Source organism: Juglans regia, chromosome 1 (assembly GCF_001411555.2).
Source record: "Juglans regia cultivar Chandler chromosome 1, Walnut 2.0, whole genome shotgun sequence".
Lineage (NCBI taxonomy): Eukaryota > Viridiplantae > Streptophyta > Magnoliopsida > Fagales > Juglandaceae > Juglans > Juglans regia.
Window position 1 is genome coordinate 41,684,262 of NC_049901.1, and position 72,089 is coordinate 41,756,350.

Here is a 72,089-nt window from a genome sequence, read left to right on the forward strand (position 1 = left end):
TGGCAATTGACTTTAAAGGTAAGTCGGAGTCACTAACTTACTGTCATGAAATGGACATAATCCTATTGCTTTAACCCAAAACGGCCAAACCGATACGGCTTGAAAGCCTTGCAACTTACGCAGCTTATGCACCAACTCTTTAACTCGTGTCTTTAGCGGTAACTTTCTCCCTCCCTACAACCCAACAATAGCCCATGTGAATTTTATAGAGTACCCCCACATTTTTGTGTATTTTCTGCCTTCTTAAAGAGATTTTGTTTTGTCATCTATTGACTGAGGAACTTAATTTCTCGGCCCATATGAAGTTTGAGCAGAGGTTTTAGAATCTTGGGTCCATGACACCTCGACGACAGAACATTCTTTTAGCAATGGAAGCCCATTTTATTCATCTTTTACATTGTATTCGTTTTCTGAGGTCCAAATAGTCGAGGCCCATACAACATAGTCGTTTGTATTTAAAATCCACATCAACTCATCATTATAATTTTTTCAAATTCTTATACAAAATATAATAACAATTCAACTTTTTCAAATCCCAAAACAACTTTTCTAAATTCTCACACAAAATATAATAAATAATTCAACTTTTATTTTACTATTCACAAACCATATCAACTCATATCTGAATTCAAACCACTCTAATCAATCCGTTTAAACCATTGTTTTAAATTTAATTTCCGTGATCATTCTGCTTTAAACATTAAAATGAGATATTTTAGTGCCGGTGTGTTCCAAGGTATTGTTTTGGGATTAGCTATATATATAATTAAATAAATATATGTATATCTAAGTGTATATCATTTATATATTTGTGTGTATATATATATTGAAGAATTGAAGATTAAAAAATAAAATAAAATAAAAGAGTAGAAAAATTATTAAAAATAATGAAATATGAAAAAAGAGAATGAGTGGACATATTTAAGTTACAAAAAATTAAAATTATATAAATGTTGTTTAGATTTTAAAATTATATGAAGGCTATCTAGATTTGAAATTTACAAAAATCTCATTTAAATTAAAATATATATATAATTGCTATAAAAATAATTCTGAAACAAATATATATAGTCCGAAATGGAAATAGCGGGAACGGATTAAAACGAACGAAATAATATAATAAGAGTAGTTGGTTGAAATGAAAATTTTTGAGCACTTAAACGGAATGGAATTCAAAACTATGGACGATGTAAAAAAAAAAAAATTCAAAACCATGGACTGATTTCTCCGCAGCAAAGAGACAAGCCATAACTCCTTTTCACTCTCATTGCCAACTCATACTAAATTATTGTACGCACCGTCTTGAATTGATATAAAACTGCAGCTCCGATCTTATCCTTATCCATTCTTGACAAAATGAAATGAAAAGAAAAAGAAAAAGAAAACATAATCCAACATCCCGACGTGGTTTGTACATGCACATGGCTTGTCACACTACAGAACCCAGAAGGGCCAAAACTACAGTCATTGCCCATTCATTGTCTACGCATGCATCTGTGCCCCACCTCACTTGAGTCACTTTCTAATATTTTCCATGTATAGGTTAATTTTCTTACCATCCAAACACAGCTAGTTCTTTCTGAGTCAGTAATGCAGAATGCTGACTCAAACCCGACTTTGTTTTTTCCTTTTAATTATTGTGATTGAATGTTGGATTCTCGGCCGCCTCCATGGTTAGAAAATATTGTTAATGGATTGCCACACAAGAATAGTGTGCAATTAATCAACATTATATTTGAGATCGAAGAATTTGAAGATCAGCCAAAAACCACCTTAATTAAGATAATTATGTTTCAAAGGTACTGTCAGTTTAGACTATTGTTTGGATATTGGGATGAATTAAGTTGAATTAAATTGTGAATAATAATATTTTATAAATTTCAGCAAGATAAATTTAATATTTTAGATTGAAATGTATGAAATAAGTTAAAATGAGTTTAATTTTTATATGAGAAGTTAAAAAAGTAGTGGGTTCCATCAATGATTGATTTGAGATGAGTTGAGTTTAGTTTAACAACCAAACACAACCCTAGGCAAGTTGAGTTAAGTTGAGTTGTAAATAGTAATATTTTATGAGTCACATTAAGATGAGTTTAACTTTTTTAGATTGTGATGGATTTAACTTTTTAGGTTAAACTGTATGAAGTAGTTAGGTTGAGATGAGTTTACATTTGTTATGAAAAGTTAGGTTGCGTTTGGTTGCAAGACTCAACTGAACTCAGTTTAATTTTAAGTTGAATCTAATATTCAAACATTAAACTCTTAAATTACTAAACACATCTCAACTCAAAACCTCTTTATATGTGAAACCTACAACTTTTTTTAATTTTTCATAAAAAATATTAAATTCATCTTAACATATAAATATATTTTAAATTCAATTTAAATAAACCTTATATAACTCCTAATATATTATTCTTCATAAAAAAATTAAAATCAGTTCAACGTTCTAACACAACTTTTAAAAAATAATGAAGTTGTAGTTTGCTATGGTCGTGTGGCTCGTCAAAGCTCTTTCCACCTCCCCTCGTCAATGCTGACTGCAGTGGCCAGTAGGTTCCCTCTTGTGCGGGTGCCCCCCCGGTCCCCAAATTGCTCGCTCTCTTTGAATCGACACGTACATCACCTTTTTGTTTTTTGTTTTTTATTTTTTGTTTTTTTATAAAGAGAAATTATTTATATAATTTTTAAATAGACAAATTCTATGCAAATTTTTGTAAAAAAAAAAAAATCTCATATTAAAAAAATTATTCTTTTTCAGTGAACTTACTTTTTTATAAAAAATAAATGTGAAATTTATTTATTTGAAAATTGTATTGAGATTACTCTTTTATAAATTGTACAGAACTTATGACAATCACGATCCCATAATTAAAGTACTATTGGATCGATTGCATTATCTTGAGTCATAATTATTTAATCCTACAATAATAGAATTGAGATTCCCTAAAATTCAATTTAGGCTTGATTTATTTTCACAATTATTCTTAATTTATCTTATCTAATCATTATAATTTTTTAAAATTTTTATACAAAATAAAATAAAGAGTTCAACTTTTTCAAATTTCAAAACAAAATTAATATTAAAAAAATATATTCTAATAATATTTTATTCAACTTTTAACTTTAATATCAACTTATCTCATTCCATCTCATTTGTAAAAACAAACTAAGCTTTAATGATCTTAGATTCTTATTTCTTCACGTGATATTTAATGATATATTTCATTACGGGTATAAAATCACCAGTTTTATTAACTTATCATGCTTGTAAAATGAAAAAAAAAAAAGAGGATGCATGAGACCTGTCTAACATCTATCAATCATTCCCCTTCCCTTTATTTTTATTGGATTTTTAATTTTTAACATTTTAATTTTATGTTTTTATGATGAGGTAATAAACTCCGAAAAATTTAAGAGTGATTTTGTTTTTATACGATGATATAAAAACAAAATCACTAGCCAATTGAGTGTAGATGGGAGAAGGAGAGGTAGATTGGGTGCATGCAGGTTGATCTAATTCACTTACTTTTGGGATGCCTACGTGGCACTTGATGATTGGCCGGTATGAAGACTAATTTTACACCCGACCGACCTAAGATTTTTCGTTTTTAATATTGGTGAGCTTTATTTATTTTTAAAAAAGAGTGCATCGTACATAAGATTTGTATACCCTAAAATTATATTTATAATTACTATAAGGGTGAGTTTGGTTACCAAACTCATCTCAACTCATATCAACTCATCATTACAACTTTTTCAAATTTCAATATAAAATATAATAAACAATTCAACTTTTTCAAATCTTAAAATAATAATAATATTAAAAAATAATATTCTAACAATATTTTATCATCTCATCTCAACTCACTTCAACATTCAAACACAACCTAAATAACATGACAACAAAATACAAATAGTTATATTATATTAATTAACACTAATTAGTTTCCTACTATATATAGTTAATCATGGTATTCTCTCTTTTACATACTACAAGAAAATTACTTATTTATGACCAGTTACTTTTAGCGAAATGATTATTTACAATTAAAATGAATATATTTTAGTCACAAATAATATTTTCGCCGTAATTAAATGATCACAAAAATCTATTTTTCTTGTAGTAACAGTTGTATTTTATTTTCAAATTTATACACTTCATTAAAGCTAACTTATAAAAGAAAATCTCTCTCTCTCTCTTTCTCTTTCTCTTTCTCTCTCTCTCTACCATATGTGTATATGAATATATATTGGTCGAATTTAGTGGCTAGTGGGTCTTCAGAAAGCCTAACTTTGAAAGACGCTGCTTTCTCTCCACCCACAGCTTTCACTTTCATAGCCTTATCTTCCTGAAGTTGGCTTCCACGCTGCAAATAAATATGATGGGGCATTGGCATGGGGCCTCCTTCCTTTTGGTTGGATAAGGGAGGAATATCCCACAATATATAGCCTTTTGTCTTTGCTAATGTTGTTGTTGTTGGTGCCAGAAATACCCAATATCATTGTATACCACTTGCCCCCAATATCTCAAACTACAACGCTGATTCCATCCATCCATGATCCATCCACAGCTATATAGCTTTCATTTTATCCATTCAAATTCAGACAAAAACCCATGAAAATATCATTTTCCCAATTAAATGACATTGTCTTAGTAGTCAAAATGAAATCCAATTAAAGCATGCATGCTGGAACAAACAAATTCAACAAAATCCTTGTTGTTTTCATGTCCTTATAAAGACTCAACGCATGATCTTTAATTAATGGCATTGTGATCATGATGCTAATTAATTTTCTTTTAATATCATTGACTATATATATAGCTTGTTAAGTTCTCAAAAATTAAATAAAATAAAACATTTTTTTATAATAATCCTCGGAAAATTTAAATCCTATATTTATTCGTCAAAGTAAATTAGTTGACTAAACATATCAACATTATAAGTGTGACCAATCTTTCCATCACCACCAACAACATCATCGATCGTGCGTGGGGAAGATTATCTTTAATTAATTTACTATTAATATTTGCTTAATTTATTTAAACTATTATTAAATTTTAAATTTTTAGATTATTGTTTTTGTTGGGTTCAAAAAGTTGAATCTTCCTGATAGATCATCTCATTAATTAGTCCGTGTTCCAATTCCAGCTGTCCATCTTCTCACTTTCCTTCTGATTCTCTGAATTGAAATGTCCAATTAACTGTTTCCCAATTTTTTTCTTCTTTTTTAAGTAAAAAGGGTTGGAGGGAAACTAGAGATGGAGTAGAGCGTTCTAGTTTTTATGGTAGCACCCATTCCGATAGAGAGCTAAACAGGAGAAGTTAGACAGCGAGAACTCCAGCCACTCTCTGTAAATCGGAGTACTTGAGCGATCCAATCCCACGAGAGCATCAATGGTCCATGAGCTGGACCTAATGCCCACTGTCTAACTCATGGACCCCGGAGCCACCATACTCGGTGGTCCGTTTCCCAATTTGTGTATACCAGACCCACCTCAAAATAAATCCTGCAAAAATTATAGAGAAAAATAAATAAACGGACGAAAATCAAAACTATGTTTTAAAAATAAAAAATACGAGGAGGAGAAGAAAGGAACCAAAACCTGTTTACACAAATAATACGGCTGGTGAACGAACGGACGGACGTAGCTAAAGTCCTCGGCGACACGGATGCAGAGAATACACAGAGCAAACGGCAACCATATCGGAGAGCAAACCCAACGCAACGCAATCCTACCAAAAGAAAAGATCAAACGAATAAGCCTGGCGAAGAGAACGAAGACACAATGCTCTGATCTTTGGATGATGACAAACTCAATCCACGTCCAATAATTCCTAGTAGATTCTCGAATTAACCTCTGGATTTTTTAAGTTCATTTTAATTTCCATTTTAGGAGAAGTTTTGTAAAAAATGATCGAATCGCCTTCAAGGCTTCAATGACTGCCTCGGATATATATAATTTATATTATATCTATACAGAGATGTATATATATGCCAGTCCCTGTATCGAATATCGGTCATCGGATTACACAAAAAATAAATCCAAGTCCGTTCTTCCCAATCGCTCACTTCTCCGAGCAGCTCAGATCACAAGCCGTTTCGACGTGATGTGACTCTTAAAGAATCTGAAGAGCCCAGGACTCCGACGCCACCTTTATCGTCGGAGAATTGACAGACAGAGAGAGTATCGGTCAACATACCCTATTCACTCCTCGGCTTTAGACATGACGGAGAGCCGGCTCGGCCTCGGCAGGAAGTCGGCGCGCCTTTTCTGCTGATGCGAAGAGGGCCGGATCAAGGCCGCCAAGGCTCGTTTCACCAAATCGCCTTCTACTCCACCGATCCTCACCAGCGAGTTCGTCATCGCCGAGCGCCGCGCGTTCAGTCTGTTCGGAGAGTACGGCGCCACCGACTGCGAACCGGACCCCTTGTGCAAACTGCACCTGAATGAACCCGGGTGCGTGGTTGGGGAGCACATACAGGTTCGCTTCTGACCCTGCCGCTTCACGACCTGATTGCTGCCGCCCCCGTTCCCACGAGGGGAGACGGAGATGGACCGGCTCGGGGAGATCGAGCGGTCGAGGGAGAACCGGACGGACCTGGCTGAGGGAGAAGTTCCGCACATGTTGACGCGTGTCGGAGAAGCGGAGCGGGTGAAGAAGGTAGTTGATCCAGAGGAGAAGCTGGAGCTAGTGGAAGAAGCGAAGGATGGGGAAGAATACCGTGAAGGAGAGTGAGAATCGTAGAATCTTCCGGAGGGTGCGAGGGAACGGACAACCGGTCCGCTTGACGATCTTCTAGAAGTTGCCGCCATTCTTGTTGCAGTAGAGAGGGAAATTCTAGAGAGAGATAAGAGAGCTAGAGAATAATATTTTTAAGTTTCCTAGTGAGCCGCTCTTCGCTGTCTAATTTGGCAAACACGGCTTCACTCGAGCTATGTATTTATAGGGTTTCAAAGGAGGAAAGGGTCAGGAAATAGTCGAGTTTCGCGGTGATAGTCGAGTTTTCGCGATATTTTGATTCAAGATATTTATTTCGCGGCTTTGCGATGCTGTCCCTACGATTTTCCTATTTATTCTGTGGGTATTTAATGCCATTATTTTACCAATAACAAGACACAACTTTTTTTTTTTTTGGGATATAACAATGTCATATTAAATTTCATTATTTTTTAATAGTAATGCTATATATAAATTTAAAATGTATAAATTTTGTATAAATTTGAATAATGTTAAATATAGTTATGGGTTATGTAAGTACTGTACACCTTTTTTTTTTAAAAAAAAATTTATTTGCAATCTCATTAATGAATGAGATGAAAAGAGAAAAATATTATTTTTAAAATGATATTATTATAATTTTAAAATTTTTTAAAACATAATTATATAAATTTATATGAGCAATCTCATTTGAGGATTGTAAGTAGACCAACTCTTTTGAAAAAGAATTATGTTTATTATTAAAAAAATAATTTTTTTCATATAAATTTTATATTTACTTATTTTTAACAAAAATAGTATGCGATATTTGTGCACTTTTTATGATTGTTAATATTATTTTTCAAAAAATAAATGTCAAAGATTCAAAATAGAAGCATCAAAATCTAACGAGAAAATATATAAACTTAAAATCATTTATTCTTTTTAAAAGGGTTTATTTATTTTTTAAAAATAATTTAGTAAGAAAAATATTATTTTTACTAATAATTTTTATTTATGTAATTATATATATTGACGTGTTAATTATTGATATGTTGAAAATTTAAAAATTATAAACTTAAAATTTGAAAATTGATAAATACATGTAATACTGTTCAATTGATATAATTGGGAGGGAGAATATAGGGGACGAACAGGGACGTAATTGCAATTAATAACATTTGCAGTGTGTTTTCAGCGTACCGTTTGGCGTTTGGTATGGTTGGAAGAATCAAGAATGCATAGGACGGATAAGGACGTAATTGCAATTAGCAAAATTTGCAGTGTGTTTTCAGCGTACCGTTTACGATGTCAGTTTAACCAAACCAGAGGAGCGGTTGGGTTAGTTAAGTTGCAGGCGTGGTTAAGGTTTTTGTGATCCAAGGTTTTCTCAGAACTATGGGCAGCGAGCGGCCAATGTTTTTTTTTTGGCAGTGTTTGTTGGGGAATCTTGGGATGCTCAAACGCGCAGCTCTGCCACGTGCACTGAACTGCTTTACGACTGACGATGTTTAGATTCCACGTACCAGTGTGCCACCCACTGGAATTCAGCGTTACCGGACTCAACTTTAAGGCCCCGTTTGGCTGTTGGATTTTATTGAACTCAGTTCAGTTCAATTCAATTCAATTCAATTCAATTTTAAATAAAATTTAATATTTAAACACTCAACTTTTAAATCATTAAATTTATTTCAATTCAAAATTTCTTTACACATGAAACTCAAAACTTTTATCAATTCGTCATCTCTTTACACGCAAGACTCATAATCTTTGTCAAATTCTCATAAATATATTTAAACTTATTTTAACATTTAAATACATCTAAATTTATCTTAAATAGACCCCACAAAACTTGCTACACCATCTCAACTCATTATTATTTATAAATAACTCGATCCATCTTAACTCAGCTCAATATCTAAAATGCAGCTTAAAAGAAAAATTATATTCATCATCCTACACACCATACTTTTTTTATTTTTTTCTCTTACTAAATGTGTGATGTATAGATAATGAGTAGAAAAATTCAATTAGCTTAAGAATAATAAATTCTGAAAAAATTAAAAATAAATAAAAATAAATATAACGTGTAGAGATAATAAGCAGTAAAACTTATATTAAAATTAAATATATAATTAAATCGTGTTTTTCTTGCAATCACCTTCATTTTAATACTGTTAAATTTTTTTGAAAATAAATAAAATCAAAAATTTTATTGATGAAAAGTGTCGCTTTTGCGGAAGAAAACTATATTGAAACCTTTAATAATAAGAAGGAGTTAAGTAAAGATTATAATCCATTATGGACCGACTATCTTATACACAACATTTGAGCCGAATCGATAGATCCAACTTGTTTATTCTCGACTTGCCAACTAAAACACGTGTTGCCCCTTGATTTGCCAATAAGTCCGCCACTTGATTAATCTCTCTAAAAACACGGTTTGAAGAGATTATTGAGGAGATTAGAATGATACATATCCCTTATCCTTCCACCACATTGAGATTAGCATGGAGTCAAAGCAATCCCAATCAACTATAGTCAATGTTTAGTTTCACATTGAGAATAGTCGCTTTTGGTACTGCAGCAGAAGCGATTCTGATTGCAAGTTGTTTGGAAATAATAAAGTTAAATCACAAATCATTATTCTGTCAATTGTTTCTCCCTTGCAATAGATAAAAAAAATATTTTAATTATAAATAAATTTACAAACTAACGTGCATGGTTTGTAAATTTAAAAGAGTTAATTTACATATAGTTTTCAAATAGAAATTATTTATGCAAACTTATATAGTTATGTTTTAAAAAAATTTAAAATTATAATAATAATGATTTTTTCTCTTTTAACTCATTCATTAATGAGATTGCACGCGTAATCTCCACTCAGGATTGTAAATATAATTATAAATAAATTTACAATAGATAAAAAAATATTTTAATTATAAATAAATTTACAAACTAATATGCATGGTTTGTAAATTTAAAATAGTTAGTTTACATACAATTTTCAAATAGGGATTACTCATGGAAGTCAATATAGTTATGTTTAAAAAAAAATTAAAATTACAATAATATTCTTTTTAAAATGATGATTTTTTTCCTTTTATCCATTCATTAATGAGACTGCACACACAGTCTTCTAGGCAGGTTTGGGGATGAGATGAAAATTTTGTGTTTTGTTTAAAAGTTTAAAATATTATGTTTTAATATTTTTATTTTTTTAGGATTTGAAAAAGTTGAATTGAGATTTGAAAAAATTAAATTATTTATTATATTTTATATAAAGATTTAAAAAATGTGTAACGATGAGATGAAAATTTTATGTTTTATTTTGTGCTCCAAACCAACAATACTCTCTTTCTTTAGGTTCATAAATTTTCAAATCTTGCTTCTTAATTCTTGAATTTTAGAAATTTATAATTAAGTACTGTCGTCCAATTCCTTCTAAAAACGCAGTTGCCTCTTGCCTTCCTTTGCGTGGGCAATTTTTTTTTTTCCCAGTTTTTAAAAACGATGTTGTCTCGAGATATAAATTAGTTTTTTTTTTAATATAATTTGCTTCTTTTTTTTTATCTTTGAATAATTTTAAGTTTTTATAATCTGTCAATTTAAGTAATTTATTCTTTTATCATTTAATAAGACGTTTTCTCAATTTTCTTATTTTATTTTATTTGCTTGTAATTTAGTTTTGAGGAGATTTTAAATAATCCTTGAATTATTAAAACTTTTATATATTTTTTATGAGCTGACCTACGTGGCAATTTACAGCCACAGGTCTGTTTTTTTCTTCTTTTTTTCTTGTGATCAAGATGGGTACTCCTATTATAAATAAAATCCAATACTGACTTAATTATACGTATAAAAAAGTTAGATATTTTTTATTATAAAAATTTAAAAGAGAATGTGGTAATTAGATTAAAGGGATATTGTCAAAGGCTTGTATCGTCTCATTGTGTCAAATTGTGCCAACATCAATTTTTAAATCGATGAATTTTGCTAACCACATGTTTGCTTTTGATTTGTCTATAGCATAGTTATAAATTTCTAAAATGTTTTTATGCAATGAGATAAAACTCCAGTGACTCATTTTTATATACAATGTAATATAATTGAATCTTATACACACAAAAAATATATATATAAGCCAAATAAAAATTAAAAATAAAAGAAAAAATATGAAAAAATAAAAGAAAAAATATTTCTAAGATATTTTTTAGAATAAAATAAAATAGCAGTGTTTTAAATGATGAACAATAAAAAAAATTTGCTTATATAATGAAAATCAAAGAAAATAAATGAGAGAATAAATGAAACACAGTACCCGCTACATGTAGTAGGTTAGTATAGCAAATTGTATTTTAGATTTCCTTTTACATATTCGGATGAAACTCATTTTTTTAAACAAATTTTCAAACAATTTACATATCTTGTATAATACAAAAGCTATTAAAAATGTTCTAAGGTCTACTATACTGAAAGTCCATTATCAAAAGAGTTTGCTACATACAAGTCAATGTGTTACTACATCATTTATTGTAGGACTCGTTATAATTTTAAAAAAGTCAAAACACCAATATTTTTTAAGATAATTGATGTGGAAGGTTTTCACATCAATGGTGAGTGAGGTGTTTAAACAAAGGAGGTTTGTAAATATATTTTTTCTTGTCAAGAATAAAAAAAAAAAAAAAGGAAGAGATCAAGTAAAAAGTAATTGATTGATATATAAAGAGGTAAAAACGACATAAGTTCCATAGAACTCACTAGATTTTTTTTTAAAAAAAAAAAAAGAATAAAACGACTATAAAATAATGAAATCTCTCCAAATCTAGACACTCGGAGACTCTTTCTCTCCATAAGGAAAGCATATTTTTTAACTATATTTTCTCCATTGTATTTAAGTTAAGTTATGAGAGGCCACGAGAGAAGTACAATCACCAAATATATATGTCATCTCCAAACCATCCGTAGACATAATTTTTATGTCTAATTACGTAAGTCATTGTGTCTATTTTTATTTAGATTTTATATGTTTTATTTATTATTTTTTTATAGATGAGTATTCGAGCACCATATCAACGCTCGAACCATTATTATGAGTCATGTAACTGTATTGTTGGATTATGACCATGTTGAGAAATTGCATCAACAATGGTCAATCTAACAAATATATATATATATATATATATATGTATGTAGTCTCTAAACCACTGTGGACATAGATTTTTTAGGTAAATCATTGTCTCTATTTTTATTTGTAAAGAGATTATTTTTTAAAGGATTTATCAACTTCATTTCTATCGTCTTTCTATTATAACAAAAGTTATACTTCTCTAGGATAATTTATATAATCATTTGTCTAAATTTTTGCAAAAAGTTCAAACAATTTTAAAAAAACTCAATAGAATAAATTTTACCAAAATTTTATTAAAACAACTTTTTAAATGTGACGGGAGAATGGTATATTTTAGATCGGAATGTTTAGATAATGAGATAAGATGATAATTTTATGAATAATAATAAGATGATTTTTTGACAGAATCAAATCCTACCAAATTAGCAATCTCTTGATCTTAGGAAATTTGTCATTCAATTGTAATTATTTTCTTTTTAATAGTTACCATAGAAAAGATTAGGACTGTATCTATATATTTTAGACGTCCTTACATTGTAATTTAAGTTTTCCTAAAATAAAGTGTTCAATTCTTAACATGATTTGTGATTAATAATGAGATAGTTTGAGTTGAAAGAAAAGTTGAATAATATTATAAATTTGAATTATTGTTAAAATATAATTTTTTAATATAATTTTTATTTTGAGATTTAAAAAAATTGAATTATTTTTTATTTGACAGTTATAAAAAGTTATAAAAATTGATTTGAAAAAATTATAATGATTAATTTAAAAGAATTTATATTTAAAAGATATTTAAAAATAAAATAAGATTAGAGAAAATGAGAATTATTATCAAACATCTTGAGTATTATTATTTTTAATAAATGGTTTAAGGAGGTTTTACTTGAAAGGCTAATCTAAAATTAAAGAGATTTGCAGCGCATCAGCCGGAAGCCGCAACACATCTCACGGGTATATATATATATTTTTTCATTTATTGCGTTGAGTGTGTGACGGCTTCCGGCTGATACGAACATGTTTTCAAAATTAAAAACTAAGGTTGCGTTTAGATCACAAAATACTCTCAATTCATCTCAATTCATCATTATAATTTTTTTTAAATCCTAATATAAAATATAATAATAAATATAACTTTTTCAAATTTCAAAATAATAATAATATTAAAAAATAATATTCTAATAATATTTTATCATCTCAACTCAACTCATTTCAACATCTAAACTCACCCTAATAAATTATAAATGGATGGTAATGATCATGGAAGAGACGCTTCCAGCGACCAGAATTTGAAGGTTGTGAATTCTGGGTGAGTTGCAGCAGCTTCAGCAGCCTCTCCGACGATCCAGTCGTCCCGTTGTCTTGTTTCTTGATTACAAGCTATCCGCAAAGCCCCACCTCTCCTCCGGCTTTCATTTTTTCCGTGAATCCTTCCCTGCGATTGGGTTTAAATCTGGATTTGTGTTGGCTCTTGGATCGTTATTGGGGTAAAAAGTTTCAGTGTAGACCCGAGAAGATTATACCAACGCTGGATTTATTTTCGTAACCGATCTATGATTTTTATTGTTTGGTGTTGATATGTTGTCTGGTACGAATAGAAAATGTCTCTCGTAAGGTTTTTTTCCGTCTCTGGATAAAAATTATTAAATGTAGGCTCCCTATGTCGGGAAACGAATGAATTGTAATCCAGTAGGTTGAATTTGGGATGCATTCCTTAAGGGCACAATTAAATCAGATTGGGTTAAAAGAGGATATGCGACTCTAAATTAATTTTGCCGGATGGTTCTATAAGAATCATTAGTAAATCAGGATTGTTCGAAGCATCGTTTGCTGTTATTCGAAACAATTTAATGGGATGCTAAATCTTGAATAATATTGATGACTTACGCATCAAAGAGTGCATCAAGAATCCTATATACTTAGTTTTCGGAGTATCAATCTAGTGATGTAATTTGCATATCTTGTCTCACTCTTATCCCCCGTAGCCATAATTTCATCTTCTACTCTGTCTAAACGTCTAAACTTATATGCTATAAAAGTAATATCCTTTAAACATTCAAATTGTAACTAGTGTAACATTTTAGCCTCATGATGAAGACACCATTACTATCAAGTGTGGAAGTGAAATTATTTCTGGCCCCGATGGAGAAGGTCAGTATCTATCCTTTTTAACTTCTTATCTACTTCTCAAGAGCTGATTTTGGTTTTGGCAAAGTGTTTTCATTTCAAATTTTTGTAATAATATAGGAGATCGTGTTAAACTTCAGTTTGCACTTCTCTATTTTTTTTTTTACTTTGTTAAAGTATTGTTCCATTTGCTGATACTGATACTGATACTTGTCCTGTTCTAAAGCATACGAATAGAAAAAGTTTTTACAAAAAAATCAGATACTATACATTTGAAAAGTGGATAGAATTGTTGAAATATGGTTGCAGAAGGGATTATCTGTCTTTCAGAGTTTGAAACATATATTCTATTGTAATTTTTAGGCTTGGGTTAAACTTTGAATCTTTTAAAAACTGGGTTGACTGTTAAGCTATTTATTTTGTCCAAGAGATAACTTGTCTCACCCTTTTCCCTATCTTCATTATTCCATCTTTATCTCTGTTTAAACTGTTTTAGGCCATTAAAAAACCTGAACCCAACTTTGATGCTCTGAGAAATTATCTCCCTTGATTCATAAATGTAAAAAATTAAAAATTATTGCAGCCTTGTCAGTTCACGATTTCTCTAGTTCCAATGGTTACTTGTCAAATAGCTTTTGAACTTAAATCCCATTTCTTTAGATTTGGGACGTGATATCACATTGACCAACACAAACATATATCTTGTCTTCAAAATCATAAAGGCATTCATTTATATATTTAGCAATTATTATATAAAGATTACCGAAAGGTGAAGAGTACCGTTTGTGTCATTGGTTGTATTTGCCTACATGTTGAAGGGTTGATTAAAAAAATCTCACAACAGTACACAACCTTGATTTCATTGATGCTAGCCAATGCACTGGTAGAAGAAAATAATATGTGAATATTATTGTAAATGTATTAGTGAAAACATGATCTCTTTTTGGCACCGCAAGATCCCCAAGATATGGGTTTTTATCACTTCTATGTTGCTGTAATCTCTTTTTAAGTTTTATATTAGAAGTTTAGAATCTGTACTTTGTGTACTTGCTGCCAAACAAAATAAGCCCTTGCACCTTGTGGGTTGCTGAAATCAGGCAGCTCATGAATTGCTTGCTTTTGGGTTGGGATCAGGTAGATTTGAATAACCAGTGATCCACCAAACTAGACTTTTGATTTATTATTTTGGGATCTTTTCTTGGGTCTCGTACCGTCTTTTTAAGATTAGGAGTATTAGCTTGTGCCTTTTGAAATCTTGCCGATTTATACTTAATGTTTACTCGGATTGCATCCGATTGGCTGCTTCTTTTAGTGTAACTAATACTTATCATGGAGGGTAAAACGTGAAAACTTTATTAGTTTTTTGTAATTCTGGTTGCTGGCCCCAATAGATGCATTGATGAAGTGTGGGTTAAGTTCAAATGGTAGAAATATTGTCGTCAATGCAGGTTAAATATGAGTACAGATCTCCATGGAATTTATTTTTGAATTTTTCATTATCTAAATACATATTTAAACTTATTTTTGTACCGAAATACTTGTAAGTTAAGGATCTCCTACTCAAAGTCAAAGAGGAATTTAATTTTTTGCTACTTTTTATTAGTCATTTTCTTCTTAATTACATTTATTCATTGAAGAGTGTTGATTGTAAAATGGTGTATCCATATCTCTTAAGTGATTTTATAATCTTTTAAATTGAAGCTTAAATTAATTGTTTAAGAATGCATGTTATGGTTTTTACATTGTCCTATGGTAGTTTTAAATTCTTGTCTCGGGTGCAAAGAATTTTTAGGGGTTGTGTCCCATCGGTGTTGAGGCGCATTGCATAGGTTGCGGTTTAACCGGGTAAACTACATGTTGATTTTGCTCGGTCTCTAGAGTTCCTCGTTATCAAAAAGTTATCTGTTACCAAAGTTTCCTTATTAAAAGTTACTTATAGAAAAAAAGTGTTATTAAGGTTATGTTAGATAACCCAAGATAGCTGCCTTCAGTTTTTGATCCGGGCATCCCACCATTCCAAATTCTTGTCTTTGACTCATTACCCATCTCAATTCTAGTAAAACAAGCTTTGGTATTTTTTGAAGGCCTATTCCTTGCAATCCATTAACTTCATTTGAACTCCATGCACCTTGAGAGCTACCATTTTTTCACATTGGCCACCATCCTCTGAAACCACTTTCTCAGCTGCATAACATCAAAACCATTTGCCAAAGAGATATGCTAGACTGCATTAAGCTGCGGACCCCAAACCCTTCCATGCAGACTTGACGAACACCTTATACCAACTTGCTAAATGAAATTGAACTCCTCCCCCACACCACTACATAGGAAATTTCGTTTTAACTTATCTAGTAAATTACCCATTCCAACAGGAAGCGGCACAAGGGCAGATCAGTAGGCGGTTTTGACAAAATGCTCTTAAATCTATGTAATCCTACCAACCCTTGACAAATACAATCCTTTCCCCTTGGTCAATCGATGCTTCATTTTCTCTGTGATGTCATCCCACATAAAGTGTGCCTTGAAAAAAGTTGTCAGAAAGAGACCGAAGTGGGTAATTGGCAATGAAATCACCACACATCCAGAAATGGTCTCTGGAGTGTCAATATTCTCCACTTTACCTGCAGAGCAGTTCAGATTTAGCCACAGTGAACTTTAAACTGAAAATTGCTTTATAGCATAAGGTAGACATTGCAGATCTCGGGTGTGGTCGGGGATTTTCTCGCAGAAAACCAGCGTCATATGTATCAACAATTGAGAGATCAAAATGAGGAGACTGTATTTCTTGAGCCCATGAATGAGGAGAATGGATCACCATCACGAAAACCTGAGACTGTTAAAAATTTGTTTAGAAGTGTCATTCGTAAGATAGAAAAAAACATTGTGGATATTCAGTGGACTACTCGATTACACCAATTTTCCCTAAAACCACATTGCTTCAGCATATTCAACAAAAAATACCGTTTCACATGATCGCATGCGTTTTTGATATCCTACTTACAAAGCACTTTGGTTTCTCTTGACCGAATTCAATAGTGATGAGAACAAAATCAGAGACTTTTCTTCTCGCGATAAAAGCATTTTGAGACTTCAATACATCTCATAATGCCTTGTTTGAGTTTGACATATCTTTGACTATGTACTGATTACTAATGAATGTCCCAATAGCAGACAAAGGTTAGTAGAACCAGGAATATTTTGTGAGCCAGATTTAAAGAAGGCATATGATCACACTAGTTGGGATTTTTTGCTACTTGCTGAGGAGATGCAATTTTGGGGCAAAATGGTGGAATTGAATAGCACCATTGTATTTCAGTAGCGTGCTCTTCTATTTTGATGAATGGTTCTTCTTTGAGATTTTCTAATAGTTATTGTGGCTTGAGATAATGGGATTCATTGCCTCCTTTGCTCCATGTCATTGTTATATTCACGGGTTAATGGAATGAAGAAGTGGTTATGTCTCACATTTTGTTTGTAGATGATATCTTGATTTTCTACGAGTCAAATCTCGACCAACTCCTTCCCTTACGGTGTCTATTCTTATCCTTTGAAGTAGTGTTAGGTCGGAAAGTAGTGGTTAGGTCTCCTTTGTTGTCAAAATTTCTTTCTGTTCTGTTGGGATCTCCTTTCAAGGTCAAACTTTTTTTTAATGGCATTAAGAAACGATGGAGTGTCGGTCTGCGGCTGGAAGCTGATGTAGTTGTCCAATTGTTGCTGGATTCATGTTGATTAGAAGTACATTGTCCAATATACTGACTTATTTTATGTCTCTTTCTTCACTTCCTGTTGGCGTTGCCAATCATATAGATAATCTACAAAGAGATTTCTTGTACAGTAGTGTGAGGGACGAACTTTAGTCTCTCTCGGTACGTTGATCAAAGTTTTGTTCGATGTCTGTTGGAGGTTTGGGGGTTCTGAAGCCTGAAGCTGGTGTTGTTTAATTGAGCATTGTTGGAAAAGTTTTTTGGTGTTATGCAAGTGAACCTTCGTTTAGGAAGGGTGGCTGTGGATGCTAAATATGTTGATAGGGTGGACAGATTTCTAATTAGGTGACTTGTTTGTCTTGAGTTGGTCTTTGGAAGAATACAAGGACAATGTTGGTGGAATTTTGTAGCTCATTTTCTTTTAAAAGGAAGCTGTCTGTAATTGTTTTTGCCAAGATGTGCAGCTTGGAGACATTTTTTTCCACCTTTCTATGACTTTTTATACTTTTAAACTTGAGTTTAAACGTTTTTTTATACACTGGTTTATAGAATTCACATATTTGATTACTGTAACATATCTCAACGGAAAGTTGAAGATAATTCCCCAAAAAAAAAAAAAATCTCTCTCTCTGAGTTTGTTTGCATGGGAAGTCAGTACATAGGTGAATGGAGATGAAAGCACGGTACATAGAAGACGGTGACAATATGTACCCCTCCACTTGTTGGTATGTTGTAAGAAAATGCACTCTGTACATTCTTCATCTAAGTGTGCTGCGTCCAGGTTTGCTTGCTTTCATTGATTAATTAAATGATTGTTAGCTAGTTGCCTTACTACCAATATCGTGAAAAATGGCCGGATATTTTTTCAGAATATATTTTCGACTGTTGGAGTGGAAAAAAGGGAATCCTGTGGCATATTATTTATTTCAGAATATATTTTCACACCATACACCATTCCTTTGTGTATGGTGTGAAACAGTTGGCCAAAAGTTTGATATTAAGGGTTGGAATTAGGTGTGGGGGCAGTGGCGCACTGAAGCTTCTCCTGTTGTTTTGTTTTCTGATTTTTAAATGTTTTTGGCCTATTTGCTATTTGGAAACTATCTCTTCTCTTTAATTTTGTTTGAAAGCGAAGTTAACATCCTTTCCTCAGGTGGATTGTGCTTTGCTTATATCTTGTTTGGTATTTTCGTCTTTCCAGTTATACTGGGTCAGTGTTCTCGGGATATACTTTTTTCAAGTCTGCGGTTGTTCATCTGCGGTTTGGAGGAAGGTCTCTATGTTCTATTCTTACAAGGCTCTTTTTGTGTTTTCTTTATCTTCTCTTGGTTTCTTTTTGCATAATTCTTTCGTTTTTGTTATCTGTTTGGAGGTCAAGTGGAGAGCAAATCTTGAGTGCCCTTTTTACTAAGGTTCTTCGTCTAAGGTCAGGAGAGGATCTCTGCGTGTTTTTTTTTTAATTTTTTTCAACTCTTTGCTTGTGTGTGCTTTTTTCTCTACAGTTTTGGGCCTTATTTTATGTTCTCTCCGATCTAGTATTCTCTGTGGTGGTTGCCATGTGCTTGTTTTGTCTGGAGAAGTTGAAAATAGGGGATTGACCGAGCTGAGTAAATAGGACTGCAGGAGATGAGATGATTTGTTTCTTTCTCTTCATATGGTTCGAGCTTCAGTTTGGAGGAAGCATGACGGATATTTTTGCCAGGCTGCTCATCTGCAGTTTGGGGGAAGGTCTCTTATCTTCTATTCTAACTAGGCTCAGTTATGTTTTCTTTGTCTTCTATTTGGTTTTTAGCCTAATTCTTTTGTTTTTTTTTTAATCTGTTTGGAGGTCAAGTGAAGAGCAAATTTGAGTGCTTTTTCACTAAGTGGTTTGGATTCAGAGATGAGTTGAGATGAGTTGGAATGGTTTGTGAATAGTACAATAAAAGTTGAATTGTTTATTATATTTTGTGTGGAAATTTGGGAAAATTATTTTGGAATTTGAAAAAGTTGAATTGTTTATTATATTTTGTGTGGGAATTTGAGAAAATTGTAATGATGAGATGAGATAAGTTGAGGTGAGTTTTGAATTCAAACGAGACTTTAAGGTTCTTCGTCTACAGTCAGGAGAGTATATATGTTTTTTTCTTTCTTTCTTTCAACTCTTTTCTTGTGTGTGCTTTTTTCTCTTCAGTTTTGGGCCTTAGTTTATGTTGTCGCTGATCTAGTATTCTCTGTTGTGGTTTCCATGTGCTTGTTTTGTCTGGAGAAGTTGAACATTGGGGATTTACTGAGCTGAGTAAATAGTACTGCAGGAAATGAGATTATATGTTTATTTCACTTCATATGGTTTGTGCTTCAGTCTAGAGGAAACGTGACAGTTCTTTTTGCAAGGTTGTTCATCTGTGGTTTGGAGGAAGGTCTCTATGTTCTATTCTTATCTTCTCTTGGGTTCTTTTTGCCTAATTCTTTCATTTTTATTATCTGTTTGGAGGTCAAGTGGAGAGCAAATTTTGAGTGTTTTTTTTACTGAGGTTCCCGTCTATGGTCGGGTTACCATCTCTGTGTGTTTTTTTTTAAATTTTTTTCAACTCTTTGCTTGTGTGTGCTTTTTTCTCTACAGTTTTGGGCCTTATTTTATGTTCTCTCTGATCTAGTATTCTCTGTAGTGGTTGCCATGTGCTTGTTTTGTCTGGAGAAGTTGAAAATAGGGGATTGACTGAGCTGAGTAAATAGGACTGCAGGAGATGAGATGATATGTTTCCTTCTATTCATATGATTCGAGCTTCAATCTAGAGCAAATATGACGGTTCTCTTTGCAAAGGTTTTCATCTGGCTGGCTGTAATGAAGGGTAATTGCAGGTAATAGTTATTACTGTGCTTTATTGATACTTTCATTAAATTGAATACGATTGTCTACAATCAATGTCCGCAAAAATTTGTTCCAGAGTTGGAGTTTCTTATTATGATTTCAGTATCCGCCAACTTCATCCGCTTGAAGTTTGAGAAGATGGTAGTGCTGAATTCCCCTTGATTGATATATGGATGAGTTTTAAGTTGGCTTTGTTAGGAATGGATTCTATTTCTTTCAGTCCCAAATCAGATACATACGTTGTAGTTTGATCTACATATGTTATTAAGGAGACGTTTGGATTCGAAGATGACTTAAGATGATTTGAGATGAGCTGAGATGAGCTGAGATGAATTGTGAATAGTAATGAGATGAGTTGTGAATAGTAGTGAGATTTATGAGTTAAAGTTGCTGAATAGTAGTGAGATGAGTTGAGATGAGCTGAGATGAGCTGAGATCACTTACGAATCCAAACGAGTCCTAAGTCTTTGTTTATTGTGTCCAAGAGATTTGCTTCTCTCACTCATATCCCCTTTGTCATGGTTGCATATTTTTCCATACTTAATCTGTTAGATAACAATTACAAACCTTGCCAAACTTAGATGCTATAATAATAATCTCCGTCTCACGTTCCAATTTGCAAGTCGTTGAACATTGCAGTCCCTTGGAGATACCATCGCTATCGAGTGTGAAACTGAAATTATTTTTGGCCATGATGGATTGACATTTTGTGGTCCATCATTTTTCCCGGATTAGACTGGTAGTTATCAGTTCGGTCTTGTTTAATTATTTTATTATTTTCTTCAAATAAATTAATAAAAAAATTATTTAAATTACTAAATTAAAATTAAGTAAATTATTGATGTAGATTTAACTCATTAAAAAAAATATTTTACTATAATTATATTTTTGAAATTGATAATTACTATTTATTAACTTAGACTTTACTCTTTAGTATGGATAATTATTAATTGTTGAGGTGGAGATTGGTCAATTCACTCAAACTAGCGCTTGAGCGAAGTTCAACTCGTGAGTTCGCTCGAGTTGCGCTTGATAGTGGGCTCGAGCAAAACTCAACCCATGAGTTCGCTCGAGTCTCGTGCTATAATGGGCTCAAACGAGACACAAATCTTAATATTCGTTCGAGCCACACTTGACACGCCGCTCGAACCAATGTTATGGAATATCAAATAATTTCATTGTATAAAAATTATTCATACTTGCTTGCAACTTAGGTATTTAAACAAAAATTATCTAATTATTTTAATTAAGTGTAAATAGTAGAGAATGTATGATTCTATAAATGTATAATGTATTAACTATTTATATATAATGACATAAATTATCACATGATTTATAATATATTATTAATTGATAGCATATATTATTTTATATGGTCAATGATAATAAATTAGATAATTATATCATTAACTTATATAATTACCATATAAAAATAATATATTAAATTATTAAAAATATTTAAAAAATATATATATAGGGGTTCGATTCGGTTCGATCCAAAATTTGTAGACCTCGGGATCAGACTGAATTTCATCGGTTCATATATTTTGGGATCGAGATCGACGGGTCTAGAATTTGATTCGGTCCGGTCCAGACCGAATTCTTTATAGCACTAGTTTTTGAGTAATGCTACATACAGTCGTGAAATGCGCAAACGCCGTGCAGTCGCTTTGAAAAAGAGTGGGGTCTACTATTAAAAAATTAATTTCTTTTCAGGTGGGTCCCTTATTTATTCACTTTTTTCAAAGCGACTGCACGGCGACTGCACGCTCACGACTGCAAGTATCATTTCTCCTAGTTTTTTAACTATGTGACGGATTCGATTGTACTATTTTGTTGATGTGTATGTGGACCTGATAAATAATGAGAGATTCCAAGGGAAGTGAGTAGTATTGACAACGGGCAAAATCCATTGCCCTAGTCGGATTGAAACGATTTTATTTTGCAATTAAAAAATCGTTCCATATGAACTTGAAATTGATGAAAAATAGTTGTAACGTCACTTTTGCATGAGATGGGGTAGAGCCAAGTATAATGATTAAAGGAATCCAAAAATGTAAAATAATATCAAAAACCATGTTTAGAAATAACTGGGTAAAGAACTCAAACATCACTAAATACTAAATTAAGAGGAGCAGACGCCCGCTTACAATTAACAGGAAACAGTAATTGTTTACTTTTGAAACTAAGACACGCGGAACATTAGAAAATATACTGACCAGGTACGGTAGGTAAAGAAAACTATGACATGACGCGACAAACAACTTTAAAGACTAGATGACCCATTCTTGAGTGTCATTAAGAAACTGAGGTATGCCCCCCAACGAGGGCAGTGGGTGCAGAACCTTTGGTAGAAGTGGAAAGGGTATAGAGTCCATGTTTACTCGGCCCACGCAGCAGTGCTTTTCCTGTAGCTTGATCCTTCAAAAAAAAAAATATGGATGAAATTCAAAAAAATATTAGTATTTGCGATGAATTTTTGAATAAAGGGTAAATTTTTCTTGATGTGAGGAACATGGAAAATATTTTTTAAAAGAAAATAAATATTAGGATTAGAAAGTCATGTGTTTAATTGGTAAGCCCAAATCGTTGCAAATCCGGATCTATTTCGAACCAGTGTATTCATCAGACTTGATATTCAAGTTGGCCAGGCCAGAGGTAATATGACGTTAGTCACCCGAATCAGAATATCACTGACCATCAAACTGCTACGAGGGGGCTATGAAAAATGCTTGAATTACAGATAGTGAGTCATTTTGATACGATTCATCGAATATGTGATAACATCTAATTGCTATGAGATTGGTACGATTGCAAACTTGACAGATCTGCTTTGACACTGGAGTGTTTGAAAGGCCACGACCACCTCTACCTCTGTCACGATTGGTTCTATATGAGCCAAAATTAGAACCGCGACCACCATAATGAGAGAAACAACCACCTCGACCACCTTTTCCGCCTCTAGAATGTGAGGCCATATTTGCATCAACAAGATTCAAATCAACTGAAGGTTGGTGCTGTTTCAACTGAAGTTCATGAGCAAGCATGTGACCATAAAGGTCTTCCAGAGAGATCAGATCAACTTTTGTTGTGACCGACGTAATGAAGGAATCGTATTCAAGGCCTAGACCAGCTAATAAGAAAGATACCAGTTCGAAATTGTTTAATGGCTAATCTGCAGCGGCAAGGGTATCGACTAAGGTGGTGACTTTTTGGAAATAGTTGGTGATGGAAGAGTTTCCCTTTTTGAGTGTTGACAGATGATAATGGAGGTTCATGGATCGTGCTCGTGATGTAGATGTGAACATTTGTTTTAGATTGGACCAAACTTAGAGGTGCAACATTTCGTAACATGTGCAAGAATTGTTTCGAAGAGGGAGGAGTTCAAGGCGTTGAGGATGAGTTGGTCCTGCAGAATCCAAGTGCTATATGTCGGGTTTGTGACCGGCTAATTTGCGCAGTTGGTGAGAAGCAGGGAGGTATAGGGAGTGGAGCCGTCGACATAGGCTTATAGCCATGGAGGTTGAGTCCTTCGAGGTATGAAACAACTTAGGTAGTTGTCATACGTGAGTTTGATAGAGACAATTGTTGAAAGTGGTTGTTTGTAATTGATGGAGGGAAGGTGTTTGATGAAATGATTGGCCGAGTGAAAATAGGGGAAGAGATGGAGTTAAGTGGTTGAGTGCCTTGATCCTCCATGAAAAAAAAAGTTGATATGAGTCAAGAGGCTCTTGATACCATATTGAAGAATAAATTGATCTGAATTATTTTGGCTTGCCCCAATCGATACAACCTTGTTTATTTATAAGCAATAATTACAAACATTGTTGGACTAGGAATCTATGAATAACAGCAGTCTAGAGAAGTAGTTTGACTAGGAATCATTAACATCATATTACACTACGAGTAGAACATATCTTCATAATTGCTCAATGTCTTTTGTAGATAGGAGTCTGGTTCTTATCTTGTGAATTGTGTTTGACTGTGCCTGATCTTCTTGTACTTCTTGTGGCTTATCTTGTTCACTTTGAGAGATTGTTTTGTGTTTTGACTACGGTTTCCTTAACGTGGTGCATTTCATAGAAGAGCTCCATTGCCATTACTTTCATGTTCTCGTTTGGAGAAAATAAGAACATAGTTGAGGAACTAGAGCTTAAAAAACACGATCGTTAGAGATATCGGTGTGTGGGGCTCATGCGCAGGAGGGAATGAAATGGGATTTGCTGTATTTTGAAGATCCATGACCAAAGAATCTACCAATACCATGTGTGTATGTGTTGGAGGCGTGGTGTACCTGAACTTGAATTCAAAAAATATTTTCTTTTTCTCCACCACATATAAGATATTATTAAAGAAAATTCTATACATCACACTATACACTATAATCTTATTTTTATTTTATTATATAAAATATAACATATTTATTATTATTAAATAATTTATTATTACATAAATTTTTTATAATTCAACTGTGATGTTTAGGATTATTAATATAGGATTAAAGATGCTCAGCATATAACCAACTTTGATGGGCCTCTCCAACCGGTTTGAATTTAAAATCATTTCAATTTATTATTATGATTTTTTTAAATTTTAATATAAAATATAATAAATAATTTAATTTTTAAAATTTTAAAATAATAATAATATAATTTAATTCAATTCAATTAATTCAAATACAGACGCACTGTAAAGCTTCGGATTCGAAAAGTTTTAACTTTTGTTGGCGACAATTGTTTTCTCGAATTTTGTACCCATGAATGTGGGCGTAGGTAAAGGGAAAACACCAAAAAGTTAGGTGAGAGGGGAAGTAAAGTAACTCTGTAGTAAAGTGAAAAATTTCTGCACTCCCCAACCTTCTGGATGGCAGCCCCACCAGTAATAGTAATGCCCTTTTATCTTAAAGACTTTTTCTTTTACATACTATATATTATATTTATTATTATTTTTTAAAATTTATTTAAATTTATTTTTATGTATGATGTATAAATAATGAATAGAAATTTTTTTTTTATCTGAAATTTGTGAACTACAGTTTGAATACAAAATAGAAATTAGACAAAAAAAAAAAATGTGGATAGGAAAAAATCAAACCATTAATTAAAAGGAAAATGAGAGTCAGGAGAGCAGATAGGCAGGAATTAATGAGCAGAGACAGAGGGGTGGTTGTCTTGACTGACATCAGCCTTCGAATTTACCTAACCAAACTGTCAACAAGGACATGAAATTAAGGAGCCCCCACCAACACCCAATATTATATCCATTTCATATTCTCAGTGCCCTTTTTCATCTTCTTATTTATTGTTTCTTTTGAGTTCAGGTTTGGTTCATATCAGAGTTAGGAAAGGGGGCTTGGCTTGCCCACAACTTTCTTTAATTCACAGTTCTTCCTTTCACTTGATATTTATTTTGCCCTCAACCCTCCTAAATTCGGTTATCTTCCTTTAATGATTTTGAAACTTGTACACTAAAAATAATTTTTAAGATTGTTTCGGATTCATATATAGATTGGGATGGATTGAAATAATTTGTGAATAGTAAAATAAAAGTTGAATTATTTATTATATTTTATATGAAAATTTGAAAAAGTTATTTTAAGATTTAAAAAAATTAAATTATTTATTATATTTTATGTAATAATTTGAAAAAATTATAATGATGAACTGATATGAGTTAAGGTGGGTTGAGATGAGTTACGAATACAAACGAGGCCTTAAAGTGAACTCTACAAGAACATTCTTAATGGATTAATTAAAAGTTAAATCTATTGAGTATTTAGCTATTAAAGAACAAAAAATGATCACAATGAATTAGCCAAATTTCAAATAATTAACATTTAGTTACAGTTACATTCAAAATAATTTTCAACTTTGAATGTTTATATTCATAAGCCAAATTCTTATTTTATGAATTATTTCTCTCTCCAGCAAACCAACAAGTCCAGTTTTTAGAAATGTTTGTTGAATGGATGCTCTCTTCAAGTGCATGGGTTTATGGATACTCTGTCCAAATTTGATAAAAAGAAATATGGTTGGATGGAAATGATAGAAATTAGTAAAATATGATAAAATAAAATAAATTAATAATTAAAAAATTAAATATTTTTTTTAATTATTAATTACTCATTGCTATATAATGAATAAATTGATAATCTAATATGAAAATTTGATGTGAATATCCAAAACCAAATACATTTTATATTATTTTATTATTATATAATGAAAAAATAGTTATTTTAATGTCAAGATTTAAGTGAATGGAATAACCAAAAGTTAAATTCATCTTACATTCATAAAAAAATGTACTTTAGCTTTATCTAATCCATTGAGAGTGTTCTAAGATCTACTTATTGTTTAATGATGTTGGATAAATTAAATATTTCATACAAATAACAAATAAGATTTATTTTTTCATAATGGAGTCTATATTTTTATAAAAGACTTAGAGCGGTGCTACTCTACAGCCCATTGTTACCGTTAGTTGCTTTTGCAACTTTTTGTTTTCATTTTCTATTCACATTTTTTTAATATATTTAAATGTTTTTAAAAAATAAAAACATACACCAATACACTTAAAATTACCTCCTTAATCACTAAGTAAAAATATAATAATTTTGTCAAGCGATACATTTGAGCGGTACAACTTGGGAGGCAAAATAGCTTTTTCCAAAGACTTATACAAGACTTTACATTTAGAACTTCTACCTACCTAGTATTACTATATTATTAATTACAGTTCCGCTTTGGAGCGATACTGTCCGTTTTAGCCTTTAGATCAGAAACCAATAAGATTTTGACACGTTAATAATATACACTATAATATAATGAGGATCACTACATCAGAACATCAGGCAATACCCTATGTCTTTTACTTGTTTTTTGCTATACCCGTTGCAGCCATCGCGCCCCCTTTGTACACACCATCAGCCCAAGCCTCAATCACCCACAACCATTTTGACGCCAGCAGCAGCCACCCATGGCCATTAGGACTCCAACGACAGGCAGCCCAACGTAGCCACCCACAACCATTTTGACTCCAACAGTAGGCAGCCCGACCCCAACCAGTCAACCACCACGCAGTCAGACGTGGCACCATTGTTGACCTCCATGGATTCAAAATTTACAACCGTATCTCTGGATTCATCTTTTGCATTGATTAATGAAGTTTTATTACTCATGAAAAAATTGTCAAAACTTGCAAAGTTGCTTGGAGATACTGAAATGGAGTATTATTGAAACTTGTTTCAACTGAGAAAATGAGGAGTATTTTGTCAGAGCTTTGGACCAACGGGTTCTATACAAGGCCATTTTAAGCAAAACAACTGTAATATTCAACATCAGAAGAAAATTTCTTGTGATTTCAGTCTCCGGTATATGCCAGTGGTATAGGAGCAAAGCCATGCATTAAGAATGAAGAGAGGGTGCAAATAACATGACATCCAAGGATCAGGTTTTTGTGTTCTTTTTGTACAATTTGCTATCAAACATCGACGAAAGAAAATTGAGGGATTGTTGCTATAGATCTTTTTTTCTCCTTTCTAGTAGCACGTAAAACTAATCATCTTTATATTGGTAATTATATATATATAGATATAGATATAGTTTTCTTCAGGATGATGATGATCACTAAGATGAATTGGGAAAGAGAGGGATTGACTGATGAACGGGGAGAATTAAAAACTATCCACACAGTCCAAATCGACGTCAACTTCCTTTAGTTCACGGCGTTATAATGGTTGCGGATTTGATGAAGGGGAGAGAGAGAGAGAGAGACTGGGGAGAGAGACGAGGGCAAGAGAGAGAGAGAGACAAGGGTGTGTTTGGTGCTTTAGAGAGAGAGAGACGAGGGTGAGAGAACAGAGAGAGGGTGCTTCGGTGCGAGAGGGAGAGCAGGGTGAGAGTCAGACAAGACGAGGGGGTTCTATTTTTTTTAATGGTGGAGGGAATTAGCTGTGCCTTTATTGATTGGCCCTTCGTCAAACTGCCCGAGATTTCCCCTTTCCCTTCACATGATGCAATATAATTATTCAGTATGCACAATATTTTTTTTTTTGGTAGGATCTCTGCAAATTATGATCTTATATGAAATTAGCAAAATAAGATTAAGGTCTCTGATTCGTTCAATTAAATAATTCAAATAAATTAACTCATATTCAACATGAAATTAATTTGATGTGGCTCAAAACTTAGCTGAAAATTCTTGTTACAATCCGCAAACATTACTTGAATCCGACACAAAATTAGCGAGTTAGTATTGAGAGATTATATAACTTGTTCAAATAATAAATCAGATTAGGGTTGTAAAGTTTGAATAGCTTAACTAAACGAATTGGATTCGGATTAATTTAGACATGGTACAAATTCAAGCACAAATACAACATGATAAGGATTTTATCAATTTCATCAAAATATAAATATATACTAACACGGTTATTGACAAAATTGGAAGAATATTATTAGCTCGCGTCCATTCCCCCCAATCTTAAAATTAGTAAGTATTAATGTTTGGACGAGAGGAGATGATCAATACCTATTTAATTATTTAATTTCTCACCCCAACTAGAAATTAAATATAAAATTAAGAAGCTAGCAAGTAATTAAAATAAGATTAATATGGAAATGAAAACCCAAGAACAAGAAACAACTTGGAAAGAGGTTGTGTTTATGAATAGTTTATATCTTAAAGCTGTTCTGCTCTTCTAATTGTCAGATGGGGGAAAAACAAAATCTTCCAACTAATATTTCTGATCATTCTTCTTCCAACCACAAGATTACATGTGAGCAAAGCTACTACTGATCAAAGTCTGAAACTACTTCTAACTTCCAAGCTTGATCAAGAGTTTCAAGGTTACTTATATCTATAGAGATCCTCAGCTGTTAAAGTCGTCCCCCATGGCTGTTTGCAGCCGCATGCTCGGCTATTGATCTGAAACCCTAAATGGCAACACAGACATACAGTATCTTGACTAACATTATTCCCATACCACTGATACGAAACCTGTTTCTGCTGTTGCTGTTGTTCTTGCTTCAACTCTTTTACGTTGGTAGAAGCATTTTGAGACTGATATGGCCGCAGCCCTATGGAGAGGTCGAGGTTGAGTTCAGGAAACACTTCCTCTGTGGTCACTCCACTGCTACTGTTCGACTCTTCTGCTGATTCCGTTTCAACCTTTACGTTAGCATTAATAACAGTACTGCCATTAATTGGATTCGTGAGTACTTGATCGGGCACTTGCTGCATCAATATTGGAGCCATATAATTTTGCACTTCAAAGAGAGAACATTTGCTGTCGTTGTTTGCACTTGCTTTGTTGTTGCTAATGTTGGTAGTGGTGGCAGTACTGGTGGTTGTTGTGGCGGCGGCGGCGGCGCCGTTGAGTGGACGGTGAGTTTGAGGATCAACTCCACGACTGTAGAGCTTTCTTTTGATGTGAGTGTTCCAATAGTTCTTGATCTCGTTATCAGTTCTTCCTGGTAAGCGCGCGGCAATGAGAGACCATCTGAGATTAAAATAGCAAAAGTTTTGATGAGAAAATAAACTTATTGAAACCCACATCAGATTCTGCTTATTTTGGAAGAAGGGCTTGAAGTCCATAAAGGCTTGGTTTAATTAAACAGAAGGGGGAGAAAAAATTGCATGGGATTTAAGTAATATACATTCTGACTTTAAAAAGTAAAAATCAAAAGCAGCTTTTTTTTCAGAAATAAAAAGGTAAGACTTTCAGAATAGGAATCAAAATGACATTAAAAGTTGAAGGGAATATTTATGGCGTACTTGTTTCCAAGTAAGTTGTGAAGGTTGATGATGAGTTCATCTTCTTCTTCAGTGAAGTTTCCTCTCTTAAGATCAGGCCTGAGGTAGTTTATCCACCTTAGTCTACAACTCTTGCCACATCTAAGCAAACCTACATATATGATTCAAACCAGCCATGTATTCCTTAAACACAAAATCCAAAATCTCTCTTTCATGTATGTCTGCAGGCAGGTATGGGGGAGAGACAGAGAAAAGGCAGGAAACTTACCTGCAGCTTTTGGAAGAGATCTCCAACAGCCTTCCCCATGAAGTTTGATGTAGTTGATGAGGCGTTCATCTTCCTCTTTGGTCCATGCTCCTTTATTGGTGTGCTCTTTTTCACAGCAAGGAGATCTGCCCATGGCTAGCTGTAGTTGTTGTTATCTCAGACTCTTTAGAGAGAGAGAGAGAGAGAGAGGGAGAGAGAGGAAGAGAGATAGGGGGATGGAAAAGGAAATGGGAACAAAGGAGGAAGAAGGAATATAAATGAGAGGTGGTGGAGAAAGAGGAAGAGGAGGAGGAGAAGGAGAAGGTACTGCAATTGACTCGGGACCCTTTTTAAGTATTTATTTCTAATTTATAAGATGTGTGTGTAATGCGGGGCCGGGATGTTATTTGACCGAGTTGGTGAGAAAGACGAGTGGTTGCAATTAAGTTAGTGTTGGATTTGGTAGGTAGCTCTACTTTTTATGTTGTTGTTGGAGTTATTTTTGCTTTATCCTCCTCATCCTCACTCCTCTTTTGCATTTACCCTCCTCAATTTCCTTCTATTTGTAATATTTCCCCTTTCTCCTCTCCAAACAAATTATAATTAATATTTGATATGATATTTTAGATTATAAAATTAATAAATTTATTTTTATATAATATCTAATTTGTGGGTTTTGAAGTAATGTTATAAAATTAATGGTAGCGGATGAGATAATGAGATTGTTGAGGATGTGGAAGAGCAAAACAGTAGTATCACTGCAAACTCGTATTTCCTTTAGTTAAAGACTCTCCAAGCAAAACATATCCTTTGAAGTCTTACCTTATCTTTTTATTTTCCCCGACTGGCGACTAGATATGTTTTTGTGGTCTGAAGGGCTCCTTTCCACTCCCCTTCTGGCTACAGTATTTCGTTTATTTATGTCCATTCCTAACAAAAGGATTCTAGAAGACCACCTCTACTTACTCCACTACTGTTGTCAATTCAGGATCGATGATGAAAGCTGTGAGTAACAAACTTCCCTACCTTCCATGATTGAGCTTTTAACTGTGCCCACCTACAACTAATATCTTCCATTTCCCCCCCACTTCATGTTTCTTTATCGTACTATATCTTCCATTCTCTCACTAATTTTATATTTTATTTTTTCTCTATTATTTCTTAGGTTTTTTTTAAAAAAAAAAAAAATTATTAAGAGTTGATGCAATGATATTAATCATGTTGAATATCAAGGCAATAGCAATATTTTAGGTAATGGTTTCGAGTCGCGCAGAAACCTCATCGTAATGAATGATTGTTGGAGCAGTGTGTCTATAAATTAAGAGAAATAATAGTTGTAATCGTGAGTGTATAAGTCAGTATTGTTAATATCGTACCGTATTATACCGGTCGGTATTTTCCGTAATGGCTACTGGATTAGTACATGTACTATATGTATTTCGTACAAACAGAAATACAGGCCGGTATGGTAACAATATCGAAATATTTCGTTCTAATGTCTTGACTGGTACGACATCCAGTACGGTATTCAAAATATTGGTATAAGCGCTACGCAATCATTTTGAAAAAAATAAATATATATATTCTTTTTCTAGATGCTGCATTTTACAAAATTATAAATTATTTTTGTTGGTTATTTTAACAAATATTGATGGATGTTGATGATGAAAATCCAAAATAAGGAACTTGCCTGTATTTTGTTGATTAGCAAAACTATATATGTTACTATATTAAACAGTAATTATAACTAGTAAGTTGGCCTACTTGACCTCGTTTGCGACCTTTCCTGAAAGTCATTGTACTAATTCACGCGTGGCTGAAATATTATATATATCCTACCCACTACTGAAATGTGAAATGAAAACTACGTGTTTCTAGAACATGATCATGTGACGTTCCTTGTAATTTTAATTGATATTTTAATTTTAATTTATTTATTTTTGTCATTTTCATGAATCAACCAACCCCAGCTAGCCTTCCTTCCATGATATATATAATTAATTAATTAATTGAGCCAGCTTAATTCCAGAGACACAGAATGTCATTTTAGCCCGCCGGCCATGTGAAAAAAGCTTAATTTATGGGGGTGGGAAGGTAGGTTGGTAAGGGACATCTTCCTAACTTGAACTTTTGTTGCTTCTAGAAGAGCTTGATGAAAATAAATTACTCGGAAAATGGAAGAATCTTTCTGAGTTGGTAACCCACCCTCCTCATTTGCTAGCTGCTGCTGCTTCCATGCCAGCTTTGTGTTTCCTGCACCTCTCATGCTACCTAGCTATTCCCATTAATTTCATATATATTCTTGTCTTTTTTGTTCAGTGATCTGGATTAACATTATTCCTTCTTATATTCATATAATATGGTTTCTTTTCAGAACTGTTTGTCCAAAATGAAATATTTCCAGACCCCACCACATGTATTAGGCTGACCAGAAAAGGGAATGATGATATAATTTAAGTAGTACATTTTCTTCATGCTATCATTTGATTAGTTGCTTTAATTCAAATATATCAGATATGAGCAATGTTACATATAGTTTCTATTTTTTTAGATTGTAATGTAAGTCTAGATAATTTTTTCTTTAAAATTTTTTAAAATTATAAAAATATCTCTCTTAAAATGATTTTTTTTCTCATTAAATAAATGGTTTGCATATACAGTCTTCAAGTAAAGACTGTAAATAAAATTTTTCATCAGATATACTTGTTTAAAGAGAATAGCCCTTAATTAAGAAAATTGGTGTGGATCAAGCATGCATGGGTTTTTTTTTTTTTTTTTCAACCGAAACGAACTATATGCTAATTTTAAATTTAGTGATATAAATCGTAAAATATCGATTATCATTATAATTATGACGATGATTAATATTAAAGTAGCTAAGTAGCAGCAAGGCCCAATATTTGGGTCAGTTTTGGGCCTGACGGAAGAATATCAAACCCAGTTCGGTCTGAACCTTTCGGAAGTTGACTGACGACTGTGAGTAATCGAAGAGTTTAATTAACAGGAAGATGACATTCACTTTACAAATTAATCCAACATAGCTCAGCACTCAGCACGTTATCCAATATTCTAAACTCGGAATATCGCAAAACCATAACACTATGCACCAAAATCATTATACATGGGAGTAATTCGGGAGTTTTCTTTGAAGCTACCTACGACTCTATCTCGAATATCTTATGTTAATAAGATCTGATTTTGATAGCAAGAGCCTCTCATCTCATCTCGTCTCATCTTATTTTAATATCTAAATATTTTTAAATTTTTAATTTTTAAATTTTTTATCTAATCATTACAACTTTATCAAATTTCTAAATAAAACACAAAAAATAATTCAAGAGATGTTTGGAAAAATTTTTATCTCAACTCGTCTCATCTTATTTCATTCTCAAATATCATTCAAATATAAATACTTTCAAGTTAATCATTATATTTTTTTCAAATTTTGAGATAAAAATTAAAAAATAATTCAATTTTTTTAAATCTCACAACAAAAGTAATATTAAAAAAATAATATTATAGTAATATTTTTATTCAATTTTTTCTCTCTCATTTCTCAAAATTTCATAAAAGATCTTAAATTAAATTATTTTATTATTATTTTATTATTATTTATAAATCATTTTATTTCGTATCACTATTTAAATAAATCCTATATTAAAAAAAAAAAAAAAATCTCCAACAGTCCGGCTCTACCTGATCTTGAAAAATAATAAGATATAAAACAAACAAAAAATCTTCTCAACCTCCTAACACTCCACACTCCACATTATTTTTAATTTTTATTATTTTTTTCTTTTATTATATGAATAATGAATAAAAAATTTGAAATAATTTAAAAAGAATAAACTCAAAAAAAAAATTAAAAAAAAAATTTAAAAATTTAAAAATTTAAAAAAGTGTAAAGTGTGGAGTGTGGTGGAGGTTGTGTAGCAATGCTCTAAAATAAAACATGTCATTTCAGTGAAACCTTTGTGTTGGGTCTTGTGCACAACACATATTCCTTTCGGTAGGTGCCCCTTGTTGGACCAAGATACTAGGATTCTTTGCCCCTAACTACTGTTTTTGGTGGGCTTTTCATTTGGTCTTTGTATTTGGATGGGTGCCTTTGTTTTCTACCTTCTTAGTTTCTTTTTTTCTCATGGAATATATTCTCATTGCCGGGAAGAAAAGGAAAAAAAAAGAAGAAGCTAAAATCTTGAGTTATTTCCTAACCATGACCTTCTTCTGCTTTAGCCTAAAGACTGAAGCGCAAATGCAAGGAATCCCACAAATTGAATCACATGGCAGGTGAGGCACATGGTTCTTCCATCGGTTGAGTCCTTCCATTGCATTATTGGTAGACCATCAGTTCAGAATGACGCCTACTACTATTATTCATCATTTCATTTGTGTCAGTCTCGGAGATCAGATGCATGCAGAAAAAGAGTGGCATTGGGCATAATTGGATTCCAAAAGCTCTGTAACAAATTAAGTCAAGTGTGCATACATGCACCCACGTGCCATGAGCAAAAGCATGCTTGTCCCTCTCGGCCTTGCCATAATTTCTGTCAGCGGGACTTTTCATTTCAAGTAATTCTATATATAATTGTGAATTTACATAATCGTTTTGAAAAAGAGTGGGATCTATTATTAAAAAATTAATTTTTTTCATGTGGATCCCATGTTTTATTCATTTTTTTCAAAACGATTACGCGACGGTTACGCAATTCACGATTGTAAGTATATTTTCTCTTTTTAATTGTGGATTCTATTTTTTCAAAACTACCGAATATAATTTACACACTTTAAAACTATATCTTTCAAAAGGACGTCATATCTCGAGTGAAAGTGATGATCCGAATCCCTTTACATGTAATTGCATGCCTATATTAATATTGAGACATACCTTATTGCATGAAATAATTTCACCTTTTATTATATATAACAGAATTACTCATTCCACAAAGAAAACGACAAACAAGCCATCAAGTTGGTTTCATCCTTTCCCTCACAAAGTGAAGATTTTCCTTTGAATTTTAGTGTAAAAAGTAATCATCGATATGTAGGAACCACTTTCCCACTCTTCTTTCTCTTGAAGCCAATATTTTCTCATCAAAAAACAATTGTATTGCAATTTGTATGATCTCTCCTTCGTCGTTTACTCATTAAATAATCAGAAAACTTCCAAAATGTCCACACGTACCAGGCACTTGTAATCGTGTTTCTATCATGTATAGACCAGACCGCATGTAGATGGTCGAATCGATTACGTTTACTGGTGTCTCCAAATCATCATGCCTTTGAGGGCCCACCTCTCTTGCTCTCGTGTCCGAAAGATTAATGGGCCTTGCTTATAAGTCATTGGGCGGGGCTTGGTCCAAATTCTTTAGCTTTTTTATCAACTTGTTGCTTTCGGGAGACCAAGGGTGTCGGGGTGGTCACGTAAATCTCTCAAAACTCCAAAAAGTAAAAACTAGTTCAAGGGCGCGAGACTTATAAATAGACCACCAGCCTATTTCAGACAACTCCGATTCCTCTAAAACCCTTATTTTCAGCAATGCCAATCTTCACAAAAACATAAGCCCAGCTGTTTCACGTGCTGTGACACTTTTTTCTTCAAAAGATTCTATATGAAAGCCTTATACGACGCACGGAATTTATAATTTTTGTCATTCTATCTTAATGCTTAAATATGTATGTGTTTAAATAGAGTGACAAAATTAAAAAAAATTACATGTTGATTAAGTGAAGGTGTATGGTGTATGGTGTAAGGTTTTCTTATAGTATTTCTCTTTTTCTCACTTAAAGATCAAAACCTATCAAGTCTGGAATTTGCCAGGTGTTGAATAAAAAAGGATGGGGATTGATGAACACGGCTAATTGAGGAAAGGAAAGAAAGTTGGCTCCCCATATATATATATATATATATATATATATATATATTTAATGCTCGTTTGAAGTTCTATAGAGAGGAGTGTCATCAGTTCACTCTGTGTATATTGATGGAAGAGGGCAAAACAATGTAGAGTCAATTCTCAAGCAGGCAGCAAATAGGCATGAAAGGACTGGGAAATTGCTCTCTGCCCTTTGGACCACCACACGCATAATAATCATGATGCCAACTGAGGGCATACCTGCTTGCTGCAGCCGCATTGCTGCTATATATATTTCTTTCTAATGCCGACCATATAATATTCTTTGGTGCATGCATGCTTTCGCCGCTCACTTAATTTCACTTTGCCAGATCAGAGAGTGATCTTTTGTCATGTCATTTTGACATAAACAAAACGTCTTAAGAGAAAATTAAAAGAAGTTTAAGGGACAAGGTTGGTGCTGATCCATTCATGGTACGTACCAGTTTAAACTTTAAGAATGTCTCTCTCTCTCTCACTTTGGATACCTCCTTGCCATTCGTTATCATACTTCATTGTGTTAAGCTTTGGATGAATTCCTTTTATAATATGTTGGCTAATCTTGATTCTTGATCAAGAATGAGATGGAAACCCAACGCATATTCACATTCTTTATCAAAGTAAAGAAGCTAGGGAAACAACCATGCACTTTAATAAGGTAAAGTGGCATTCTCAATGCTGACCATCCACTTTTTTTTTAACAAGATAAAGAAAAGAAAATCACTTCTGGCTCTGTTCATGCCTAAAAAGTCTCAAAAGTGGGGGAGAAAGCGAAATAATTTAATTAAATCATTATTAAATGGATTATAGAATGCAAAGCAAATTGGGTTTAAGGATGAAAATCAGTGCTGAAAAAGAAAAAACAAATAAAAGTTTCAGGACGATTAGTATCTCAGGGTCCAAGATGTCTCTCCTTGTCATGTTTTGGACATGTCCAACCGTGGCTTGCACAGTTAAGGAAGCTGGACAAAGCAGGAAGGCCATTGCCAAGGAGATGACACTAGAGGGCGTGAGGGGCTGAAGCACATGCTTCGAGGTTGAAGTTGGTTTTAAAGAATAATATCTTACTGTTAAACCAGCCATTGAAATGTTCAAAAGCACTTGGAAATGCGATAATGATTATCTAGTGATTATAATTTCACAGCAATCTTGAAAGAGGGAAGTATAATGCTAAAGTTCCAAACCTGGTCTTGAAGATAGTGGCTTTATCGAAATGGAAGAAATCACAGATTACACTTTTAAGAAGACGACACGATAAGAAAGGTACATTCCAAATTTGAAACCGACTTTTGAACGGGATCTATGGCTTTTCTTTTTTCTCAACCACATCAGTTCAACTTTCTACAGTTTAAAGGTCTTGAAGATAATTAAATTGAGCTACAATCCCGAAAATGAAGGACCCCCCACCCTTGTACACTTCTCCTACCCCCTACATATTCTACACATCCTATGTATAGTGGACAATAAAAATTTGACATGTTTTATATGATACGTTAGATTTATTTTATAATAAAAATAATTTTATAATTTAACATATTCAAAATGGTAATTAAGTTTAAATCTTAACTTCACTCTCATCTTTTAGATGGTGAATTGTCGCATTGGAATTTCAAGTCATGAAGATTTCACATGCCACTAATAATTAAAAATTTAATTAAATAATATTCATATTTAATAAACAGCCACAAAATGTATAATTAAACATTCAGGTGGGAAAAAAAAAAAAAAAAAACAGAAGAAACCCAAGCCACTTTCAACAAATATATTTGCTTCCCTATCTATAATCAACAAACCCCAATCTTCAAGCTCCGATGGCAATGATATACTTGGATGCAGGAATTAAGCAGAGCGGTCTTACTATTATCTTTCTTTTCCCATTTCCTCTTAAAAGAAATCATTCAATCAGAAGAAGGCTTGATCTTCAAACGGTAAAGGAGCTTTTTCTTCTTGGAGGTAGGATTATCAATGGTGAGTACCACCTTGCCAGGTTCACCAATCTTGAAACTGTTGCAAACAACTGGTTCTTCAGATGAGGCCACCTTCCTAGCCTTCTGAATGATCACAGTGTAATTCTCTTCAGCGCTTGGCACAAATTCTGCACCGTAGCTCACCTCCCATCCCACTACTCGGACTTCCCAAGCAAGAAGGCAGGACTGCATCAAGTGGGTATTATTCAACACGAGTACTTGGATAACAATTGGTATAATTTATTAACAACTCGAACGCAAGCTACTGACTTTTTAACCAGACAAGTTTCTGCAGAAAATTTCACAAATGATATGCTTTGACCTATTGAGAAAGTGCCATATCTTCATATCACAAAGTAATGTACGACATGAAGCGTAGCCCATAGAGGGTTTAACTTGTTCTAAGCTTATGGACTTTAATATGCTGTACAATTGAATTATATTCCAAATGCAGTTAAAAGATACTGTGTCCCTATATAAATGGCACCAGTACAGTATATATGTCACCAAACAGGGTTCAGAGAATCCAAGAAAAGATTCCCTATTTTCAATAACACAAGACGATACAAAATTTCAAATGCTAGCTTATAGTATGACAGAGAATGTTTCACCTCAGTAACTGGAAATTCCACGATGTGTTTTGCTGCAGGCCTAACAGTTATCTCATTTACAGCATCTGTTGTGCCAAATTCACCATCTTTGCTCAGTCCTCCATATTTGACTGGTACCTGCTCTGCAGCTATGTACCTGTATTTTTAAATTCAATCCAATTTAGACTCACATGGGAAACTCTTTTGTTTTCTGGGTGGTAAAATATCCAAAGCCACAAGTAAAAAAAGAAAATTTTGGTGCTCACCCCAAAAGGGTCCCTACAGACTTGGAAGGGCCAGCAAACACAAATTTGCTTTTGGTTCTCTGGGTTAGGAATGGGCTTATCATTCTGTTGACTGCCAGGTACCACCAAGGGACATTGATAAACACCTAAAAAAGATCCAAACCCTAAATTAAAACGGCAAATAACATTGCAGAAGTTACATAGAATAGAAGTGGGATTATATAGCAAAATATACCTGTTTGGCTACAAATTCAGGATAATTATCTTGGAGCAGGTGGAGGGCCTGTTTAGTTGCTTGTCTAAGCTCCCGCTTTCCAGGTCCTGGAGAATTCTTCAAATCATTGACCTGAACAATAGTGCAAATACCACCAGGGTTGAAATCCAACTTCCGGATACTCCTTTCCAGGAATTGAATCCTCCACCTCAAGAACTTCTGTCTCTTCTCTTCATCAGAAAATGTTTTCTGGTAAAGCTCCTTGTTCTGGAATTCCCCGTAGACATTGTAGCACACAGGATGACCTTCCTTATCAAAGCCGTGCATGAACACCACCTTCTCTAAATCATTACCCAGGTCTTCTTCTAGCAACTCATCGATCCCAAACTCTTTCCTCCAGCGCACCGTGTTCTTGATCATGGTGAATGCATCTTTCACCTTGAAATCTCTTGCTCGGAGAAATTTCAAGAGAATGACATCGCTTCTCTCATCGGCGAGGAGTGGGATCCCCCAGATGGATACCTCGTCCGGAGGCAGAGGAGCCGAATCCTCAGCTTTGGCATCTTTTTCTTCCGCCTCCGATGGTGCAGCAACCTTCTGATCCTCCGCGTCGTTTGCTGGAGGTGGAGGAGGCTGCTCCTGTTGAACTGAAGAAGAGACAGCCACAATGGTCTCTTCTATGGCTTCCACAGTCTTTGCACCATCATCATCTACGGCATCAGCGGCAGCGGCAGCCTTCTTTTCAATGACCTCCGTTGCCACTACCGTTTCTGTTACTTGTCCTGCAACTGTTTCTTCATTCTCCGGTTCCGCCTTCTTCTCTGCTCCTTCCTCGGTTTCTTCTGGAGTTTCTGATTCTGGCTTTTCGGGTTCTTCCGGTGCCATTGGAGGAACATCAGCAGCCACTTCGGCTGGCTTTTCTTCAGCAGGCTTCTGATCCTCCTTTTCCTCTACAGCCGCTGGCTTTTCTTCTTCTTTGGGGGGTGGTGGCGGTGGAGATGAAGCCAGAGTAGTGAATTCATGCTTGTTGAGAGCATCTTGGATAAGCTGCTTAAGCTCTTCAAGTGCTTTCTTCTCGATGTCGGGAAGGTCAGCAACTCGGGTGCTCTCTTCTTTGAAGGAACCCGATTGAGGGATCTTCGCATCGGTGTCACCCGGTTTCGGCAACTCAGTCCCTTCTGCAGCAGGCTCCTCCTCAACGGGATTTGGCTTCGGGGGCTCCTCAGCCTCTGGCACATGAGGTTGCTCTTTCTCTACAGTGGCGGCAGCTTTCTCAGACTGTGGAACATCAGTGACCACCACCTCTTCTTCTTCGACTAATGCCAATGTCTCTTGGGGTTGCTTTTGAACTTCATCAGCCATGGCGATTGATTCTTTAATTCCCACAACTGTAAACTGCTAATAGATAGAGAGAGAGAGTGTGTGTTCTCAAACTATATATATGAGAGGGAGAAGTTGAGAATCTTGAGATATAGAGAGGGAGAGAGAGAGAGAGCAGTCGAGGGGGTTGAGGGAAAGGGTCGTGGGATGGAGTTTTAAAGAGCGGAGGTTATGGGCTTATGGCCTTGGCCCTCGTTTGTATTGTGGGGTAGTGGTGGTTTGTATAGTGAACGGTGGACCAGACTGCCGGGTTTAAATTTGGATTAAGATATCCGATTTAAATTTGAAAATTCAATGCATAATTAATTATTAGGCAGATTTTGGAGCAGCGATAGCACCCTACTTTCATTTTATATTATATATTATGTAATTATAAATAATAATGCTACAAGATTAATATGTGCAAGACTTTATAAAATTATTTTTTAATTAAAAATATTTATTTAAGTATTAATTGAAATTACCATGATATTTTATGATGAGATGTGAGTACCATATATTAGTACTCCGAGAATACCTAATAATTATTTAATTTTAAACGGAAAAAATATAGATACACAAATTAAAATTTATAATATTTATAAAGTCTTACAAATCTATAGGACAACAATAAATAATATAAAGCACACTTTCATTTATAAATAATATTTAGACAGCTAACAGTGTTCTATTAGGCGGGACCCCATGATGCTTTGCCTCATTGGCATTGTAACGGCGTTTTATTTTTTAAAAAAAAGAAAAAAAAGATAGAGAAAGGTTCTTTGTGTGCTGTGGGGGGTTGAGATGATGGGCCTACGGACAGTGTGAAATTAGGCAAAAGTGGCCCAAAAAAGTTTCAAAATATGAACGTTGGATGGATGGATGCCTTGGATCCATTGCGGTCGTTCAGAGGTCATTCTGTCTTAGCTGTTTCTGTAATCTTAACCGTTAAAGCTGTGGAACCCTCCACTTATAAGGAGGCCCCCATATATATCATGACTTGGACTACCCCTTTGCAAAGTTGCTCTCAACAACCATACTGCCATCAATTGCTGGCTGCTATTCCTCAATTGCTTAGCACATTTCTTTATGATAGTTTGAGATTATCATGTCAATTTCTTTTTTCTTTTTATTTATTTTTTAAAAAGTGACACTTTGTTTGCTTAAGCATTATTACAATATAAAACGTGGTGACATTATGAAATTATTTTGTATATTATATAGGATTTGAATTTTGTCAAGTTCTTACTTGAATTATAGGGTTTAGAATGAGAAAGAAAGAGGTAAACACGTGACAACACTAATTTGTAAAGAATAAGTTTTTTGATTAGTATTAAATGCTTCGTAAATGTTCACGTGGACCCTATTTTATATAAAAATATACTTTAACTATAAATAAATAACATAAAAATAATCTTACAAACTAACATATTTTTATATGATTCGTCAGATTGTAAAATTATTTTTATTATAAAATAGATCTAACGGACTACGTAAAATCATGTCAATTTGTATAATTACTTTTGTGTAATCTATTTATAGCTATATCAATCCTTATATAAAGACATGTTACGATATAAACTTGGATATAAACTTTAAAATATCTAAATCTCATTATATATATATCCTGTTAAAAAAATGAACGAGCGAAATTGATTATGGAGAAAAATAATGACATGTTATGATGTTGCTCCTTACTTTTGAATTCTTTGGAAAATTTGATAATTTAAAGGTGGGATTTTAAATTTAAAACATTTTGTACCTTATCAAACTTGTTCATTCATTAACATGTGGCGTGGGCATGCTCTTGAAAAAGAGCTAGCGAGGGAAAAGACGCCGTTGCCTTTGCCAATTGCCATGCGGATAAAGGGCAATAATTTTTTTGGTAGTGCGTGGTAATTTCACCTCCAGATATTATTAGTTGAAGAAGGGAAAAATAAATAAACATTTTTACAAAAAAATAGACAAATAAAAGCAAAGACGAGAAATGCCTTATATTTATATTTGGATTGAATTTAATAAATACATAAAACAAATGAATCTATAAAAATTGTGAAACTTAAAAAAAAAAAAAAAAATGGCAACAAGTATATAAATCAAGAAGAAGGGCATATTACCCTTCATTGGTAATTGAGTTTTCATGGTTATTGTGCTACTGTCACATGTACTTTGCAATATATGGTAGTAGTTTTCATTGGTTCAAGTACTTAATTTCAATTCACTCGCTGGTTTTAATTTGATTGTTTTCTCAGTGTTTTTGTCTCCCAAAGTAAATAGTAATACTACTCTTCATGTCAATTCTCATTATCCTATGATATGATATTAAATGATTGAAAATTATTTATTATATTTCACTTATAAATTTATCATCTGATGTCACATCATAGGATAAGGAAAAAATAGATGATGAATATATTTTTTTTTCAAGGAATTCTGTAATTGCATTTAGAATATGAGTAATATTAGATATAGTTTTAGAATATATAAGTGACATGCATTTCCATAAAAAATAGCAAAGTCCACCATTAAAAATACAAATTTTCATATTAACTTCAAATTTGTCCACTTTTTTTTAAAAAAAAATACACAAAAGTTGAACACCATAAAACCGTACAACTCAGTCTCCATAAAGGAATTCCGCAATTCCAATTACAAATCATAATTCATATGCAGGAGGCACTCAGTACCATTGCAAATTGCAACCCTTTGTAGGAATTCCATGATTCTGAAATGGGCCGAAGATATAAAGTCTTGGGCCAGGCCCAAAATGGATTCTCCCAAACTTCCGTGGTTAACTAATATCTTCAGTTTCCTTCTGCGCAGTTCAATTGGGTTGGGGCAGCAGTTGGGCTTGAAAGTATACTTGGGCACCGGTAGCTTACACACATCACATCTCACAATATATTTTATAATATATATTTTAAAATAAAAATATTTTTATAAAATAATATTATTTTTATAAGATATTTTATAAAATTATCTTTTATTTTAAAATATAATTATGTAATATTTTATAAAAAGTTACTGTATTTATCATTTTTCTTATAAAGTCAGTATACTTGAGCAAACAGACAAACTGTGGCGGCAAATTTGACAGTTGTTTCTTTGACCAATCGAAAATAGGAGACGCATAAATTATAATGATAGACAACGATTGACAAGATGGGCGTGAACTGTGTCGGTCATGGCACATGTGCCTACCCACATGCTACGCATAAGTCCGAGTTTCAGTCTCTCTTTTTTATGGCATTGTTTATGTTTTCGAATAAATACGACATATTCTTTTTTATGGCATTTGTCACGGCTTTTGTCACGGCTTTGTAGTTCTACAAGTATCATTAATTATTGGAAAAATATTTGCATCAGCCTATTATTTATTATACGCTCAATATATTTAGTGTATTGAGTTAAAAAAAAAAAAAAAATTGAATGCATGGTATGTGAAGAGTGTAGGCTGATGCATAGAATTACTCTTAATTATTATTTGAACTTGGGTATTCCAACTCACAAAATATATATATATACTCATCATCCTTATATTATATTGTGGTATATAAATTATGAGTAAAATAATTCAATTAGCTTAACATAAATAAAAAATAAAAAATAAAAAATAAATATGATGTGTAGTGTGTGAAATGATAAACAGTAAAACTCAAAAATAAAACCTCTCTATTTTCTATTAAACTTCCTTAATATGCATCATTATTGATCATAGATCTCTTTTTTCGTCTACCACCGCATTAATTTTTATGAATAATATTAAATATAATTTTAAAATGTACAAATATAGCATTAATTTTGAAAAAAATCGAGAATTATTGTTAATAAAATTATTTTTTTAATAATAAATTTCAATTATTATTTAAAAAAAAAATATACGTGATTTACACACTCTAAAATTTTAAAATTTAAAATTACGAATATTTATTTCTCAATCTTGTTATCTAATTTCTAACTTGTCTTTGCAAACTATTACGTTTGAAACCATGCATATATAGATGGGTGCATGCAGTTGTCTCTTTCTTCAATCCATGTACTTCTTTCAAAGCCAAGTTCTACTGTTTTTATTTTAATCAAGCAATTTAATTTTCTAAATCATTTGATATATATATATATATATATAGTTTGATTGTTGACTGGAATGTAATCGAGGTTAATTACGAGTGTTTCTAATTTGGGTCATGACATGCCTTTCTATGCATGGGACAACCAGCGGAAGGTTGACATGATAATATCTTACACGTGTCGTGGTCAATATTAGTCCAAGTTAAACAATTCTTTAATACTAATTATCATTAATCTATAATATTTATTATGTATTTATAATCTTAAATAGAAATATATATAAAAATGAAAATTATTCATATAATCCTCTGTTCCATTTTATATTTTAGTTCAAAATCATTGAAAATCTTTAATAAAAAGCTGAGTAATTTGGCCAATATTTTACTAATTATAAGTTAAATATAACTTCTAGATCATGAGTATATAATGATCTTGTACGTACAAGATATACTCATATATTGAAAATGGAACAATTTCCTAATTACGCCTTATACAAGGCTTCAAAATTCCATTTTCAAAGGGCTTTGCATTAAAAAAAAAAAAAGAGTCAAAAAATATTTATTGGAATATTATAATAGTGGAAAAATGGTTCATTAAAAATAGGTTTGGATTGATAAATGTTTAAAAAATATTTTTAAGAGTCTTTTAAACGTATGTTTAGAAAGAAATTTTTGTGAACTAAGTAATTTTTATGAAATTATGTTAATTTTTATTTATTAAAAATTCAATAAGATATTTTAGTAAGGAAAATGATAGACATGTAATCTTTTTTATAATCTTTAGTATAATTATGTTTTAAATAAGAGATATTTTTGTAAAATAACTTATAACAATAAAATCGTTTTACATAAAATATTATTATTTTAAAAAAAATCTGTTTATCATTATCCTGTTAACATCTCATGATATGACATTAAATAATAGATTAATAAGTAAAATATAATAAATAATATCTAATTATTTAATATCACGTTATAAAATTATAAGAAGATGATAAAATAGATGATGAGTATCATTACTTTATTTTAAAACATGATTATATAAAGGAAAATGCTGAGAGCTCCCGCTGGGGGCTCCCGCTGAGAGCTCCCGCTGGAGCTCCAGTGTATTTTATTATGTGTATTTTTTAATTCTTTTTTTATATAAATGTTTTTAATAATTTTAAATATTTTTAAAAAATAAAAAAATTTATAATATTATTAAATAATACTTGCTTAATCACGAAGTAAAATATAAAATATTTTACTTCGTGATTAAGGAAGTATTTTTTAATAACTTTTTTTTTACTTCTTGATTAAGAAAGTGTTTTTAATGATGTTCTAAATTTATTTTATTTTTTAAAAAATATTATATAAAAAACAACTTAAAAAAAAACACATACAATATATACTACTCCCACTACTGGAAGTTTCCGCTAGTATTTTTGGAATGTTTTTTTTTTTGTATTTTTTTCATATTTAAATATATTTAAAAAAATAAAAATATTTTTATAAAATATTTACTTAATTATTAAATAAAAAATAATAATAAAAAAAAAATAAAAAACTCACTGCAGTAAAAATTAGCGGTATAACCTAATAGTAAGAGTAGTGTTTTCCTTTTTAGTAATAGAAGTTATTTATGAAAGAGATATTCTGTCGAGAAAAAGTCTGTGCCGACTCATTTGTTTACGGACATGACTTGAAAGCAGTAAAACGTACAATGGTAATGCGAGAAAGATTGCTGGGTTGCTTGTGAAAAAGGCATCAAAAAGTCAAATTGACTCCGCGTTGTGTGATCTCCTAGCGCAAAGGCGTTTTTAAAGATCCAATAGCAAACAACTCATATGAATTTAAATATATATAAACGAAGAAAAAGACGGATGCATGGTATGGATTAAGCAATGGAGTTGCAGTGATTGGATTCAAGATGGTCATGGATTCCCATACTCATTAACCCCATTTTTCTAACGCCTCCTCCACGTGCATACTTCAGGTCCCTCCTGTATTCACTTCCACTATCCTTAAATATATATAAACTAAGGATTTGGATCCAATCCCCCACTCTCCTTGTACACAGACGCAATCACAGACAGTAGTAATCCTCCCAAGGTTTCAGTTTCCTTTCCTATGTGCATGCAAGAACTGATCGAGGCTGTGAAAGTAGTTGCATGCATAGTTAATCGTTTAGATCGTTTTTGATATAGTTGTTGAAGCAGCGGTCAAGAAATATTCTGGGAAGATGGAAAAGTACGAGATCGTGAAGAACTTGGGAGCTGGGAATTTTGGGGTGGCAAGACTCTTGAGGAACAAGGAGACTAAGGAGCTCGTCGCTATGAAATACATCGAGCGCGGCCAAAAGGTTTGTCGTGGTTTGCTGTTTGGTTGAAAAGAAAAGCGATGAATGAAAATACAAAAAAGATATTAAAAGTTTAGTTTTTACTGTTATGTTTTGCTTTTTTGTTGCTGTTGGTTCCAAAGAGTGGAAGACTAATTTCAATTGATTATAAGCTAAGAAGGGTGCGTTAGGCTGAGGCGCGCTGAAGGAGGACCCTGTCTTGGGCTGAGTTTGCTTACAGGGAAAAAAAGCATGGAAGGAAAAGAAAATTCAGTTTTGGAATCTTAGATTTTTCACAATTTAGAGGACCCCAGAAACCGAACAGAATTAAAAGGATCCTTTCTGAACGTCACTGATTTTAAATTATCTCACTTCAACTGCAGATTGATGAGAATGTGGCGAGAGAGATTATCAACCACAGATCGCTTCGGCATCCCAACATAATCCGTTTCAAGGAGGCTAGTTTTTGTGTTTGTTATTTTTTTTCCTGTTGCAAGAATTTGGTTAAAAGGGTTTGGAATACTATTGCCGAAATCCTTATTTCTGTTGTTTGGTATATAAATTTTCAGGTGGTCTTGACCCCGACGGATTTGGCGATTGTGATGGAATATGCATCCGGCGGAGAGCTCTTTGAACGAATCTGCAATGCCGGCAGATTCAGTGAAGATGAGGTAAAAGTTACTCTCTTTTGAAAAAATCTAGACAAGCTCTTGCCAAACAACTTTTATACATTACATTTTTTTTAATGTTTATTATTTTTTTTGTCAAATATTTAATACATAAATAATAAATAAAAGAATTGAATTAATTTTAAAAAAATAAACTCAAAAAATTTTTTTTTTTTAAAAATTTAAAAATTTAAAAATTTTAAAAAATATGATATGAAAAAGTTGTATAGCATTGCTCATCTCTTTTTCACTCCAATAATCTCTCTTTCGATCACTTTCTCTTAATTAATGCAATTATTTTAGTCTTTAATGTTTTTTTTTTTTTTTTTTAACTGGCCAGGCTAGATATTTCTTTCAGCAGCTGATCTCTGGTGTCCATTATTGCCATTCCATGGTAGCATCCCTTTTCAGTTTTCACTCTTGAAAGCTCTCTTTTTCACTTAGTTTCTCCTTTATACTTTCTCTGCTATTAAAAGTACAGTTTGAAGATACAATTATTATTTTTTCCTCTTTATTTTGCAGCAAATATGCCATAGAGATTTGAAGCTCGAAAACACGCTTTTAGATGGAAGCCCTGCGCCACGGCTCAAAATTTGTGATTTTGGTTATTCTAAGGCATGAAACTAATTTCCCACATATTTATTTCATTTTGGGAATATTTATTATGGTCTTTTGATAACTTTTTTCGTGGCCTACTTTTTACTTGTGCTGTAGTCATCCATCCTGCATTCAAGACCCAAATCCACAGTTGGGACTCCTGCATATATTGCACCAGAAGTTCTTTCTAGAAGAGAGTATGATGGCAAGGTAAATTTCTTGTCACTCGCTTTCAGTGGAAACCAGGAGGGTGTCCCATTGCCTTGCATATATTTTCTTCTTTGCCCTTAAAATTATGGTTCCTATTGACAAAAGCACACATTCTAGTTAGAAAGTGACGGTCACTGTTTCAACGACATACTTTTGTTTATTTCTTTATGTTGTTATTTATTTGTTCAGATTCCAATAAGGTTTTATGGTGTACTATGAATGCAATTATGGATGGTTTCCACGACATACTGTTGTTTATTTCTTTATGTTCTTATTTATTTGTTCAGATTCCAATAAGGTTTTATGATGTACTATGGATGTAATTATAAATGGTATGTGATAACTACAAAAATTTAAAACCATTTGTTTTTTCTTTTTCTTATTTTCTTTATGATGTACCATGAATGTAATTGCCCATTGCACCACAATTGGGGTCACCTCTTCTTCTTCTTTTTTGGCTCTTTTTCTTTATCTTATTTGCTTCTAGAAATTACTTTGCTTTGTTGGCATAAAAGAAGAAAATTCCCCTTTTTTGGGTTTATTAGTTGGGACATAATGCCAATGGGTGTGGGCATGAAAAAGTTTAAATGGGGATGAGGGTTAATATTTAGCCCCATTCCATGCCTGAAGGGAGTTGCAGGGGCAGGGATGGGGATGGAGAAACTTACCCATGACCTACACGATCCTATTGACATCCCTACTTGGGTTATTTTGGGATAATTTTCTTTAAGTTTCTTGTGTATGGAATTTGAGTTGATGTGTTATATGCATATATGCAAGCATGAGCTAAGCCAGGAAATAGTTGGATGAGTGTGAGTTCATCTTTCCCAAGTATTGGGCACCTCTGGTAAGGGACATTTTGTAATTGTCACGACATTAGAATACTGTTTATGCCCGGTTTGTATTTTGAATGTATTGGCTGGGATGCACATGGAAGTGCTCCTTAGCTTGTTTTTTTGTTCCTTCAATTACCTTTTTTTAATATCTAATATAGTTAGCGACTTTATAGTCACCCCCATTTGGGTGTATGGTTTGAAACTTCAATTTTGGCCAATTTTGAATTCTTGCTCAGTTTTTGGACTTTATAAAGTGAACCACTAGAGCACTTGTTACCCACTAGCATTTGATTGGCTATTGAATAATGGAGGGTTACAGCATCAGCTTCCCACCATGTGAAAACTTAGTTTTGTCATTACTTGTGTTTGACTTTTTTCCCCTCGTTTCCTCTTTATTGGAGTGGAGGAGAGAGAGGGAAGGATCTTTGTTTATCACATTAGTGGAGTGCGCAAGGAGTTGTTTATCATATTAGTGGAGTGCACAAGGAGTACGCAAAAGTGACTGCACATAGAGTTTTTGTTTCAAGAAATATGATGAGGTTGATAAATCTTAGATGGGCCATTCCTTCAAGCATCGTGTCTTTTGTTACTTATCATCCATGGCCACTCATATTTCGCGTCGGCTCATAAAATCCAAGTGCTTTTGATACATTGGGAATGTTGCTATACTGAACTTGGTCTGGCATGGCATTTTCCATTCAGCATATGGCACCAGTTACCATCCTACACTAGCATTTGGTTCACTACATGTAGATCCTCAATGCAAGTTTGAGGGGAAGCTGAAACTCCCTCTTTCTGCATATTTAATCTCTTAAATCAGTTACTTTTCTTCGTTTCTGGTAATGATATCCAGAAATAAGAAGTTTGAAGCTTATTCTACATGTAACATAATATGAAAAGCTAATAAACTCATATATAGTGTGCTCGCTAACATTACTACTTTTAGGTAGCTATAAATGGGAATAACTTGAATTTGTTAGTTGCAGTGAGGATAATATCTTTTCTTGCTTTTATTTAGTCGGCAGATGTATGGTCATGTGGAGTAACTCTCTATGTCATGTTGGTGGGAGCATACCCTTTTGAAGACCAAGATGACCCCAGGAATTTCAGAAAAACAATTCAAGTAATTATGCCTCCTCCATCTATATGCTTTTTGAAAAAAATGAGTTTTCATATTTTCTTCTTCCTCTTTGTCATTCTTCTGCAGAAAATAATGGCTGTTCAGTACAAAATCCCAGACTATGTTCACATATCTCAAGATTGCAGGCATCTTCTCTCTCGGATATTTGTTGCAAGTCCATCGAGGGTATGTACCATTCTGAAGTAACTAAATTTTATTCTGATCATTGCAGTCACCTTTTAGCCATTTTCATCTCATTGAAACTTACTTTAATGGACCTTCCGACATTTATTTTTTCACTCTTCCTGGACAATTTCCTTGTGCCATATATCATTTGCTGTGCTAATGAAAGGTGCACTAGTATTAATGTCGAGTTTGACTGGCTTGTCTGTGGTAAGGTGGATGCTTTAAATAATATGGTAGACATGATAGAAAGTCAACAATAAACTCTCTCTGGTTCCACATGTAGTATGGTAGTTCTGTCTTGATTGAATTTGCAAATGGCCAACCGTACCCTTCTTGTCCTTGTCGATGATGACCTTTACTGCTAATGAATATCCTTTCACTCACTTGTTTAGGAAATGCTGAAAGGATTAGGATACAACCAAGCTGTATCTTGCTTATTAAACGTGGTCTGATACTCTACACCTTGACATCCAAGAAGTTTTGGTGTAGAGAAATCGCATCCCAGTCCAAGTAATAAATGCCCTGACAGAATAACAATGGTTAAAAAGATACATAAACAAGTCCAAGGATTCCTGGTTGAATCAAGTGAGACCTATAATAATTCCTAGGGGAAATATAAAATGGTTTCACAAAACAGTGGTTCTTTTGCTTTCTTGAGAATTCATCTTATTGCTTATATTGCAATTTATATAATTATGTTTGTTTTACCTTTTAACGCTGATGCAGATATTAGGGTAAAGAAATGTGTTACTCTTTCTTTAGTTTCTCTTCTTCTCATACAAGGGAAACTTAATCCCCCAACTGTTAAGGTGTCTAAATCAGCAATGATATGGTATTTCCCATTATTCAACATGGGAATGAGAACATGTGCAAACAATTTTTTTTTTCTAAATCTATATTTGAGATGGGAAAAGATTATCGATGGAACACATTATATCTCCCAGAAACGTTATCCTCTCTATTAGACTGGCTTTTACTGACCCATGTTTGGACCCTTCGGCCTTCACATCATTTATGACGACCACACCAGCAAGAGATAGTGCACCAATAGTGATTAAACATGATATCCAATTATGATATTTTCTTTTAGGTTTATCTCAAAATTAGCCTGGGTGGTTCTAACTGTTAGAAACATCAAGACCGTCTTAAGGTGTTGGAACAGAGAGATGCCTCGTGAGGCCACCGAGAGCTTGTGATATGCATCTGACACCACTTCAAATTAAAAGATTAAATCTTTATGTTTGGTCCCAATTATTTATATCAACTACTTTCTTTGCTTTTTCTTAACGTGGAATTCAACATCCACACATCCACTTACAATTAATCCCACCCAGTGCAAGTCTCTACCACATCAACCTAACTCCCTTTAATTTGTGAGTCCTTGCAAATGCAAAGTTTAACCCGTACAAAAGTTGAACAAAATGCAACAGCCACTAAGCACAACTCATCCAAGATTCACTAAAGCTTTTAACAGGGCCACATGTGAACACCAGGATGCTTTGCTTAAGCTGGATCATAAGCTCCATAAGGGAGATTCCGAGAGTCCACCAAAAACCTGTTTATACATGTCGGACAAAACTTCAATTCAAAGTTTTTAAAGCTCTAGATGTGGATTTAGTCACGCATATCAACTGCACACTTTGTTTTTCCTCAGTGCAGTATTTCAACACTCATATGTGCACTCACAAGAGGTCTGGCTTGCTTTAGTTGTCACAATCTGCTGCATTCTCAGCTTTACTTTATAGTAATTTCCCATGCATTGTTGGTTTTGCAGAGAATTACAATCAAAGAAATCAAGAACCATCCATGGTTTTTAAAGAACTTGCCGAGGGAGCTAACAGAGTCTGCTCAAGCTATCTATTACCAGAGAGACAATCCTAGCTTTTCTCTTCAAAGTGTGGATGATATAATGAAAATTGTATCAGAGGCGAGAAAGCCACTCCCATCATCTAATATCGGGCGCTTTTGCTGGGGAGCAGAAGATGAAGGTAATGAAAACATAGATGCAGAAGTGGAGGAAGAAGAGGACGAAGAAGACGAGTACGACAAAAGGGTCAAAGAAGTTCATGCTAGTGGAGAATTTCATGTCAGTTAAGCAGTATCATCCTTCTCTAGCCATAAGATAACTCAAGTGTTTAAAGTTGTGAAAGTAGCATTTACCAATGTGTATATATAATAATTAGTAAGTAATGCTCCAATCTCAAAAAAAAAAAAAAAAAAATTGTGGATTTGAAAGTACTAGACCTCGTGTTCTAATTTGTGTGGCACTTTGCATGTAATGTACTATTTGTTTCCTGAATGAAAAAAATGGTTGTCTTGTTATATGGGAACATGAATGTATATGTATTGCTCGTTTCCAGTGACTCATAATCAATTAAATATCTGGTACTCTTTAACAGTAGAGCAATCTTAGATACAAAAGCTTCAATGTGCATACCACTGGCTATTACTCAAGAAGTATATAACACTGCACTATTATGCTAAGCCAACCTTTTTTTGTGTGAGGGGGACTCACATTTATCAACTAATATCATCATTATATGAAAGTAAATATTGACCCAAAACAATCAATTTGTACTTGGATAAACACGATTGATGTAGTCGGTTATCAAGTTATCTTACGTAATTTGTTTAGTCAAATAAAATAATTAAAAGAAATATTTTCCTTGCTGGGGATATGGCTGAACACATTAAAAAAAAGAGAGAAACAACCCGACCGATTGTTCTGACCCGACCCGTGCGCACAAAAAATAAGTACTGGAATTGGTCTACCCGTTTCCTTCTTTTTCCGAGTATTACCCGTTACCCGTTTAAAAGCTCAAAACCCTCTCTCACGCCAAAACCTGTGTCCCTCTCACAACTCCGAAACTCTACTACTCTCTCTCGCAACTCTCTCTGCGAGAGCTCTCACCCAGTCACTCTACAACCATGGAAGGTACGGTTATTGTTGGTGTTTTTGGTTTCTGTAGGTGTTTATTTCAGGATTGGTTATCATTTTTTTTGTGGGTGTTACCAAGTTACTAGGTAAAGCTAGTGTTTTTGTGGGTGTCTCCCAATTACTAGATAAAGCTGGCGTGTTTTTGTGGGTGTTACCCAGTCTTGGACAGCAGGGTTGATTTGTATGAATAGGAGGGACGAAGAAAAAAAAAATGGAAAGATTAAAAAGAACATTAATGGCTAAGATTTGCAAAAAAAAAAAAAAGAAGCATTAAAGATGCACCTGATTTTCTTTAATATTTTTCCATATCCATATCTGTGAAATCTGGAAAAGGTAATTGTGAGAAAAAGCAGAGTAATTTTGTTTGGTTTGAGCGTGATGAACCAAAGGTATCCAGCGAGGCAGACCGTTTGAAAATATATGAAAATCTTCAGGCAGATTGAACCCAAGGTAGAGGCTGGCATGATGCTCTCTACTCTCTTTTGGTATCGAGATAGAGCTACTTACAACCAAGAAGAAGGAAAAAAAAAAAGCTATCCAGGTAGAGCTAACATAGAAGAAGGTAGAGCTATATAAAAAAAAAGGAGGTCGAAATAAACGTATATTCCAAAATCAACTTCGGGGCCGGGTAATCAGGTATTGACCGATCGGGTAAACGGAAGTATATTGAAATCGGGTCGAGTAGGAATAGTTAATTTCAGGTTGGGTGAACAGTCCTAGCTGGGGGGACCAATCCAATCGCATTTTCAAGCTTTTCCCAATTAATCCTTTCATCATCTGTTATTGATCTTGAATGAGGATGTTCAATCTCCTAAGCCGATAGAGTGAACAGTCATGTGGAAAATGTCGAATGTCGAATGTCTTAGGAGGTGCATTCACCAAAAAAATGTCTTTGCACTTGTTTTACTCTCTTGTGAAGTTTCAAGTACTGTCTTTGAGATATGCCCATCAATATTGTTTTGATGTTTGGTATGCTCTTCACTTCCACTGCAAAGAAAATGTCTTCCAGTTTAGAACATCACTAAAGGGTAGTGCATAGCTATCAGCATATCACAAATCAACACTGGCACACATTCAGCATAGATTGCCTCTACAACTCTCGGACTTGCTAATTCATACCCACTTGAGCACAAGCAGAACCTGCTCTTCCTCAGCATCGAATCATAAGATACTCTATTTGGAAGCTGCTCATAAACCTGCACATCTTCGTCTTTGTTCTTCCATTGCTCTAGAAGTAGGTACCTAATGTGGCCATAACCCACAGGTCCCAGGATCGAAAACTTTTATCTCAATTCGCTGCTTTCATAAATGTTCTCATTCTTTCAGAAGTCGATCCATAGCCAGCCGAAATGGGAAGGCCAACAGCTTTACGGCCATGAATATAGCTGGTTGCAAAGTATACTGTTAACCAATTTCAAAATATACGCTAAAACTGTTTCACCACAAACCACGTTCGGAAAATTTCTCACCAGTGGAAAATAACAAGCACAAACGAAAAAAACAAAGCAAAAAGCTTTACAACATACATTCAAGGAACAGTCTGCATGCATACAAACCAAAATCACTATGATACATATTTTTATGTAACATTTTATTCATATCGATGTCCATGCTGCAAGAGCCAAATGTGATGCATGTATGGAAGATGCTGATAGTATGCATAAACAAAATTTACAAGTGGCTCCATTAATTTCCATGAAGGAAGAGGGAGAGATTCACCGAAACAGCGGCAATATGCCCCACTGGTGTAGAAAACCCTCCCCAGTGGTGACTTCTAGCACCAATAGAACAAGCACTGCCAACATAGCTGCCCTTCCATTCCAAGTTTCAGCACTTTTTGTCCAACCCCATTCCCACACTGTAACAGGTGCTGGTAGCTCCCTGCGTTGTGAATCATATGCTGCCAATAATTCTTCTACGCTGCCAAGGGGAACCAAAGACTGCAAAAAATCCAAACCTTGGATCAAACTTCCATTCCATGAAAATTAATCTGGATTTTTTTTTTTTACCTTGAAAAGCAAAGTTCTAGACGCAAGGCTTCACCAAGTTTCAGAACTGACAAAGTTCATAAAAGCTTAAGAAGACAAATTTGAATTTTATGCACAATCAACAATTATGAAAGTAAAAACAAAGCAGAAAAGCTTGAACATCAACCTTCCCTGCTGGTACTGACCCAGACTCTTAGGCCCCAGAAACATGAAAAAGCTTTCGGCAGAGAAGAAATCTAATAATGATTCAATTACTATCAATTGAATGTTTATAAATACCTATCAAAATGTACAGCAATTGCTATTCACGCACACAAGCCATTGAACATAAGGTTCATATTTATATGACCTGCTCACAACGCTTCTCTACCTAACACTCGTCTACGCAGACAGAGAACTTCCACTTTGATTTTTTTCTAGCTTCATAAATAGGAAAAGACTCTCAAGAACATGTGCTTTTATTTCAAATAAAGTAACTATCTTCATATGGAATAGATCTTTGAAGACACATAACTACCATCTAAAATAAAGCAGATCTTTGACAACAGACAAATCATTCAAATAGAAGATCAATTGCACGGGCGAAGTACAAAATGCAAAGCTTATAGCATCATTTGCTCTCACTAGATGCCCTAGAGTACTCTATCCAAATTTATTGTATCAGTATCCATTCCAAACAGAAATGTTCAATTGCGTATGGCACATTGATTCAACTCCAATATAAAGGTACCTGTCGAGCTTCGAGGTTTGAGACTGCCATGGCTCCAACATATGGGAGACTCTCAATCACAGCATCAGCCAAATCTGAAATGAAGGTTGGTTCACAACCTAGGGCAGGAACACGCCCCCATTTTTCTATACCAGACTTTAGAGCTAATTCTTTATACTCAACGTCAATTTCTTCTAGAGTTTCAATGTGTTCACTGACAAAACTGTGAATCAAGCATACAAGTTTTTATTAAATGTATTCCAAACATATGTGGTGTTTTCGTGAGTGTTGTGCTTGAGAGAGAGAAAGAGAGAGAGAGAGACAAACACACACACACACAGAATTAAGGATAGACCAACAGGAAGCACGAGGTATTGAAAGGAAGGCAAATGACACGCATTACCTGATGGGGACTGCCAACAAACGTTTCACTCCTTTTTGCCCAAGTTCAATTATTGTCTCATCCGTATAGGGTTTCAACCATTCCACAGGTCCAACTCTGCTCTGCAAGAACATTTACTATGTAATGAGTTCACGATGGTAGCATGGGTTACATGCAAAAAGACACCAAATAAAACAACTTACATTGTTCATTAGACAATAAAAAGGCTCCTAAGTACCATCATCAATTCAAATGACAAAGTATTTCATTATGAAGATAAGCTTTAAAAAAAATCAACATTCAACGAAAGATCGGCCACAAACAGTTAATGTGATACGTTTTTTAATAAGTATTGATGGTGTAATTCATACAAATCAAAATGGTCCCTCTATCTAAGCTCTGTTAATTTCATTGATGGAAATAACTAAAATGACATTTACTTGCCATGTCACAACCAATCACATACGAATAAGCGTCACAAAAGAACGGTAAGCTTTCAAATAATTAAATAATGTCCATTCAGCAAGCCACCTCAACCAAAAATATTAAAGTCATAAAAATTACAACATTTATTGAATCAACTATGATTAGAAAAAATACACAAAACAAGAAAGATTATACTTAAAAGACTGCACCAAATAAAAATAAAAATAAAACTTGATAAAATAAAATTAGAAAAAAAAAACTTAAAATAAAAAAGGGTGACATTGTACCAAAATCAGGTTCTCAAGGGGTGGCCACCATCGGCACGATAAGGGTCTTGCTGGTCACCCCGTGGGTGGCCTGGGGTAGCCAACAGTGGCCACACCATGGGTTTAGAGTCCGTGTTAGAGTTCAAAGTCCACCATTATCCATAAGCATAAGATTGGACACTGTTATTCTCCGCTAATAATAAGGAAATACAAAGATGGGAGTACAAAAGCAATATAAAATCACGAAGTACCTGATAAGCAAGAGTGTAAGCATTATTTATCTTCCTCTTTTCTAATTCTTCAATTATCAAATCCACACATTCCTCCATCTCTGCCTTGTATGGATCACCAGCTTCTTCAACATATGCAAGTGGCACCCCATGCGCACTAAAGAATATCATAACCTACTATGCCATTCTCAGTTATACTGGGTGACATTGTACCAGAATGATATGACAAAGTAACATTTAAAGCTTGTAACTTTGATGTAAAAAAAAGAGAAGCTTCTGAAAGAGTAAAAAGAATAAGCATGAGCTCGGTATGCAGATAATAGAAGTATAAAGGAGATAGCCCAGGTACACATAAGTCAACTGACAGCAAAATGAGAGAGAGAGAGATAAACGATCCAAAAAAAGATGAAGAAAAAAAATGCTCCACCACTCTCATCCACTTGAAAATTAATCTCAAAAACAATGATGTCAGTTTTAAGCAATGAGATTTCAGGTCCACCAACCAAAATCCCAAGCATTCATTTCGCTCTAAGTACTCCCCGTCAAGCGTAAAGGCGCAACATTCACTATTTCTTTTGGAGCTGCCTCTCAACACACTAAAAGCTCCCCCCATTGAATCAGGTATAACCCAAGAAATCCTAAATAGAAAGAAAACTAATAATCAAAGCTGTCTAGCAATAGCATAGTGCAAGAAAAAGCATCTCAAGTCTAGTAGACGCATACAAAAGTTTCTGGTTTCGTTGAGGACTGCAATAATATACAACTGTTTTTTACCAAGTAAATAAATGTTCAAAACAAGAAGGATAAGATACTCGCTTAGGAGTTAGGAACATTGCCCCACAATTGCCATATAATAATGACATATATATAATTATGTCCATACAACCAAAGTTTTCTGTACAACCAAAAACTCTGATGAGGTCTGGTGGGATTAAGCGGTTAGATCACGACGATTGAGCAGTGAGTTGTAGGGGTCGCGGAGTAGGATGGGGTTCAGAAGAAATTTAGATATATAATAAAAAACATTCGGTTTGAGGAAGGAAGGAAGCTCCTTGCTCATCATTACAGAAAGGAGCTAGACGATAGTTAAGGAAGTGAGACTTCTTGGGATGGTTTCGGTGCAATAGTTTGCTAAAGCATTAGAGGAGTGTTTGAAGGGGGGACAAAGGATTTTTATACCACATCAAGGGAGGGTAACAAGAGCTTCATTGCACAGAGGTGTTCAAATGTCAATAGCCGTTTCATGGCGTTAGTAGAATATGGTGGGGGTGGAAAGCGAAGTTTTATCTTTGTACCAGAAGACATTGGAGGGGACGGGGTGGAGGAGGATGGCAGATGCATTCAGGGAGGCCATTTTGGGGGAGGGGATCGTGTTTTGTAACTCGGGCGAAGTATCATGGAAACCGTCAGGGATGGGGAGTAAAACACAAAGTCGGTCGTACAAGGAGGCCTTGGTGCAGACGATGGCGCCGATGTAGTCCCGAGTGCAGTATTCGCGTAGCAGGGCCGGTGGTGGTAGGACTCAATAGCAAACCACGGTGAGATGCCTACAAGGTCAAAGAGCGGAAATGGCCTGACACAGTACGGGTTCAGACTAGGTGCACTAGAATGGAGGCGGTGGCAAGCTCGTTGTCACTTAGGCAAACGATGACATGCACAGTACTCTAGAGGGCATGCAATCCCAACTGACAGATCTGCAGGAGAAAGTGGCTGCTCTAATACGCTATGTTCAGGAGGATAGGGCTACGAGCTTGGGCTTTGCACCTAGGAATGATATTGAGCCTAACAAACATATGGGTGTAGGCAAGAAAGCTGGGCTTCAACCCATGGGGAGTAATAAGCAACCAAGGGACTTGGCAAGGTCTGATGGGCCTCGAGTAGCAGGTTCGTCAAAAGAACATGAAAGAGCTGGTGGCCCAAAGGTAATAAGGGGCCCACGATCTGGGCTTCAGCCCATGTAAGAAAACAAAGGGAAGTCCACGGTGGGTGTTCAACCTGTGTGGATAGTGAGAGGTGGGGACGTGGCTGGGCCTTCTACCAGCGGGAGGCTCCTGACCTCGCCGGCAAAGGTCCTGACAGACAAGACCATAGCCACAAAACCGTCGACAAAGGCGCAGATAACGGACTTGATAAAAAGAGAGATAGGTGTTGGCAGAAAAGCCTGAAATGGATATTGTCGATGCTGCACTGTCGGATGTCAGATCCCAGGCCCAACCAGACCAGACAAGGCCGACAGACAGCAAGGGCAAGTCTCCTCTCCAGACCCAGGTGGTTTCCCCACCGATGAAGGTGTCACAGCATCTGGAAGTGGCCAGTACGTTGTTTATTGAAGTAGAGAACACATATGAGGTTTCAGAGGGGCTTTCTCAGATGTTAGTGCCTATTACGGACCCCTTTGAGTGGGGTGGTAGGTCCAACTGTGTTGAGAAAGAAATGGGGGTGTCGTTGCAATCACAATGGACACCCAGGGGCGTGATAGACATGGTTGGGGAGCTAGTATCCCTAAGCTGCTTTCTGCCAGGTTAGTATAGTGTCTCTGATTGGGTTTTACACAAGACAAATGAAATATAACATTGTGTGGGAATTGAATGTGAGGGCTTTAAAGAACAATTTATGGCTTTGCTCACAGCCATTGAAGATGGGCATGTTCAACAAAAGAAATCAGGTTCTAAAAAACAGAAGGAGCTCAAGAGACTAACTTGGCCTCTAAACCATGAAGGCTCAAGCAGAGAAAGAACCAAAGGGAAGGGAATAACATCATCTTAATGAAACCCAAAATTATTTCTTGGAATGTCCGAGGGCTCAACAAGGCTAATAAGTGTTTTCAGGTGAAAAACTTTCTTCCTGAGTGGAAGGCGGACACTGTGTGTTTACAAGAGACTAAGCTGAAACTTATTACAAGAAAAATTGTTCGAAGTTTATGGAGCTGTACCTATGTGGATTGGGCTTACCTAGGCATCTGATGGGGCTTCGGGAGGTATATTAATTATGTGGGATAGATGAGTGGTAGAGAAAATGGAGTAATTCATTGGGCAGTACTCAGTGGCCTGTTACTTCAAGAATGTGGAAGATAATTTTTTGTGGGCATTCGCTGGCATATGAGTCGAACCTAGATAGCAATAGAAGACTTCTATGGGAGGAAATAGCGGGAGTTCATAGTTGGTGGGACACACCATGGTGCAATAGGCGGTGATTTATGTTATAAGGTTTCCAAGCGAACGATCAGGAGAAAGTAGGATGCGACTTGCAATGATGGAATTTTCGGAGTGTAATCTCGACTTGGGATTAGTGGATCTTCCTCTCATTGGTGGAGCATTTACATGGTCAAATCACCATACGTGGTCTACACTAGATAGATTTTTAGTCTCGTCGGAGTGGGAAAGCCACTATCCGGATCTATGCCAAAAGAGGCTTCCTCGCATTTGTTTCGATCATTTTCCTATCTTGTTGGATTGTGGTGGGATTCAAGGAAGGCGTCTGTATTTTAAATTCAAAAATAGATGGCTGAAAACTAAAGGCTTTGTGGAGAAGGTTAGGCAATGATGGTCCTCATATCAGATACATGGCACTCCTAGTTTCATTTTGGCAGGTAAACTTAAAACATTGAAACGCGATTTAAAGCTTTGGAATGTTCAGTCCTTTGGTGATATAGGTGACCGGAAGAAGTCTATGTTCGGAGAGATACAAGAATTAGAAAGGATACAAGAAGGCTGAGTCCTTTCCTTGGAAGAGTTATCTCAGAAGGCATAATTAGTGTCAGAATTAGACAGGGTTATATTATTGGAGGAGATCTTTTGGCACCAAAAATCCAGAGCATTGTGGTTGAAAGAAGGCGATCGAAGTACGAAGTTCTTCCATAGAGTGGCAAACTCTCATAGGAGAACTAATACCATTGAAATGCTGAATATAGACAGCGTAGCTTGTACAGAGACTCCTATGATTCGAGAGCATGTTGCTGATTTTTTTGAATACTTACTTACTGAACAAGTGGGATGGTAGCCAAAGCTTAATGGACTAGCCTTTGAGTCCATTGAGCCACAAAGTGTTCCGCGGTTGGAGAGATCCTTTGAGGAGGTGGAGGTTCTTGGGGTGGTGAGGAAAATGGTTAAAGATAAAGCACTTGGTCCTAATGGCATCTCTATGGGCTTCTTTCAAACATGTTGGGATGTGGTGAAGGAGGATTTAATGAAGGTGTTTCAAGAATTTTTTCGGTTGGAAAATTTGAAAAAAACCTAAATGCAACTTTTATTGCACTTATTCCTAAGAAGCTTGGGGCAACGGAAGTGAAAGATTATCGACCCATTAGCCTTGTAAATGGGGTGCATAAAATCATATCCAAGGTGCTTGCAAATCGTCTAGGGGAGGTGTTGGGAAAGATTATTTCGAAACCCCAAAACATTTTTGTAAGGGATAGGCAAATTCTTGATTCATTTTTTTTTTTACTTATAAAAAAAACCCATGAATGCCTTGATAGTCGAATAAAATCCGGCAATAAGGGGATCTTATGTAAATTGGATATGGAGAAAGTTTATGATTATGTGAATTGGGACTTCTAAATTTATTTGCTTGGGAGATGTGGTTTTAGGGAGAGATGGTGTTCGTGGATCAAATGGTGTATCCCAGCGGTGAAGTTTTCAATGTTAGTAAATGGCAGCCCAAATGGCTTCTTCAACAACTCGAGGGGCCTATGACAAGGGGATCATTTGTCTCCTCTTTATTTGTTATAGTTATGGAGGCGCTTAGCAAAATGATCTCGGCTTTGGTTAATAGTGGTTTTGTGACTGGTTTCTTGGTTGGTGACCCCAATAGGGGTACTCTTAACATTTCTCATATATTGTTTATAGATGATACATTATTTTTTGTGAGGCAGAACAAAACTAGATGCGAGCATTGAGGGCTCTCTTACTTTGTTTTGAAGCGACATCTGGTCTGAAAGTGAACTTCAAAAAATCAGAGTTGGTGCCAGTTGATAATGTTTGCAATATCCAACGGTTGGCTAACATTCTTGGATGTAAGGTTTCCTCTCTTTCCATGAATTACCTTGGTCTTCCGTTGGGGGCAGCATCACGGGCTAAATCGATTTGGGATACAATGATTGAGAAGATTGAACATAGATTAACTGGTTGTAAGAGATTGTATTTGTCGAAAGGTAGTCAGATCACCTTAATCAAAAGCACTCTGTCCAATTTACCAATGTACTTTCTATCTCTATTCCCCATTCAAGTAAGTGTGGTGACTCGATTGAAAAATTGTATCGTGATTTCATTTGGAGTGGTATGGGGGATGAATTCAAATTCCACCTGTCAAGTGGGATAAGGTATGCTCTCCAATTTCTTCTGGTGGGTTGGGAATTAGAAATATGAGGATCTTTAATAGGGCTTTACTTGGGAATTGGTTGTGGAGATGCACTATGGAACCGGAAACTCTATGGAAGTCGGAGATAGACCTTAAATATGGAGGTGTGTTGGGGGGGGGGTGTATGGAGCACTAGAGAGGTGAGTAGGGCTTATGGAGTGGGAGTTTGGAAGCATATTAGATGAGGGTGGGGGGTTTTAAATCGTCACACTAGACTTATGTTGGGAGATGGTTCTAGAATTAAATTCTGGAGTGACCTACGGGTGTGGGGATAACGCCCGTAAGGATTTATTCCCTTCAGTTTTCATGATTGCTTGTGAAAAATAAGCTTCAGTGGCTGATGTTATGGTGCTATCTGGGGATCAAGTCCAATGGAACGTGAACTTTAGTAGGGCTGCCCAAGATTGGCAAATTGGTAGCTTTGAGGATTTTTTTCGTCTTTTATACTCCATGAGACCGAACATTCAAAGAGTTGACAAGTTGTGGTGGATACCAACAGGTAAAGCCATGTTCTCAGTTTGTTCTTTTTATAAGTCTCTCACACAATCGCAAGACAATCAATTCCCATGGAAGAAGATTTGGCGAAATAGGGCACCTCCTAAAGCGGCATTTTTTGTTTGGTCAGCTTCTTTGGGTAAGATTTTGACGATGGACAACTTACAAAAACGAAGGGTGATCATAGTAGACTGGTGCTACGTGTAAGAAAAGTGGTGAGACTGTAGATCATCTTTTACTGCATGCGAGGTTGCTAGAGAGCTATTGGATGAGGTGTCTGCAACTTAGAGCTAGCTTGGCTCATGCCTGCCACAATGGTTGAGTTCTTGGCCAGCTAGACAAATCTAAGAGGAACCCCAAATCATAGCTGTGTGGAAAATGGTGCCAATTTATCTTGTGGTGCCTATGGAAGGAGCGAAATGATCGGATGTTTGAAGACAAAGAACGCTCAATAGAGGAATTTAGATCACTTTTTGTTAGAACATTATTTTTATGGGCCATACATGACTTTCTTGTTTAATGGCCTTGGCATTCATGACTTTCTTGTTTCGTTTTATTCTTCCTAGATAGGAGTTAACTCGTGCATACCTTCTTGTGTACTTGGGCTAAGCCTATTATTATTAATACAATCGTTTATTTATCAAAAGAAATAATGACATATGGTTTACAAATAACAAGATTTCAGGTAAATAAAAAAATCCAAACGTGATAAACCATGAATCAAGAATTTGCACATGTTCTGGAGCACCTCAAATTAAATCGATAATTCGAAGAAGAAAGAATAAGACCAAATTCAACAAATAAGAAAGAAATTGAAAACATTTAAAGATGCACTACCTGTTCAGAGAAGTCAAAATTTCTCAACTCCTTCTCAATCAAATCTGCCATGGCCTTTATGTACCCTTCACGCTGGTACCATGAAGGTATTACTGTGTGCTGCATGTTGACTAAATATTCATCCTCCCTGATGAACCAATTAATTATTGTCAGATTAACGATATTAAATTATGCTTTTGAATAAGCATAACATAATAGCATCACGTGCTTGGCAATCACCGGAATATACTCTCCAAGAGTCGAAGGCTAGAACCACTGGTTGATATTGAAAATTGTGGATAAAGTGGAAGGACAACAAGCTTTGTAATTCCATCTCTTTTTATCTACAAAATTATTTTGAAAAGAAAATCAGTAGCCAGATCCACATTTTCAACCCTACAGCAAGTTTATGTATACAAAGATAGTATCGACCGAAACCTTGATAATGAAAGTAGGCTTGGGGTGAATCCACTAAAACAACAACAGCAGAGCAGAACAATCAACAAATTTAGTTGTTATTATATTCGAGAAAGAAAAGTACCAGATATATCAACTTATTTCCCAAGCAAACTTTTTTTTTTTTTTTTTATAAGTATTTCCCAAGCAAACTCAATATTGAAAGATTAAATATAATGATATTTTCATTAACAGCTTCAGCAAGAGTGCAACCGATAAAACCAAGGAGAAGAATGGGTCACTAATTAATTGCTCGCCACTCACCAGAACAACTTAATTGAAAATGGGACCAACATACCACTCACCACAGTTCATAACTCGCATCCCAACTCCCAAACCTACCCTTCCATTTTTTCCCGACAAACATTCTTTCTAGTAGGTATCTCTCTTGCATACAACCTGTGCACTTGGGATACACATTTTGAGCTTTTTAGTGAAATTAAATTACTTATAAATCCAACAATTTTTTAACATTTCACTATATTAGTATCATACCACCTACTTGCAAAAACACTTTTTTACTACAAGCTTACACACATGATGCAACTTTCGGTAAAACTGAATATTGCACTCTAAATCAGTTACAGTGGTAAAGCAAGATTCATGTGGCCAATTACCAGCATTCAATGAGAAGAATATGCGGTTATATAACAAAACAACCCTTCCCCTCAAGAAAAGTTAAAAAGACAAATTTACATTTGAGTTATAACTTCTAAACCAATAAGCAGCACCCAAGACAAAAATACCACACAACAGAATTGAATGGTAAAGATCAAAGTGACTCGATGTTTCACTTACCAAGTAATCCACAGACCGAAGTTGTTATTTCTGAAAGTAACCCACATTTACTTTTTAACAATATTATCAAAGAACAAATATGAAAAACAGGCGTTGCAAAAACTTGAAACAATGTACTAGTCATTTTTTTTTATAAGTACAAACAATGTGCTAGTAATTAGAAATATATAAAATTAAAAGCACACATAAGCGTTAGTCTCTTTAGCTCCAGTTGAATTAAAAGCAAAAAAAGCCTTTGACCATCAACATCATCAGAAGAAGATCAATTATTCAGCATTATCTTCTAAAACAAATAGCAAAGATAGAAGCTTATTATGAATCAAAATTAGTAAAAGAATAGCATGAAAAAACATCCACCAATGGTAGCATCTTAAGAGCCCACCAGATACCTGCTCAATAGCTTCTTCAGTGAATGGATGCCAATAACGCATACCAACATACACCTTGGCTGGGACATTCTTTTCCCAGAGGAACTTCATCAACTCTTTAGCCTGAACATATAGAAGGATAGCAATTGAATAGGCAGGGATAAGCTCAAATTTAAGGCAAAAGAAGTTTTTAAGAGCCAGATAGTATAAATACATGAATGTAGCGTAAAAAATCCTTTCCAACCAAAGCCAACATAAAATGTTAATTACATTTTGAGAGAGACAATAAAACATTTAAAAATGAGAAGAGTTCTTATAGAAAACATGTAAAAATAAATAAATAAATAATCAAGCTGTAAACAAAAACACCTGAGTTTCCCACATCTATTGTTACTATAATCCCAATATGATGATACTTCATTCAACATGAAAATTTTCAAATTTTGAAGTTTTGCAATAAGTATAAACTGGAAAATTTCTATGATCTTTCGCAAATTCAATAGCTTTAATAAACTGCTATGCCTGAATCTAGATCTGAGAAAAAATTTACCTTGCTGAATAATTTGAAAGTTAAAGCCAAAATTCATATGAGATATTCCAAAACTATCTAGGTTCTCGCTGTCGAAGTAAAATGAGCAAAAGAAATAATACATTTAACATCCACAATCAACATATTTGGGTTGCATTCCAGTTTATCTTGACATCACATAACCAGAGAGTTCGTACTAAAGCCAAAAAAGAGCCCATGCTAGAACTGCTATTTTGAATAATATTTAAGATCCACCAGAGATCACCATGCATCACAGTATTAACCTCTACTGGATGATGTTTTCAGGCATCCATTAAAAGTATCACGAGAAAGGGAGCAGAAAATATTTTTCCACAACTTAAAGGGAAGAACAAAGTAGAAACAAACTAGGATTTGAAGTGATCAAATCAGCAAAAAATATATATATAATTTTGGCAGGAAATACCAAAGTTTTATGAATCATCTTAACATTTTCTTTTGTTACAACTATCGATTAGTGAAACCACAATACACTTAATAAATGAACCACAATAACTAAGCTCATGTATAAACCAAAATAAATGAATAAGCTATAGAAATAAGAAGATTAAAGCCTGGTTTGGATGGAGAAATGCTTCCATCTCATCTCAATAGCCAAACACCACAAACACAAACACTTTTCAATTTCAAATCTTCAACTTTTTCATCTAATCATTACCTAATTATTACAAACAAAAGTCAACTTAAAAACTTATAGTCTAACAATATTATAACTTAATAATATTTTTAATTAACTTTTTCTCTCTCCTTTCCCAAAACCCCATAAAAATTTTAACTCAAACCATTTCTAACTCATCTCATCTCAACTCACTATCCAAACCAAACCTAAATAATATTAGCAACTGAAAAAAATCAAGTCAAAGTCAACAGAAAGTCATGCCTGCGCATCAGTTATTCGTCGAAGAGGAGAACCACCACCGATTGAGGCATAGCCTTCTTTGCTCTTGGGAGCCCGGAGAACAGATATGAATTGTGCCAGGGGCTTTTGAAGAAAACGAAACAACCTTGGTAGTCGTATAATATCCTGTCCGATAGCATGAAGTCAAATGAATACAGCACCATTGATGGCAAAATGAATGTCCACCTCCAATGTAAGAAAAAAGACGATCAATTATAGTTGATAATGAAACTCAAAACCCACAGCCTAATCATGGTGTTACTGTTTTCTATTACCATTCCATGTGTTTAAATTGTGGGGAAAGTACGGCATTGGCCCTTGGGGTTTGACCTTGTCTCAAACCAGTCCCTACAGTTTAAAAAAGTAGCAACAATCCCTGTCATGATGTCCATATACCAAAGTGAACCCAAGGTCTAATTTCTGTTAACTCATTGCAGAAAATGCTGATGTGGCACTAACTAGCCATGTCAAGCACAATAAAAGGACACAAGTCATTATAAAACCAAACTAGCATCCCCATCATCATATTGCCACATCAATGCATCTAACAACTCTGCTAGACATACCAGCAACGTCGCCATGTCATCAAGTCGAACATGTAAGATTAGTAAAAAATATTAGAAAAACAAAACTAGGTGGGCAAATGACAATTCCCACTTATCTTCTTTAAATCGAAAATTCTCAAATTGCGTTCCCAACAAACCCTAATAGTGCAATTCGAATTGCTTGACTCGAAGCCACATAATCGTCACAGTGGAACATGCCATTGGCTTCATCTGAGCAGCATGCCATTGGGGTGTCATCGTCCTTGTCCTTAGGGCATGGTGCTGAAGGCAATAGTGGTAACAACGATTTTGACACTATGGCCATCAAGCGCCATTGGTGTATTTATGGACCTTAGAGAATCTTGGGAGGCGATTGTGCATGTTCAAATGAATATAGCTGAAAATGCCAATACTGTTTGTGGCCTCCATGCCCCCAAGGACGAAGATGATCATATCTTCGATGCATGCTACATAGATGAAGAAATGTTGCACAAATGAATCTGATTGGTGCTCCACCATGATGTCTATGGGTCTTTAAGTCAAGCAATGCGAATCACAGTGTCAGGATTCATGGGGTATACAATTTGGGAGTTTTGGATCTAAACGAGATAAGTGTGAAAAGTGTATTACCATTTTCTATTCTTTTTTATTAATCTGATGTGTCCAACTTGATGACATGGTTGCATAGCTAGCATGTCTAGCAAGGCTACCATATGTCAAGATGCATTAATGTGGATGATGGTTACATGAATACTGCGTTGGTTGAATTGTGAAACATGTCCTCTTTTTATTGGATCTGATGTGACTAGTTAGTGTCACATCAGTGTTTTTAAATAATCCATATCTAAACATGGACAAAGGAACCACTGTGGTATATGGCGCTGCCACATGGATCATTGTCACGTCAATAAGGACTAGTTTCGAAAAAGACCATACCCAGGTGACCAATATAGTAATTAACTTTGTTGCCCATTATAAGCTTATATATGAGAGAGAGAGAGAGAGTGATAGCAAGGCATGCCCATAAAAATGTTCAAAGTTATGAAGCTTAGCCAAGATGCCAACCATGTGATAGCTATCTTAAATCATAAATACAGAAATATCCAAAACTCCACTTATCATAGTCATTAAACAACACAGCTGAAGCTTCAATATAAATAAGGAACCATGAATTTCTTTTAAAATTTTCAAAATAAATATTATTCCCCAGCAAACAAAACCATTCCACATACATGTCTTCCAATATAATTTGTGAAGACAAAAAAAAATCAATAAACCAAATCTAGAAATCAACCATCTAACAAAGAATAATTGATGAATCAAATTTAATATAATTGTCAATAATTTAATTGGTTTTGAACCTTCCATTAGCATTTGCTCAAGGCAAAACATTAACAAAAAAATAATTATTATAAATGCTGCAAATTTACAATTGGGGGATATATAAATATTTGAAACAATTAAAGAAAAATCAAGAACTTATTACCGGGTCAGCAAAAAGGTTAAACAAGAAAGGCTGCACATCTTCAAGAGTCTCGGGACCTCCAAGGTTCAGCAACAAGACTCCAATCTTATCATCACCAACAATAGGTGCATTGGAGACATCTTGAGTTTTTGAGGTCACAAGTGCTCCCAATGGAATCAAATACTTCTTTAGGGATTTCTTTGAAAATAAAGATTTTGTTTCAGACCATCCAGAAGAAAATCTTGCATCTATGTAATTCTTTGAAGGACCAGAGCAACGATGTATCCTTTGGGAGGTACATATTGCCTGTGGGAACAGCCTATGAAAGTAAAAAATATATATATAAGAAAATAAATATATAATTTTTTATATACTACATCAATTCTCAGATATGGTATTAAAATATTTGCTTTGTAATTGGAAATTATAACTGAATTTAGCTACAACAATGCAGTAACGTAAAACCATTACTTTTAATAATGTTACCAGGAAACGCAATGATGCAATAGGGAATAGGAATAATTAAAGAAACATTCATAAAACTAATTTTCAGAAATCAGCATAATGTGAGAGAAAATTAAAAACAGAGGAAAGATATTAGAGAATAACAGTAATTTTGAATAACAGTAACGGCATCTAGTGATCTACATGGAGGGTGAATTACTATGAGGAAGACTTGCAGCTCCAATACAAAGTCATTGTTATGATCCTGAGGGTTAAAGGTTTAACTAAATTAATATCCAACAGTCTTAGGGCTTTTGGATCAATAGTTGGGTCTTTAACAATTGGTATCAAAGCAGAGACAACGTCACGAGTTCAAGTCACGGAGGAGGCAACTTACAAGCTAGATTAAAATGTATTGGTACTATGTATGGACATAGTATTAATTCATTGAATATTAATAGATGAGTGAAGCTGCCAAAAGGGAAAGGGCTACAACCAAGTCAGTGTCGATAGAGTGAGCCGCCGTGGACGTTGGATTCTAAAGCATGGTGAAATGTTATGATCCTGAGGGTTAAAGGTTTAACTAAATTAATATCCAACAGTCTTGACGCTTTTGGATCAATAGTTGACATTTCATGAGTTTCTTGTATCACTAGATTATCATGCATAGGCAATGCTCATGTATATGTCCCGTGTAGCTGGGCTCTTGCTATTCTTATTATCAATAAAATTTTGTTTACCCAAAAAAAAAAGCCTATGCATGCATTGCACAAAGATGGTGAAAATAGAAACCAAATTTCACACAAAGAAAAAGCTAGTAACATTGCTCTAGATATAATAGCTAGTTACTAATGGATACGGACGTTTGTTTTTCTTCTTCGTTTCCTGCTAAGTGCTACTGATGTATCAATCGCTAACTAATAAAATCGAATGAAATATATATCAATGGCTGTACAAAAAATTCAAAACTACAACAACTTGTAAAATAAATAAATATAAATACAAATATAAATCCAGAAACAAATGACTATAAATTCAAAAGAAGAACCGCCATATAAAATTACGAAAACGAAACAATCATTATGAGTGAATCTCTTATAAAAAAAACAATCATTACGAGTGAATCATATATCTAGATGCATACATGCACAGATATTTGTAATCCGCAAAACGAAAAAAAGGAGAAAAAAAAAAAGATTTTGGAATCTTACACTGGGAATTTAGAATTGCGAGAAGCATAGGCGCGGCAAGGAGGACGAAGAAATGCAGAGGATGAAGAAGAAGGAGAAGAAGAACACGAGGGACTCTGAATTAGACCCTTCATATTCATCTTGACAAAAGTACCACTAGTAATCCTCCTCTATTCAAATCCACCCACTAAACCCAGCACGCAAAAGAACCTAAACCCCAAACCCAAACATCAACATCAAAATCCAGAAAAGAAAAGAGAAAAAAGAGGGAAAAAAACAAGACGTACCAAAAGACGGTGCAGCGAGTAGTACGTGAGGAAGAGCATGTGAGAAAAGTTACGATGAAGGATGAGTAAGTTTACGGCTGTCCTTTAGCTTTATCGCAGAGACTAGAGAGAGACTAGAAAATGGTGTGTAGTTCAGGAGTTGTACTACGTAGTTATGGTTAGCCGAGAGAGGGCCACCCAAAGACGAATGAATATAATTATATAAGGGATCCGGGGCAGGGCCACCAAAAGACAAATGAATAGAAGCCCACGCCACTTTATCTAACTCTTTATCTATTTTCGTAGTAATATTACATACGTAGAGAAACTTTCGAGAAAACAGAATTTTTTTATCAAAAAAAAAATAATAAAAAAAGGTAGATATTAGATAATAATACAAAGAGAGAAGGGAAAATGGGGAAAATAATCAAAAGTTATTGATGCGAGCACATATATCTTTTATTTCACTTAAATCTGTAGCATCCATTTAACAAAAATACCGCGTATACATTTTATAAAATTACTCATAAATTAATATGATTTGATGTAATACGTTAAATTATAAATTAATTTTATTAAAAATAAATCTAATGTATCATATGAAATCATCAATTTATATTTTATTTTTATAGAGTTTTTTTATAACTGTAAAACTCATCTTATACTAAATGTAAATGGTATATTAGAGAGATATATAGT

At 34.3% G+C, this 72,089-nt stretch overlaps 5 protein-coding genes and 1 long non-coding RNA gene across 6 annotated transcripts; 2 read left to right on the top strand and 4 right to left on the bottom strand.

The window, feature by feature from the left end:
- Positions 1-5,913: 5,913 nt before the first annotated feature.
- LOC108991002 lies at positions 5,914-6,918 on the bottom strand. The gene has a single exon (XM_018965144.2). It carries the CDS (start codon positions 6,818-6,820, stop codon positions 6,212-6,214), a length of 609 nt encoding a protein of 202 aa, XP_018820689.1. The 5' UTR covers positions 6,821-6,918; the 3' UTR covers positions 5,914-6,211.
- Positions 6,919-18,274: 11,356 nt separating this feature from the next.
- LOC108991003 lies at positions 18,275-20,859 on the top strand. Its single transcript, XR_001996089.2, has 3 exons — positions 18,275-19,092; positions 19,203-19,394; positions 20,303-20,859. It is a non-coding gene; the product is annotated as an uncharacterized LOC108991003 (long non-coding RNA).
- Positions 20,860-29,132: 8,273 nt separating this feature from the next.
- On the bottom strand, positions 29,133-30,854 carry LOC108990995 (myb-related protein 308-like). Its single transcript, XM_035690390.1, has 3 exons — positions 30,539-30,854; positions 30,292-30,421; positions 29,133-30,016 (listed from the first exon to the last, which is right to left on the bottom strand). Exons 1-3 carry the CDS (start codon positions 30,669-30,671, stop codon positions 29,365-29,367), a joined length of 915 nt encoding a protein of 304 aa, XP_035546283.1. The 5' UTR covers positions 30,672-30,854; the 3' UTR covers positions 29,133-29,364.
- A 7,193-nt stretch (positions 30,855-38,047) lies between these two features.
- On the bottom strand, positions 38,048-40,974 carry LOC109012759 (patellin-3-like). The gene is made up of 4 exons (XM_018994544.2): positions 39,449-40,974; positions 39,235-39,359; positions 38,990-39,125; positions 38,048-38,564 (listed from the first exon to the last, which is right to left on the bottom strand). Exons 1-4 carry the CDS (start codon positions 40,787-40,789, stop codon positions 38,310-38,312), a joined length of 1,857 nt encoding a protein of 618 aa, XP_018850089.2. The 5' UTR covers positions 40,790-40,974; the 3' UTR covers positions 38,048-38,309.
- Positions 40,975-46,624: 5,650 nt separating this feature from the next.
- Positions 46,625-53,161, top strand: LOC109012760 (serine/threonine-protein kinase SAPK7). Its single transcript, XM_018994546.2, has 10 exons — positions 46,625-46,944; positions 47,040-47,194; positions 47,554-47,628; positions 47,740-47,841; positions 48,179-48,232; positions 48,361-48,453; positions 48,553-48,645; positions 50,500-50,604; positions 50,689-50,787; positions 52,562-53,161. The coding sequence occupies exons 2-10, from the start codon at positions 47,075-47,077 to the stop codon at positions 52,880-52,882; spliced, it is 1,062 nt and encodes a 353-aa protein (XP_018850091.1). The 5' UTR covers positions 46,625-46,944; positions 47,040-47,074; the 3' UTR covers positions 52,883-53,161.
- A 2,057-nt stretch (positions 53,162-55,218) lies between these two features.
- Positions 55,219-71,592, bottom strand: LOC109012761 (ferrochelatase-2, chloroplastic-like). Its single transcript, XM_018994549.2, has 11 exons — positions 71,412-71,592; positions 71,146-71,334; positions 69,512-69,809; positions 67,463-67,606; positions 66,036-66,137; positions 64,633-64,736; positions 64,414-64,540; positions 57,748-57,900; positions 56,826-56,926; positions 56,444-56,645; positions 55,219-55,665 (listed from the first exon to the last, which is right to left on the bottom strand). The coding sequence occupies exons 2-11, from the start codon at positions 71,262-71,264 to the stop codon at positions 55,441-55,443; spliced, it is 1,575 nt and encodes a 524-aa protein (XP_018850094.1). The 5' UTR covers positions 71,265-71,334; positions 71,412-71,592; the 3' UTR covers positions 55,219-55,440.
- Positions 71,593-72,089: the final 497 nt, after the last annotated feature.

Coding starts and splice junctions, on each gene's coding strand:
- LOC108991002 (XM_018965144.2), bottom strand. CDS start 6,820: ATGGCGGCAACTTCTAGAAGATCGTCAAGCGGACCGGTTGTCCGTTCC.
- LOC108990995 (XM_035690390.1), bottom strand. CDS start 30,671: ATGGGCAGATCTCCTTGCTGTGAAAAAGAGCACACCAATAAAGGAGCA. Junction 30,422..30,538: donor ATCTCTTCCAAAAGCTGCAG/GTAAGTTTCCTG, acceptor TCATATATGTAG/GTTTGCTTAGATGTGGCAAG. Junction 30,017..30,291: donor CACAACTTACTTGGAAACAA/GTACGCCATAAA, acceptor TTTTAATCTCAG/ATGGTCTCTCATTGCCGCGC.
- LOC109012759 (XM_018994544.2), bottom strand. CDS start 40,789: ATGGCTGATGAAGTTCAAAAGCAACCCCAAGAGACATTGGCATTAGTC. Junction 39,126..39,234: donor TCTGTAGGGACCCTTTTGGG/GTGAGCACCAAA, acceptor TTAAAAATACAG/GTACATAGCTGCAGAGCAGG. Junction 38,565..38,989: donor TGGAATTTCCAGTTACTGAG/GTGAAACATTCT, acceptor CACTTGATGCAG/TCCTGCCTTCTTGCTTGGGA.
- LOC109012760 (XM_018994546.2), top strand. CDS start 47,075: ATGGAAAAGTACGAGATCGTGAAGAACTTGGGAGCTGGGAATTTTGGG. Junction 48,454..48,552: donor GTGATTTTGGTTATTCTAAG/GCATGAAACTAA, acceptor CTTGTGCTGTAG/TCATCCATCCTGCATTCAAG. Junction 50,605..50,688: donor ATTTCAGAAAAACAATTCAA/GTAATTATGCCT, acceptor ATTCTTCTGCAG/AAAATAATGGCTGTTCAGTA.
- LOC109012761 (XM_018994549.2), bottom strand. CDS start 71,264: ATGAATATGAAGGGTCTAATTCAGAGTCCCTCGTGTTCTTCTTCTCCT. Junction 67,607..69,511: donor TTAACCTTTTTGCTGACCCG/GTAATAAGTTCT, acceptor GCTATCGGACAG/GATATTATACGACTACCAAG. Junction 64,541..64,632: donor CTCTTGGAGAGTATATTCCG/GTGATTGCCAAG, acceptor TTGGTTCATCAG/GGAGGATGAATATTTAGTCA.